Here is a 72,089-nt window from a genome sequence, read left to right as displayed (position 1 = left end):
CTGAAAAAGAAATACATCATTTTTAAAACCTATTTTTAAAACCTATTTTTAAATAGGTTTTTTTTAAGCTAGATACATAGGTTGTGCACAGGGTAAAAATCTTATTTTAAAAGAAACCTCCATGGAAATCTACAACCATCAAGTACAAAAAGATTCTTTTCACAGACACTGTGATGGTTAGAATTTTAATTCTATGAAGGCCAATATAGCCATTATCTAAAAGTATATTTTAAATTCAGGGATAGGATTCTCCATTAATAAACCAGTTCCCTTAAGAAGAATCTCATGCCAAAGCCCTAACTAACTATGATAAAATTCACTAGTCTAATGAAAAGAAGGACTAGGGGTTACATGATAGCAGTGTTCCAATATTTAAGTAGCTGCCACAAAGAAGAGGAGTTCAAGCTATTGTCCAAAGAATCTAAAGGCAGGACAAGAAGCAATGGATGGAAACTGATCAAGGAGAGAAGCAACCTAGAACATAGGAGAAATTTCCTGACAGTAGGAACAATCAGTGGAATGGCTTGCCTTCAGAAATTGTGGGTGCTCCAACATTGCAGGTTTCTAAGTAGAGATCAGACAGCCATTTCTCCGGAATGGTATAGGGCAAGGGTGTCAAACTCAAGGCCCAGGGGCTGGATTTGGCCCCTGAGGTGCTTAGATCTGGCCCGCGCCCCTCCTGAAAACAGCGAAGGACTGGCCCGCAGTGCCTCTTGCCAGCAAAAATGGAGCTCACAAGGGCCGCCATTGCGAGTTCCATTTTTGCTGGCAGAAGGTTGCAGGAGGCTGTCACAGGTGAAAACGGAGCTCAGGAGCCCGTTTTAACTGGCAGAGCACTCAAGCCAACACAGGCGCCCCCAACACGAGTGATCTTGAGCTGGCCATGCCCATCCTGGCCACATCCCCACTCCACCCCCAAGGTCAAACACAACCCTGATGCGGCCCTCAGTGAAATTGAGTTTGACACCCCTGGTATAGGGTCTCCTGCTTCAGCAGGGGGTTGGACTAGAAGACCTCCAAAGTCCCTTCCAATTCTGCTATTCTGTGAAAAACGTCTTCCATGAATAAACTTTAAAAGGCAATCTTTAAAAACAACAAAGTAACCCCTTTACTATAAACTAGTTAGCATGAAACAATAACCTATTCTTAACTTAAACACTGTGATACACTATATTGCCAAAAGTATTCGCTCACCTGCCTTTACTCGCATATGAACTTATATTGGCTCCCAATAGATGTTCAGGTGCAATTCAAGTTCCTGGTTATTGCCTTTAAAGCAGTGATAGTCAACATGGTCCGTACCGCCCACTAGTGAGCATTTCAGCTTTCATGGTGGGCGGTAGGGGTTTTGTTCGATACTGAGGCACTTTTCTTTTTTTTAATTTAATTGATTTTTTTAAAAAATTTCATAGCATTATTTAAAAATTTTCATTAGGTTTTCAGAAAATCACCATTACTGTGGAACCAGTGGGCAGTTAGAAAATGTTACTACTAACAGAGATACAAAAGTGGGCGGTAAGTATAAAAAGGTTGATTACCCCTGCTTTAAAGCTTTAGATACCATAGAACCGAGCTACTTGCAGGACTACCTGCTCCCCTCAACCTCTGCCTGCCCCATGCATTCCCATATGGACATGCCATGTGCTCCAGATTTCTGATGACTGAATGTCTAATGGATGTTGTTACAAATTCTCTACCCAATACTCATATTAATACAGAACAGATAAATGAAAATCAGTCTGATAAAATCCAGACTATAATTAGCACAAAGAATAATGAAAAAAGTCATTAATTTGGAGAAGTCACATTATAACTGATATGCATCTGTAGGATAATAAAAATGAATGAAGCATGGAGTAGACTAAGGAAATATCTAGCCGCATTATGGGCACTAATGCAGTGTCAGTGACTCAACAATGAATCCAAAGGGGAAAAAAAATTAACAGCAATTCAGTCGGGAAGACATAATCACAGGTTAAATATTGTAAGTTCATATGCGAGTAAAGGCAGGTGAGTGAAGACTTTTGGCAATATAGTGTATAATATGCATGGATTTGGGCAATAGTATAAACCAGAAGCTACTTGGACATGATCAGTTACACATGCAGCTCCTCCACTCTGCTTTGAATGTAGGGTATTTTGCACAACTATTCATTTCTTTATGCATTGACTACTGCACCATCACTTGTATTGTGCACTAGCAGATCACGTGCATTCCATAGCATCTCTTTCCACTTAAGAGGATGCTCCAAGTCACACATTAAAAAGTGTGGCTATTTCCCCAACACTCAAAATTTGGGTTGCATTTCCACCTACAGTTTGAGAGATGCGCTAACCTTTCCATTTGTTAAACACATCTCCTTGGTCCTGCATGTCTCTCCTCTCTCTTGGCCGCAGCGGAGAAAACGCCACTGAAGGGGAGAAGCTATTCCTTCTTTCAAGATGACTCGGGTGTGATGATTTCTTGGCAAGTTCTGCATCAGACGCATAACGTTTTCCCAAAGGGCTAACCACATCCTTTGTTTCCAGGTTCACTGGACTGAGGTTATATGCTGATCTGCACCTTGGCATTCGCTTTCCGGAATCCGGCAGGTGATCAAGTAGATTCTTTTTCAGTGCTTCGTACCGTCTGAGAATCGACTTGAAATCTACTGTGCACTCGTTTCCTGACAGATAATCAGTCGCAGATTTGCTGTCTCTAGAGTTTTCTTCCCCCGAGGCATCGAAGTCCAATTCATGGAAGCTATTAAGACTGATAGATCCTCCTTCTTCTGGGAGAGTTTCTTGAAGTATACCTAGCTGGATGTTGTCATGGCTATCCAAATCGGTATTTGCTTGATTGCTAATTGTTTGAGAAGCATCCCACAACGAAGTTGTATATATTGCAGGCTTCTGACCCACATTGTGTAACAAAGTGTCTGATCCGATATGGTTGTCAGAGCCATCACTCACCTCATGCACACTTCTATTTAAAGTCTGGAAGACTGGTTCTGGGTTTTCCACTTGGTCTGGAGCAGCAAGGGACAATTCTTTCTTGCAAATCATTTCATCCAGTGGCCTAAGAGCCTCTTGGTGTCTCAGCAATTCATCAGTAATCCCTTTCTGCAAACTATCCTGGGGCTTCTCATCTAAAAAGGAAAATTCTGCTCCATCAGATATACAAGATGACATAAACAATGTCAAATTTGAACTTAAACGGCGTCTAAAATCAGGAACTGTATCCCGCAATAACTGTTCCGTGGCTTCGGAATGATGCATTGCTTCACTTGAAGGTACTTCGGTTTCAATAGCCTTTTTCCATGAGCTTCTAATGTCAGTAACTGAAAATGAGTGATAAAAAGATTAAGTACAATATTGTAATTTTCTTTCTAATAATATAGTTCTTTATTCTACACACCACCTTTGAAACTATACTAAGAGAAAACATTCCCTTGGGATATGTACTGGAAAAACAATCCAGTTGCCTTTTTGAAAAAACAAACAAACTTTGAGACAACTATGATGTGGATGACTAAGAATCTCCATAGGCATTTTCAGAAAAAGGTTTCTTTGTTAAATGCTAATCTCTGATTGATACTATACAATACTTGTCAGTGGTGGGATCTTCCACTGTGGAGGATGATCACGCGATTTTCTCAGAAATTGTAAAGCTGTATAAATTCCAGAATGACAATGTATTGCAGTGTAATGTTAAGGGATACTCACTCAGATTTTCTGGAGTTCGTGGAATCTGTTTCCTTGTTAAGAAAGGATTTGAGAATAAGGTACTGATCAGATCTCCTACATCCTTCCCAGTGTTCTGGGGTGAATCAGATATTATTACATCTGCCACCTGTAAGAAAATATAACATACTTAAAAGAGACACACTGCAGCTACACTGCTGAAACATGCTACCTGTAGAAAATGACCAGGCTGAGCCCAAGGGTGTGTGTGTGTGTGTGTGTGTGTGTAGATGTCAAAGGTGTCGTAAGTCATGAGTCCTTTCGTGCCCACCTTAAATGTTCTTTTATCTCCTGTCCATTTCTCTTAATGGCCAGTTGGTCAGATTCTACAATAATCTGACCAACTCTGAGATCTTAAGCTTGCAATAAATGTTTATATTCATTTTGAGTCTCTGTATTTCCCTTACATTTGACACTATCCTTGGAAATTAACCTGCCCTTTGCCCCCTTTATTGGCAGCTACTATGCCTATCCCGAGTCTTCCTTAATTTCAGAACCCATTTGATTATTTATAGAGTGACTAGATAATGCATAATTAAGCTAATGATATGAATACAGAAGGAAAATTAAACATTACAGTCAACATAAATCAAATCAGTATAACTTAAAGTGGCTACAGGCAATAAGCATTATGACACTAACATATACTGCATGAAAAAGGATTTTCACTTGAAGCCTCAAATATGCTCTGGGCTGTTTTCAACCCTCTGAAAGAGGATGAGAAATGCCAGGGAAAGTATGTTTCTCCAGCAGATTATTCTGCAAGTAACCAGCACTGAATACCAAATAATATTCTAAAATTTTAATAACATAAAGATGTTATTGGTATTGCATTCACTTGTCTAATAAAAACATTGGATTTTTAATTTTTACTTATAGCCATCAAACCTTTTCTGCTTTTTATGTAAAAGGGGATCCTCAAAGAACTTCAGATTATGTAAATACTAATGTATAATCTCTTTTAAAATACTCCTTTACCTCTTCAGCCAACTGTTCTTGGGCCTTCTTTAAAGGATCTCCTTTTTTAGCTGATGAAGGTGTTCTAACTGAATCAGCTTGTCTTTTCTTCCCACTTTCTATCCGTCTAGAACTTCTTCCTTTATTCTCTAAGATTTGAAACCGCGAATTATCAGACCTCTTGGGAGTTTCAACATTTGATATCTGAGGGAGGGAAAAAAAAGTTGAGCTTGCAGGGGCAGACCAATATTTTATATTTGCAACAACTGCATTTTAATTTTTATTGCACATCTAGTATTCATAGGTCTCAAGAAAAGGTGGTCAACCATTAATATAAGATTCCATTAGGACCAATGAAAATGGTGATTTACCTTTTCAGAATGTGTGGCAAGTTTCAAGGTCCTAAAAATATAAGAAAGCCTTATTATTAGATGTACACTGTTAAAAGCATGTACTTGTTCAGCTGCTGAAACCTGTTTGCCCCGTATCTGTCCGTTACGATTTCTCTCAATTCATCCCGGTCATCAAAAGGCAACATTGTTATAGGGAGAGCTTGTGACAATTAGAGCAAAGCTTTTCTCTACTTGGGTATCAGCCTCCCATACATGCAAGTTATGTGCATATATCAGGAATATAAGCATACAAAAATGTGTTAGCAATGATCCCTACACACAATATATCAAAACTATGTTGACAATTTATCAGTTAAGTAGAAATAAAAACTTTCATCTCTTGGACCCAAGAGAAAAGATGAAGAAAATATATATAAAATCAATATCTAGTTTTAATACTTTGCAACTTATTTTCAGAAGTACACTTTAAATTCTATTATCTTCTTATACAGATGCATCTAGCTATGTTTCCATTTAGAGAATCACATATAATCTAAATCTACATTCTGATTGTTTCTAAGGCATGGCCCCATGTTATTTATACAATGTTAATATATGCTACTATTCTATACAAGGACATATTAAAATATACCTTTCTGTGACTGTCTTTGTTGAATAATCTTCATTTCCCAGTGTCTTCCCAACTGTTACAAATTCATCTGCCTGAACATTCTTTTTGGTCGAATCTAAATACATTTTTCAAAAGGGAATCAAGAATTGTGTTAATAATATTAGTATTTACCTTATCACTAGTTCTAAGGAAATATTGTTGTATTTATCAGTAGTCTTATCAGACCCAAGCCCAGAGATGAGGCAGTGAAATCCAATCAAATCCAATTCTTTATTTGCCTACACTAATAGACACAATCTTGCCAAACTAAAGAGCAACTTTTGCATCTCATTTGAAAACCAAGGACCCAGAGTATGGAGGAAGAATGGAGAGGCCAATCAAGCACAGTAATCCCACGGTCATTGAACCAGTTTTTGGTGCTTATGGCAAAAGTTGCTCTCATCAGAAAAGAGGACTTTGGACCAAGGAGAACAAGACTTTGGACCACTGTGCTTCAACGCAGCCGTCTACCATGAGATTTTGGAGCACTTCACGCTTCCTTCCACAGACAAGCTTTATGGGGATGCTGACTTCATTTTCCAGCTGCCCACACTGCCAAAAGCACCAAAACCTGGTTCAATGACTGTGGGATTACTGTGCTTGATTGGCCAGTAAACTCGCCTGACCTGAACCCCATAGAGAATCTATGGGGCATTGCCAAGAGAAAGATGAGAGACATGAGACTGAACAATGCACAAGAGCTGAAGGCCGCTATTGAAGCATCTTGGTTTTCCATAACACCTCAGCAGTGCCACAGGCTGATAGCTTCCATGCCATGCCACATTGAAACAGTAATTGCTGCAAAAGGGGCCCAAACCAAGTACTGAGTACATATGCATGCTTATACTTTTCAGAGGTCTGATATTGTTCTATATACAATCCTTGTTTTATTGATTGCATGCAATATTCTAATTTTCTGAGATGGTGGATTTGGGGTTTTCATGAACTGTACACCATAATCATCAAAATTATGACAAATCACTGCTTGAACTATCTTGCTTTGCATGTAATGAGTCTTATCTCATATATTAGTTTCACCTTTTAAGTTGCATTACTGAAATAAATGAACTTTTGCACGATATTCTAATTTTTCGAGTTTCACCTGTACTAGTCAGTTCTTTTTTTTTTCTAACTTAAGAATCTCCAAATTCTAAACCTTTTGTCCTGATCAATTTATCAACTGCCTTCTCCCAAATCTATATTTTTTTTCAGAAATGTACTATTCCCTTGTCTAATAATCCCTAGTATGACATTTGCTTTTCTCACAGATGCCACACTTTAATATAATGTATTCACTGAGCTATCAGTGTGACTAAGTAATTTATTATAGACAGGCTCAATCCCTTCAGTATATGTGTGAAGTTAAGAGGAAGTGTTCCACTACAAATCATTTCACACTTATTTAAATTGAAGCATATGTTTGCCACTTAACTGTTCCTTGTTTCCAAGAAATCATTCTGGAGCTTTTTATGAACCCAAGTGGTTTGCCTTAATCCACAAACTCACCAGATTTATTCCTTATCTCCAAGCAAGATCACTAACAATGGAAAAAGAAACAGTCCCAACCCCACATCTTTAAGAGGCTTCCATTTCTTTGTCCATGTGTTCTTTATTTTGGTTTTGCTTTTACATTGTTACTAATTCATCAAATGGCAAGTACTTTTAACCCACGATTGCTAAATTTGATGAGAACCTTTGTTAGGGGTGTTTTGAAATTCCAAGTATGGAATGTCTACAGGATCACCTGTGTCCCTATTGATACTCTTTAAAAAAATTTCTAGGAAGTTGATGAAGCAGGGACTTCTGTTCTGATCGCAGAGCATGTTTATGTGAACATAAATGTGTCTGAAATGTAGTCACGGGACTAAGGGGAGAACGGTGTGATATTTTATGATGCCCAGAAGTGCTTAATGAGTCATAAACCACCCCTTCCGTGGCTGTCATGACCATAAACTGTTGTTAAACGCTAGTTGTAAGTTGAGGATTACTTGTATTGCTCTTTAAATCAACATAGTACTATGTCAGAAAGGCTGCATACATTTATATAGTAAAGATCATAGGGATAGGTTTGTAAAGAATCTTAGTATTTACTTGGAATTAATGCAGGATATTGACAGAAGACACTCCTTTTATAAGCTTCCTCAGTAGCCGGAGTAAAAGAAAGAGGAGACATAGCGGGTAATAAATCAAGTGCCTTTAAAAATAACAATAATAATATATTGAAATGTTTGCAATTCAAATATACATGCATAAATAAAATAAAGTACAAAGTCAGTTTATTCTAAGTTCAAAAGATTGTCCTATTAGTTTACAGATTAAAAAAAATAATACGATTTATTTTATAAATGTATATGATATGGGGATAATAAATTTGGCTTGTGGATGAAACAGTGCCATCTGGTGAGGTCTAAAAGGCATCAATTCTCTTTTGCAGTGTTTGTCCTATGCAACAATAATCCCCTGATATTGACCATTCATAAGGACCCAAAATCCTGTTTTCACCACCAGCACTGGATGAGAGCATGGGATTAGTCCATCCACAAATGAAAGTTCATGAATGTAATATGAAATGGTCAACCTGTTATTTTGGTTTCAATGTCTGCTGTTTTGTCTTTAGTTCCTTCACTGTTATGCTTTTAACCAATTTTAAGCTGCCTTATACCAGATGACATGAGTTCTAAGATCTTTAATACCATAATTAATTCATGTATACCATGAAATAAACAATTATGGTGTTAAAGATCATAGAACTGTTTTTACCTTAATAAACAATTCATACAGAGCACAGAGACATGCCTACTGGGTCTTTTAAAGTCTTTTTGCAGATTATATACTGCAAATATCCTCAAAATGAATATATTCCTTCTTGCTCAATACATTACCAAGCATAATACTTACAGGGTTTGCATCCTTAATTAAACGAAAAGGTGACTGGCCAAGATGATTTTTCCACTTCAAGTGCCATTCCAGTTGTTTTACAGCAATTGATTGATTTACTGAAATATGATCATCACATTTTAATTTTTGCCTATGGGAAAATTATTAACAAGAATATTAGAACATTTTTAGCTGAATCAAAGATTTTACAAATGAAAATACATTTGTTTCATTATAAAAGCACAGCAGGTTGCATTTAGTATTAAGAAAGTGACATCATTTCTGCAATGGAATTTTCCAAAATCTGTATGTGCTCCAAATCACCTCCGGATTCTAATCCTCTTGAGCAATGTTTCTCAACCTCAGTAACTTTAAAATCTGAGGATTTTAACTCCCATAGGTCTGGACGTCTGCCAGAACCCCACATACAGTGCCTTAAAATTCCTGAGATTGAAAAACACTACTGTACAGCATATCTAGAGTTACAATATTTAGTTACAATAGGGAGACAAAATATATGTATTCTGCTGACATACCAGCAGTATTTGACATATCACACAAACTATTGGCTCTGAAAAGTTTTTTTTAAAATTATTTTAATTATAACATTGCCACAGTCCATGTTTTATAGGAAAAACAAAACCACAGGATACATATTGCACCTAATCATAAATTAATTAATAAATGCTGTAAAGATTCTAAATGGCAACCAGCAAAGCTTGTCCTTAAATATATTTAATAGTCCATTAAAGATCACAAGAATTTTTCCCCCGACAGAAATTTGACAAGAGTATTTTTCACAAACTGGCAATTGAAGAGTATGTTTATTAGAATTAACTGCACTTTAATAACACGAACCTGCAAATAGTTCTTGATGTATCTTCATATGGATGTTATGAACAACTTGCCATAATATACAAGTGAAAGAATTCCAAGGTTTTGTTTACATATAATCAGACTAAAATGAGTAATATATCCACCTGGTTTTTCCTTCCTCCCAAAATAACCTTAACCTTACAAAGACTGTTAGCATAAGATTTTCTCTAATGTTGAACCAGGCAGCTGATGCCCAATAAAGTAGGATCAATAAATTATGGGTAATTTGTTTGGATCAGATTTAGGTATTATTTATGTTAAGTAATCCTATATAGATTGAATTAAAATACACAACAGATGCATACTAAGATGCATACTGCAGAAACCTAATGGTTTGTCAAACCAAATTGTCACATCTTAAATGGATAAGTAATTTTATATTATTCCATAATATCTTTATTAAAAAGTTTATTTGGAAGGCTATTGAATCCACAAAATGGGGACTTCTGAACTTACCTCAGTGACTTCAGCCCCAATAAAGTCTCATTCTGTAATCTGATATTTCCTTCAAGATCCTGAAGGTCTACTTTGAATCCTTTCTTGTCAACATGCCGACGCTCATGCAACAATAACTCCAAGGCTTTGGGTAGTAATTGGAAAATGGTTAACATGTTCAGTTTTCCCTCTTCGTACACATTCCCTACAGGAAACTTTTTTAAAAAAGGAAAAAAAACTGGTTAGCAAATACTGAATTAAGACCACAATTGTATGTGCAATGTTTTGCACAGGGGCTAGTTGCACACACTATTCTCACAAATTATTATTATATTATGCTCACAAATGGCCCCATGATTTTTTAAAATGTGTTTGGTATATCAAGCCCTTCTGCTGGAACATGAGTAAAATTCAAGAATGACAAGGAAGTACTGGTTAAACAAATAAATGCTTTATTTGGTATTTTGCCTCATATTAACTTAAGTTTCGCTTTGTCTACTTCTCAAAAATCATTGCTTTTGTAATGCTTGTTTGAATAGTTTTAGTTTTAAAGTAAAAGTAAGCAAATCTGGTGATTGCGGTCATTCTTAGATATTTAATTCTTCTTTTATTTGCACTGAAACCATATGGTTACAGGGAGCCAGGAAATCCTATATTTTAAAATGTATCTTATGAAAAGGCCTATTGGAAGCTAAATAAAATGTACTTTACACATTTTCCCATTAAGGGACTTTTTTAAAACCAAATTTAACCATCCTGTTTTTATGCTAATTGTCTATGTTATTTGTCATAAGGAATTGGTCTCTGGATTTAAACTTTTGTCCTTAAAAAAATCTCTTTTATGTCCAAATAGTTTCAAAGAACATATATTTTGGTTATAGAAACAGTTCCTAAATGTTTTAATTTTACAGGAATAAAAATGATCTTATTTTGGATTAGTTGCAATTACCAACAATGTGCTTTAAATGCTATCTGTATTCAAGGTTTTTTTTATTTTTATTATAATCTAACATTGCAAATTAATTTGCCTAATTTTTAACCAGTCATAACATCATCCAATCAATTTTAATGAATTAATCAAGTGATAGCAAGAAGCAGAACAATATTCTATAAATATTGACTATTTGAACAGATACCAAGAAACTTACTTTATACATTTCTTTTTCTACCTTTTGAAGCAGAGGCCGTGGAATGCTAACAGAAACACTTGTGCCATCTAATGTATACTGATCAACCTGACCTTTTACTACTGAATCCACTACTTCTCTTTCTTTTTGCAAAAATGTCAGCGTTTCCATTACTGTTGCCCATAAATAGCGGACCTTTGGAGGGAAAAAGAAGATTTTTCAGCAAGCAGAAAAAAATGTGCAATTAAATAAACATTAGATGGAGATTATTGAAAACCTGTTGACAGGTACTCACTTTTTCAATTCGTTCTGTGGTATTACTCTGGCCAGAATCAACTTTTTTCCCCATTCTACCCAGTGAGGAAAAAAAAGTTATTGAAGATAACTTTAATATTGTAACTGTTCTTATTTTTTTGTTAATAGAATAGCAACAGCAAATATATAAATAGAGTACCTCTGTTACCCATACTTTCTAATCTACTCTGTTATATTTATCTTATAGGAACTGCATTCCCCATATGCTATTATTAAGCTTTGGTGGTGCAGTGGTTAAATGCAGTTATTGTAGGCAAACTCTGCCCACAGTCTGAGTTCAATCCTGACAGGCTTAAAGTTGACTCAGTCTTCCATTCTTCTGAGTTCGGTAACAGAGGACCTAGATAGTTGGGGACAATATGCAAATAATACTGACATTGTAAACCACCCAGACAGTGATGTAAAGCACTATGTATGTAAGACGGTATATAAATCTAAATGTTATTGTTGTTTTAAAAAACTGTAAAACAACACAAATGTAAATAAGAAGCATTTCTAATAAAATATTACTTGCTTTTGCAATTGTTTGTCCAGATCCACATTTTCACGTCTTAAATCTCTGATTTGCTTAGTATAAAGCCTGTGAACAGGAAAAAAAGCCAGTTAAGTTATGTAGATGAAAAAATAACCCTACAAAATATTATCAATTAATAACTATTGACATCAATTCAAATTATCGATTGAATTCCTCATTATCAAGTACCTTTTCAATATCAGCAAGTAAATGAATAATCTAAAATGTACTTTTACCTATCAAACTATCCTGCTTTGTAACATATAACATCTTGCCTACAACTTTATAATCTACACGCCACATTTGTAGCTACCTTACTTACAGTGCTTTTTTCTGAAGTTCTTGAATCATCAAATCTTCCTTCTGTAGACACTGTACAAATTTGTTAAGTGACATTTGAGATTTTGCAACAGCCATCTCCAAGTCTGGGGATCTTGAGGTCACCACTTCTGGGTGGGGTATACCAGCACCTACACAAAATGATTCCAAAATCTACATTGGGAAATATGAACTCAACCACTACCAAAAGGCAGCAGTATTTTAAGACATCCGAGCCTCTCAATCAAGCAAGAGGTTGAAAAGCAGGGTAGAAGAATGACTATGGTGAACGCATGATATCAGGAAACCCACATCTATCTACGTGGTGCAATAATTTCAGAATGTATCCAGGACTACTTCAATGAACAAAGTTTATTTCCAATTTTTAAAAACCTTTGATATTTTGTCCCACTTCTGAACATTTCCTGAAATGAATCCATGAGAATAGCCAGCTGTACAGGATGATTCCATAGATGATTCAAAGCTAAAGCTGACAAATTACATTCTATCAGTCCACTTCACCTTCCCCTATACGATTTTGCTCCAGAAGTACTTAATCTTTAAGTCTGGTGCCATAAAAGAAAACACACAACCAGGCACCAGGTACAACTGTAGTTAGTCTCAGTAATTTGAATAACTCATTAGAGAACCATATATTCATTTTTGCTTTTGTTTGTTCTTTCACTAGATTTTGTCATATAACCCTATCCATTATTTTTTCAAAAATATTACTGCTATAATCAGGCTCATCTTTAAGGTTCCTTTAATATATGAAAATTATGAACTGTGTTAAGTGTGCCAATATAACTGAGATCATATACTTCATCACTTTTTTTTGTTTTCTTTAAACTAACAGTTCAGGCTACAATTAAATTAAATATATTATATTTAGCAATTGTTCTGCAAATAGGATCATAGTTATTGTCTGGAATATGCAGATGGCTTGGTCCTTGGACTATACCACCTGTATGCAACCTTTCCCTATGTGCCAAACCGAGGTGTGCATATTGATTTATCTAGGAATTCAGAGAAATGAATTCTCAGAAGAGACACCTGAAGCACCATCAACGAAAGGACTTACCGTATATACTCGAGTATAAGCCGAGTTTTTCAGCCCACTTTTTGGGCTGAAAAAAGCCGCCTCGGCTTATACTCGAGTCTACAACTGGATCCGGCAGTGCTGTTGCCTGTTGGAGGAGGAGGAGGCGAACCAGCCTGCCATCGCCGGCCACCGCTAGCCCTGCCGCTCTTCCCACCCCCTTCCAAGCCCCACAGTCCAGCGGATGGAGCAGCGAAGCCCCGGGGCTTCGCTGCTGCTCCCCGCATTTTCTGCACGGGGATCCCTTGGAGAGGGGATTCCAGCCTGCCATCGCCATACGGTAGCTAGTTTTAAGTTTTCTCCCCATTCTTCCTGTGCTTACCAGCATCAAGCGGCTTGGGAAGGCGGGGTGGGGTGGGGTATGAGCGGACGGCTAAAACGAGACACCTGGTCGTTGGGATCAAGGAAAGATGACATTCGAGATAAATAATGATAATAATAATAACAACAACAATAACAATTGCTGTTGTTTGTCCAAGGTGGGAATCCGTCGGATCCCTAGCCTTAGTTTGATGCAACGCACGCAGGAATCAGGTCGGGGGAAACAGCTGGTTTTCCAGGGAAAGGTTGTTAAGATTGCGCAGCCGGCGCGAGCCTGTCTACGGCTGCTTCAAGGCAGGAGGACGGGCGCCTCCACCACACCCCCATCTTCGTGCCCCTCCGCCAGCCTAACCCGGCTGTTTTAACGGGAGCGAAAAGGGGAGGTTGTACCCCCCCCTTTTCTCGAGGCTTTTCTGGTGTTTGTGTGTGTGTGTGAATTCCAGCGATGCCTCGCTGATAATTGTGGGGAGGCAGCAGGCGAGCGGTGGTTCCGCTGGATTGGCGACTGCGGGGTGCGCCGCGGAGAAAGCATGCGATGGAATGTGCTTTCCCTACGCGGCTGAATTTTCAAGGCATTAGTGGAGATGGGGGCTTTCATGTGGGTGGGGGAGTTTGGGGAGAAATAAAGCCGCCTCTCCGGTGAGAACTAAGAAGAGGGGCGAGGGGGAGAGGAGTGGAGAGGCGGCTTTTTCCTCAGTCGCCCCGCCATTGGGGCGCTTCCATTCCTCCCAACCTTCCCCCCTCCGAGAATTCTTGGGGTGCTTAGGAAGGCTTTTCCCGCGCCGCCCCTTGAGGGGAAGCCTCTGCTAAGAGAAAATGTACTTCGGTTGGTTTGTTTTTCTCTCGGGTCGGCCCGAAGCTGGGAACGCAGCGAGAAGGCTCGGCTTGTATTTATGGACGCGGCTTAAAGGCGCGTTTGAGTGCAAGCAAGTCTTCTCAGCGGCTGGAAATAAACAAGCTGTTCTCGCCGTCGCGGGCGTCTCTGCTTAGCGCCTTCTTGAGCGAAGGGGAAATGGCGGGGCAGAGGAAATGGGAGGCTCAGCGGCCGCAAGACTCCTCGGTAGTCGAAATAGGGTAAACCCGGGGAAAGCGACTCCCAGAGAGGGGATTAGAAGTCCATTAATTCGAATGCGATGGCTTGGGGGAAACGTGGCGGTGTTGACGCCCAATAACTTGAATGGGACGACCTGTGGGGCTTGGAAGGGGGTGGGAAGAGCGGCAGGGCTAGCGGTGGCCGGCGATGGCAGGCTGGTTCGCCTCCTCCTCCTCCAACAGCACTGCCGGATATCCGCCCAACGCTGCGGGGGCGCCAGCGGGAGCTTTGGCGGCTTCACCTCAGCCGCAGCGCTGGGCAGCAAATGTGCTGGTGCTGTTGGAGGAGGAGGAGGAGGCGGCGGCAGCAATAGCACCTGAGGACAGGACAAGAAGCAATGGAAACTTGTCAGAAGGAGACTCAAGCTGGAAATAAGGAGAAATCTGACAGTAAGAACAATTAAAATCCTAGGAAAATGTCCTTTCATGAAAAATTACTTTTTCAGTTAACTCTGCCTGACATTAGTTGGGCGAACAGAAATATTAGTTGGCCAATTCTAAAAGGGAGCACCAGAAAGAACTTAAAATATTTTTTAAGAGAGCTGGGTTTTTCATTTATATTATATGTATGAACAGAATTAACACAAATTGCAGATACCAATCAAACATAAAGAAAAAAAGGGTGAAATAATGCTCATTTTTAAAAACTCAGTGAAAATAAAAACAATATACCAAGAAGGTGGCATACTGGTTGTGATTTGATCTCTTCGTGGGATCCCGGGGATCCCCTATACAAGTATTTTAATATTGCAGACTTGCAGTATTATAAGTCATACTGATATTATAGAACACTTTAATTAAGCGGGTCCCTTGAATAAACATAACTTTGAGTTTCAAATAACACTGATTTTTTATTTTTGAAATTTACCGTAGCTGCTGCATTTCCCACCCTAGGCTTATACTCGAGTCAATAACTTTTCCAGCTTTTTGGGGTAAAATTAGGTGCCTCGGCTTATATTCGGGTCGGCTTATACTCGAGTATATACGGTATAGCTAGTCTGACCGAATATAGGCAAAAGCTGACATCTGGGACTATCTTGCAGTGATAAACATAGGAAAACACTAATATCTTTTCACTTTTATTGCATTTTATTTATCAAACATCTCCTTCATAGAGAGACTCTGCGTGGTAGAAGTAAAAATTTAAAACCAAAAACAATTTAGATAACAGGCAAATAGTTAAAATTCAACATAAAAAGTTAATTATAAGGGGGGGGGGGGCTGCAGGGCGCCAACCAGGCTCCTGATCTTGTATTCCTCTGTGAGCCCCAAGCAAGGGGGCAAAGCCAAGTCCTTAGACATTTTAAAAAGTCCAGAAGAATGGAGTGCCAGTCTCGCCTCTGGGCCTGGGGAGAGAATTTAACAAAGGGCAGGAAGGGTTCTCTTCCTGAACCCTGCCAGTTGAAATTCTTCAACTGATGGGGTTCGAAACATGCCTACTTGACTGGATGGGACAGATTGATGTAATGGCGAAAATAGTTCTATAAGTAAACTGGACCTATGTAATGTAGAGCTTTAAAGGTTATAACCAAAACTTTAAATTGGACTTAAATTGGTGGTAATTTATTAGTGTTTTAATTATTTTAATTAATACATTTAATTATAATTTTATTGGTATTTATTGGTATTTTGTTCAATATATTTTTATTGATTTTTTTGTCTATAAAGTGATCAGGTTGTTCTCTGTTTTTATTGTTTATTACACTGTGAACCATCCGGAGTGAGTTTGGAATTGAGTCTGGCTAATTTGAATTAAATACATAAAAAATGAAAATGCTGAGAAGGAACTTTGTCATCATTGCTGATGATCCCCAACATCTTGTATTTGCAACAGAATGCTGGATGGATTCCATCAAACACTTTTTGCTTGCAATGATCTTTCACAGTTTATTTAAAATCTTATGAAGTAAGTGGCTTTATGTGAGGAAGTTCCTCACTAGCATGAATTTCCCATTTTAAAAAAGTAAATTCCAAAATTTTGTTTCCCCACAAAACAGCATAGTAAATCATGATTGCTTACCTAGAGAGTCTACTTTAATATGATGCATTATAACATATCTTGCAAAGTGGAACATTAGATGAATGAATTTGGGTCCACCAGGAGAAAGAAATAATGATGCAACAACTGAAGGGAAAGTGTTTCCACATTCATCCTAGGGATTTAAAAATGCACAGGTGAAGTGTAATTGATAGTATCAACTTCCGTTAAGTTCAAAAGAAGTTAGAGAAGTTCTCTTTAAGCAATAGAGCCAACACACTGAAATGTGGCAAATTATGATTACCTTGCATGTTAAAGCAACTACATAAGCATCCCTAGGCCAAAAGGGATGTTTCACAAATACGTTTCATACATTCCTTTCCTATTATCTTAATTGCCTGGCAAGGTAAAAGAATAGCTTTGGTTTTGCTCAAATCCAATTAGCTTGAATTCACTGGTTGCTAATATAAGCCAACAAGCTGTGAATGTAATACTATATTTAACAGAACACAAATGAGTCTCAATAAGAGTATAAAAAAAATACGAAGATTGATCCTGGATGACAAGTAGCAGTTTTATTGATCAACTATCTTCAGGTCTGGGGAGAGAAGACTTTTAAAGAGAAAAAAGGAAGAGGAGACCCTTCCATACTTCACACTCTACTAAACTTGAAAAAGTTTTGGCAACAAGAAGAAATCAATATTTTGTAGCTATGGCTTTCAGAATCCTTGATGCCATTCATTCTAATAGGAGCTTTAGTCCAAAATGTCTAGAAGATATCAGGTTGCTTAAGAAATGACCGTAATAGCAGCAAGAAATCTCTCATCAAGCAGCATCCATGACAAATTTTAGAGATCGTGTTTCAAAGAAAATTTCATACAAAAATATATATTGAAACATAGAAGGCAAATATATGGACACCTTTCATTCTTACCAATACTTACTGATATCCTTTTTAGCCATTCATAGCATTGCTTCCTGAATTCAGAGTCTGCCTTTTTGTCTATGGGAGGATAGCAAAATCTTTCCATTCCAAAGGAAAGGAAAGAGAATAATTTCAACAAATATGCAAGGAACCAGACATAGTTTTAAGGTAGCTGAGCAACATAAAATATTTCTCACAAAGTTTAACTACATTTGTGTGTGTGTTGTTGTTGCATATTGACTTAGTTTTTACTCTAGAAGCTTCATATCAACAATAAAAATACTTATATATCATTGTGTTGTATTTTTAAAATAATTCTAATAAGGCTGGATCATTGATATAGAATTTCTCTTGAATAAATGTTTCCAGCAAGACTTCCTGCATCAGAGTGGAGCTGCTCCGCCTGATCATAGTTCTTTGCTTTTTTGGAGCAGTAAAAGGATCATTACAACATACATTCATACTTCCAGTTCCACTTCAATACAACTTATAGAATAGGGTGGCACTGTAAATATTAACCTTTTGGGGGAAGGAGAAGGCATCATGGTATAAGACTGTGATGATGAACCTATGGCATCTATGCCAGAGGTGGCACACAGAGCCCTCTCTATGTCCACACACGCCATTCCAGCTGCTCTTCTGGTTTCCAGCATGCATGGTCGATGTGCACCGGAGCACCAGAAACCTGAAGACCAGCTAGCTGGTGCGCATGCACATGCCAGCCACCTGGTCTTCTGGTTCTCCGGCACATGTGCACGTTCCAGTTTGGGCACTTGGTTCCAAAAGGTTCACCATCACTGGTCTAAGAGAATGACAACAATATTTTGATGAGCCATGAGAGAATCATTCTAACAACCTCCTTCAGTGAGGAGAGTAGTACAGCAAGATTGCTCAAGTCTTAATAATCATAATTTTCGTTTGTTATGGACTTGGTAAGTAGCTTTTAAGATTAAATAACACATTTTATTAAATATTACACTCACCTAAAAACCTCATTACAATGTGACTGGTCCAGCTTTGAAAACAAGAACCATGCAACAATGTGAAATGCATCTTTGTTTGGTTTATCAAACATGTTCCTTAAAAAAAGTTAAAAAATAATTACTCATATACAATTGTAGGATAATTAACTGAACCAACTTTCTTTTTCCCTAACAGTGTTCCTGCTATACTATCATCACATGTAGAACCTCAGTATGCTGCATTCACAATTCTACACACAGTCTTTACAAAAACTGGTTTCTTTTGAAGAGCATGACTGCATGTTACTATGAATCACAGATTAATATAAATGAGCACAAGCTTAAATGCTCTGCCAAATACCACTTGTTCCTGAATTAGTTTTCTATAAACTCTCTAGAGCAGTAAATTTACATAGTCTAAAAATTGTTCATATTTTCCAGATCTGACTAAAATTGTAGTTCAACCATGCACAGTGACATCTAGGTTATTTCATAATTACAGTACAATGCAGCAGGGGTGAAATCCAGCAGGTTCTGGAAAACCAGTAGCAGAAATTTTGAGTAGTTCAGAGAATCAGCAAATGTCACCTCTGGCTGGCCCTAGAGTGGGATGGGAATGGAGATTTTGCAGTATCCTTCCCCTGCCACACCCACCAAGCCACAATCACAGAACCAGTGGTAAAAAAAATGAATTTCACCACTGCAATGCAGGAAGAAACATCTATTTAATTCTGAATAGGAAAATTGTACATGATACTCCTATATCAACAAGGTTTGGCTATTATTAATTCCCAAATACCATCTTTAAGCAAATATTCATTCTCAGATTTGTAGTTTAAAATAAATTCTACATCACCAACATTACAAAATCATGATTTGTTTTAAATGTGGAAAAGATATCACCCAATATAAGTAACAGCAGGGATGGTTTTGATCAAGGGTCCGCAATGTAGTCAATATCAATCCCCAAGAGTCAATGGTAAATCCAAGTGTGGTAAAATGGGATTAACAAATTGTCAATAAGTGATGGAAAGTCAATCTTTCCAGGCCTCCTTACTGGCTCCACCCCAGTCCCTCATTCTGAAGATGAACAAGCTGGTGGCAAGATATTACCCAGGATTGAATGGTCAGCTTCCAGCTAATGGAACCTTAAGTTTTATTTATTTATCTAATTTATATAGTCATCCATCTCACAAGTGACTCTAGGCAGCATACATGACTAAAACAATACATATCTGAAATAATTATCAATATTTTAAAAAGTTTTAAAACAAAATTAATGGGCTAAGGAATGTTAATAGTAATGGACCCACTTCATCAGTTCACCTGTCCCCAAAGGTCTCCAGGCCTGTTGGAAAAACCAGGTCTTAAGGGAACTTTGGAAGTCTAGAAGTGATAAAGCCATCCTCATTTTGGGTTAAGAGAAGCTTCCACAACACAGGGGGAAATAACAGAAAAGGCCTGCTACCTCGATCCTGCCAAATACAGCAGAATAATGACTCCTTAAACAGGACCCATAACATACCCATACTGTTCAAACTAGTGGGAGAGATGGATGAAATCAAGAAAAGGTGGTTCCTCAATTAACCCAGTCTCATGCCATGTTGTTTTAGTCCTAGTATTATTAAATACTTATTAAATTATTTTCATATAACCAATGTTTGGAGGTTGATATTGATGATCAATTGTTTAGTGACTGTTCAAAGTTACAACAGCACTGAAAAAGTGACTTATGACCATTTTCATTCTTACGACTGTTGCAGCATCCCCCTTGTCAAGTAATCAAAATTCATACATTTGGCAACGGACTCATTAGTGTCCTGGAGTCATGTGATCACCATTTGCAACCTTTGACAAGCAAAGTCAGTGAGGAAGCCAATTCAGCTTAACAAACGTATTACTAGCTTAACAACTGCAGTGATTCATCTGTGGCAAGAAAGAATGGGACAAAACTTAATTAACAGCTGTCTTGCTTAGCAACAGAAATCTTGGGTTCAATTGTGGTCGTAAGTCCAGGACACCTGGAATATATTAATGGAGCAGCTTGCTTCCCACAACTGACCCAATCCAAATTCCTAACACACAAACCTGACAGCATCATAGGAATAGCGAAACTTTGTTTAATAATAGCAAAACCTAGGATAGTAATATTATATTAATATAACATGGGGTTTCACGTTGTGGATTTTTAATGTTGTAAATCATCTGAAGTCAGCTGCGAGTTAGCAGGACCTTTGAATTTATATGCATATATATTATAATACATATAAACTAATACATATTATAACTAATATAATACATGGAGCTATATAATACATAACTAATATGTATCAGTTATAGCTAAACACTGCAGCCTGTGCCCTTTGTGTATTTTATTTATTAGTTATACATACCGGTATAACTAATACATATAACATGTCTTAGTTATATGTATAGCTAATAAATAAAATAACCGAAGGGAACAGGCTGCAGTACTTTACCAGTTCCTGGGCAAAGTCTTCCCACTTCTTTGGGAGCATAGAAACAGAACATACAGATGCTGAAAAGGAAATCAAAGTGCGTCCCATCGCCTCTCCACTTACACGTCCAGCCGGAGGTGAGTCGAAAGTTTCCCGGCAGCGGCGTTTACCGCGGGATCGAAGCCCAGAGCCAAGAGGTAGAACCACAAGTGCTCCTTCTCCCAAGCAGGAGGCGAGAACGGGTTGCTCATCTCTCCGGCGCCGCCAGACCTCCCAACACCGACGGAAGGCTGACTCAGCGAGCCACGGAAGGAGCACCAGCGGCTCGCTTCCCGGTCAGCTATGCAAACGAAGCTCTCTCCCTCCACCTCACCCCCGGCTTCTTTCGGGTAACGGCCGCCTTCACATTCTCCCCGGAGTGAGTTCCGTTAATAGCACAACCCTCAGAGCCGCCATTTTGCCTAACCCGCCAAATTGTAAATCGAAAGCGGGCGGGGTTTTATGAATTACAGAGGGAAATATTACCGAATCAAAATCCTTGGGACCCAAGACCCTTTTACGTCATCGGCGGCTTCTCGGCCAATCCGAACGAAAGGAAGAATTTCCCATGATGCACCATGGAGAAGTCCCGCACGAAGTCGGAAACACACAGAAAGCTGTAAAAAGGATGGGATCGAGTTAGGAGGTGGAGCTGCGATCGTAATTGAAAGAACATTTATCTTAAAAAAGATAATAATATAAGTTTCTCTTTTCTAGGAGGCTTGTTTTCCCAAGCCATAGCTCGAGCAATATTTTTCTATTATTTTCCTATAGAGAAAAAGTCTGGCAGCATCTTTTCCTGACAACAAAAAGTTTTTAACAAGTTTGTCTTTCTTAATAAAATATGCTAGATGCTACCAGATGCCTAATTTACTTACTTTTCTTTTTTGCCACTATAAACTAATGGATCTCTCTTATAATTTTCTTGTACGGGTTTCACTATTGTTGGTTCGTTGCACCTCATAAAATTATTATTTGCTAAGGGCAATAAATATAGTCGGAGTTAGCATAGGGAATACTTATTTGAAATTAGTGACTGCGCCTGTAGTTGGTTACACAAGGGATTCCCAAATTGTGGGTTGGGATAAGTAATCTTGGATGTTACAGCATCTCACCAAATTGAGATCTCAAAACAATGTTACATGTGCAAATCTTGCCATTTGTGTATTGTGGTCCCCATGTGTGACAAAACTTAGGTAAATCATAGTACAGGTAGTCCTTTACAACAGTTCATTTAGTGCCTGTTCAAAGTTACAACGGCACTGAAAAATGTGACATGACCATTTTTCACATCTTTGCAGCATCCCTGTGATCATGTGATCAAAATTCAGATGCTTGGCAACTATTTATGACAGTTGCAGTGTTCCCTTTTGCGGCCTTCTGACAAGCAAAGTCAATGGGAAAGCCAGATTCACTTAACAACAAGGTTACTAACTTATCCACTGCAGTGATTCACTTAACAACTGTGGCAACAAAGGTCAAAACTCAATGTCTCACTTAACAACAGAAATGTTGGACTTCATTATGGTCCTAACTTGAGGACTATCTGTATTCAGTACATAAAGTTGCAATGCATTTTTTTTTCAGATCCACACCAGTGGTGGGATTCAATTTTTTTTACTACCAGTTCTATGGGCATGGCTTGGTGAGCATGGCTTGGTGGGCGTGGCAGGGGAAGAATACTGTAAAATCTCCATTCCCTCCTGACTCCAGGGCAAGATTACTGCAAAATCCCCATTTCCTCCTGATCAGCTGGGACTCGGGAGGCAGAGAATAGATGAGGGCAGAGGTGGTGTCACCCTCTGTTTTGCTGCTGCTTCGGCTGCCATTGAAACGGGGAGGGGGGGCATGGTATTTGGGAGGGGAATCATTGCTGTGCTGGAGGAAGTTTTTAGACGCTGAACTGACCACCTTACTGGGCATGTGGAGGAAGGGAGGTTCCCGCCAAGGCCAACAGTCCAGCAACGGTCCAGCATTCCATCCTGGTGATGCCTTTTGAAGTTATCTCACACCTGACATTTGGGGGCAATATGATTGGACTGTGCTCAGGGATGGCAAGGGGAGGGGAATGAATTATGCATTATATTATTAGCTTTCACGCCTAATTAACCAGACTCAGCTTAGCTTTGCAACTGTTCATTTATAATTAGTAAAAGTACACTTGATTTCAATTCAAATGGAGTCCAGTGGTTTTCTTTCCTGATTACTGAATGAAGTAATGCTGACAGGTGGTATATATACTATCCTGGAGAAGATGGAAAGCGACCCATCAACAAGCCTATTGATGATAACCCGGTTGGATGGAACAAACAACAAACAAACTATGTTTCCTAGTCTATGAAATGCAGTCTACGCCTGCATAGGGAAGGTTTATGGGATGCTGTACAGAATCCACGGATGTAACTGCTTGGAATCCAGATAATGATGATGATGCCAAGAAGATAGCAGATTTTCAGCGATGCAACGAACGGGTGTTGTGTACAATTGGTCTAACACTGAATGACCAACAATTAGTTCATATTCGTGGAGAAGATTCTGCTGCAAGATGGTGGGAGAATTTGAAGAGGATTTATGTACGTGACAATGTAGATGCACACATACATCTTAACACGAAAACTGTTTAGAGCACGTTTTCTGAAAGGTGGAGATATGTTTGCTCATTTAACCTTTATGAAAGGTTTTTTTCAGGAGCTACATGAAAAAGAACTAATTTTCTCTGAGCTACATCAAGTTTTCAGAAGTGGTTCCTCATCTCCTCACTGGATGATAGTTATGATGCTTTTGTATCTTCTCTTGATGTCCTAACCCAAAATGAACTAACATTGACTGACATTACTGCACGACTGTTGGAAGAGTCAAGAAGAAGGATGGAAAGGGAACAACAGAGAGAGAAACCACCACAACATGAGGAGACACATTCTACTGCCTATACTGTTCGAAAATGTTGTTCTTGTGGGGCTAAGGGACATATAGCTAGGTTCTGTAAAAAGGCAAAACAACAGAATGCTGAAAGAGCTAGAAAAAATGCTAATGTCAACTTAGCTATGTCTACTTTGGCTATGTCTAGCAATGCACCAGTAAACCATGATTTGTGGGTTGTTGATAGTGGAGTATCACAGTGCATTGCTAGAGATAGAAAAAGGTTTGTAAAATTGACCACGAGCAAAGAACATGTATTTCTGGCAAATGGATGGAAGGTGAAGGCGGCTGGTGAAGGTAGTGCATGTTGTTCATTCCTAAATGAGCAGTTACCAATGTTATATGTACCTAACCTGAAATTCAACTTACTGTCAGTTAGGGCTCTGGTTAACATTGGCTATGTGGTAACCTTTAGGGGAGATATCTGTATTATTGAAAAGGATAACGGGGTTATTGCTACTTTAAAAAATGTTTATATGTTATACCGGATGGCCAGATGGCTAACACAGCTTATAATGTTAAACCCCACGACGAATGCATACATTTACTACATAGAGGCATGGGGCACATTAATTTGAAGATGCTGCAACAAACTTGTTAAGTTGGCAGAAGGAGTAAAACTAAAACCATGCGGAAAATATTTAAACTGCAATGTTTGCAACAGGAGAAAAGCAAAGTTACTCCAGCAAACAGACTGAATGGTTTTAAAACAAAGAAACCTCTGGAGGTTTTTTTTTGCTGATATAATAGGACCTAAGAAAACCAGTTTGGGAGGTGCCTGTTATGTTTTGAGTATCATGGATCATTATTCATGATACTGTTTCTGTTACTTAATGAAAAACAAACAGAAACGTTTCAGCATTTCTTTAATTGGCTGAGGTTTGCAGAAAGAAAGATGAAAGCCAAGTTTATTACTGTAGTTACTGATAATGGGACAGAGTTTACCAATTATAAATTCCAAACAATGTTCAAAACAGCTGGAATCGAGCACAAACGGTCTGCTCCTTATAGGCCACAACATAACTCGTTTGTAGAAAGAAGGGGGCAAACATTACAAGCCATGGCTCGAACTATGATAGCTGATTCAGGTTTGCTGGAAACACTGTGAGGCGAAGCTATGATGTGTAGTAACAATGTTTTAAATAATGTGGTGAATACAACAACCAGTGAATTACCATTCACTAGGTGGCATGGCAGAAAACCAGATCTGAGTTACCTACACACATTCGGAGCCCCAGCATGGGTGCATATACCATCACAAATGAGACTGAAAGGGCAACATAGAGCTTGACAGTTATTTTTTGTAGGATATGAGGCTAACCATAGATCATTTAGGTTTTGGGAGAAGGGCACAGCTAAGGTTCACTGTAGCGCTAGTGCTAGGTTTATAGAACACATGGGGTGGAATAAATTAGAAACAAATGATAATGTAATTATCGACACCCAAGTAGTCCCTAATGATGAGGTAGTAAAACCAGTAATTAAAGAAATTAAGGAAGAAGTACAGTTGCAGGAAGAACAAGAGCAGTTTATATACAGGCGAGTCCACTGGTGAGTCCTGAAATACCTAGACGTTCAACCTATGTATTGAGGCCACCTGACAGGTATCAGGCCTCTATAACATGTCAGGCAAATAAGGTTCCTGCTAATTACCAGGAATTAACACTATATCCAACCGAGGAACAGAAAGCTTGGAAAGATTCAATGGAAAAGGAATTGAAATCATTGCAAAGGTTAGAGGTGTATGAAAACATAAAGTTACCACCAGGTAAACATGCCATTGGTTGTAAATGGATTTTCAAACTTAAACATAGTGTAGATGGGACTGTAACCCATAAATCCAGGTTAGTTGGACAAGGGTTTGCTCAGTCAGCCAATGACTATGATGAGGTCTTTGCACCTAGTTTAAAGGCTACAACGTTACGTGCAGCATTAGTGTGGGCAGCTAAAAATGAATATATAGTTAATCATTTAGATGAAGAGACAGCATATCTACATGCACCGTTGCAACATACTATATATTTACAGAAGCCTGCAGGATTTAAAACTGATAGTAAAACTGATTGCTGGAGGTTGAAAAAGAGTCTGTATGGCTTGAAGCAATCAGGATATGAATGGAATCAATGTATAATTAAAGAGTTAACTAAGATAGGTTTTAAAGCTGGCATGGCTGATCCATGTTTGTTTAAGATAGGAAAGTAATGGTGTGATTTCATTGTTGCTATTGTTCACTGATGACATAGCATTAATTACTAAAACTGAGCAAGAAGCTATGAGTATTGTAACACTGTTAAGGATGAAGTTCTGTATAAAACATCTCGGTGAGATTAGGCAATATCTTGGTTTACAAATAGATAAAAGTAGGGGAGCATACAAAATCTCACAAACTGAGAAAATTAACCAGCTACTCAGAACATTCAGGCTGGAACATGTAAACCATCTAAAACTCCAATGAGACTAGAAATTAGCCATGATGATGTAAAAAGCCCTGTGTTTGATAAGGGTATTTATCAATCATTAATTGGTAGCTTATCATATCTGAGGCCCGACATTGCATATAGTGTAAATCAATTAGCCAGGTTTAACGCTGAACCTACTGAAAGGCAACATGTTTTTCAACATCAGGTTTTGTTGTATTCCTGGGAAAGGCACTAATTGGATGGCGGTCTATTAGACAAAAACATTTGAGTCTATTGACTATGGAGACTGAGTTCTCATGTTTGTCATTATTATGTACAGATTTGATTTGCTATAAACAACTTCTGCTGGATATAGGGATTGATATACTATTGTTTACGAAGACAATCAAACAGCAATTCAGATGGCATCCAATCTTGCTGTAAAAAGTAGGTCAAAACACACTGATATAAGATATCTAAATGTAAGGCAAGGTGTGAATGGTAAATTAGTTTTACTGGAGTACTGCATGTCTGAATATAACATTGCAGACCATTTTACTAAGGCCCAAGGTAATATAAAGCATAAATGTTGTTGCAAGGAATACGGCTTAAGATTGTAAGATTTATATATTGTCCTACCCAAAGGGGAGAATGTTAGGAATATAATCTAATGGTTGGGTTGGCAATATATAAATAATAAGTTTGGCTTAGAAAGGGTGTTTATTTTTTTTTCCTTTTGGAAAGCTCTTTAACTGATTGATGAGAATTACATTGATCAAGTGCTGTGGCAGCAGAAACAAAGTCTTAGGTGCTGCAGATTGTCTCTCTCTATCCCTCTACCTACCTACCTACCTACCTACCTACCTACCTACCTACCTACCTACCTACCATCTCTCCCTCTCCCTACCTATCTACTGTATTTCTCTATCTCTCTATCTCTATTTCTCTCTCCCTCTCTATCCCTCTTATCTACCTACCTCCTTTTAAAAAAAAATTGCCTCTTCAAAACCTTGGTGCATCTTATACTCCGAAAAATATGGTGGTGTATTAGGACCTGCATTTTTCTTAGTTACCATACTAGTCAAAATAAATCTATTCTTGGGCTCATGCTAGAAAATTTACTGAAACCAGAGCAAAATTTCTGGGACACACATCAGAAAACTCTTGCTATAGTTCTTGCCCTGTATATTTATTAGCCTGTTTTTATTTTCAATCAACTCAAGGGAATGTACATCCTTAATCGTTCTGCCTATTTTTCCCACAGCAATCCTCTGTTGCCACATTCCAAAAAATTGATTGTTACGAAAATGAATGAACAGTTAAACACGTTTTATAAGGAACTTTTGTCTGTTTAAATCTTTCTTGGCAAAAAGCTTTTGCCAGGGTCATTAACCCTGGTAAACCCAAGATGTATTTCCTGCTTTTTGGACAGAGTTCCCACATTTTCATCCAAAATTATGATTTAGGGGAGTTGCAAATATTTGTATTTGCATGTCACAAAATGAGTGTTTTTAAATATTAGCTACATCCCTTCAGCTTTATTTTTCTGAATTCACATCAACAGGGCTCATTGTAATTAGAACCAAAGTACTTGATGTGATAAAGCCGTTAGGCCCTGATATGCAATAAGAAGTCTGCAAGAGAACTTCCATGTAGAATAGCAAGTCCAAAATTTCTTGTACTGCACAATAAGTGAATAGACTAAACAGAATAGTATTACAAACAAACTGATAGAAATTCCTAACAATAGTTTCCTGATAGAAGGAAATTGATGCTGGCTCACTCAATATCACATAAAGATGATTTCTCATAAGGAACGAAATAAGCAAACGGATATAACAAGTCAGGTGTCTTCTATATATTTGGGTTCCGAAAAGAATTGAAGCAGGGAAAATAAATGTACAATTAGAAGGAACTTTATTATCATATTGTTTTAAAAATGCATATTTTAAATAAATACTTAAGATAAACATTCGTTTGTAAGACTATCAGAAGTTATGTTCAGATGCTTGAATTCCAACATTATTCCCCTCCTCATTCCTAACCTTAAGTCTTAAAAAATCCAGTTATTCTACTTTTCTGCTTTTGTTATCCATCAACTAATATCTAATACTTGGGATAAAACCCAGCATCTTTCTATGTAACCTTTCCCTATGTTACTGAATTACAGAGCTAAGACATATTCACATAGGTGACTGGTAAGTAATGTTACATCTTCATTTTCTATGACTATTTATTTTAGAATATCTTGCAAGATTTATTTCTCCCATTCTTTCCTTTCTCCTTCCCATGTGCATCCAATTATGTTCTATAGCAGTGTTTCTCAACCTTGGCAACTTTAAGATGGGTGGACTTCAATTCCCAGAATTCCCCAGCCAGCTTGTTGAAGTCCACCCATCTTAAAACTGGTAAGGTTGAGAAACACTATTCTATAGGATTTCCAAATCTCTAGAATAGATTTGGGGATTACACAGAGAATAATTCCTTGTTTCACTACTCTACTCCCTCTCTTTTCCATTGCAAAATGTACACTGTTGGATACAAACTACAAGGAGGCTGATCTGCACCAAACGTTCAATTTATTTTTAAAATGTTTCTTAATTCCCAGGAGAAAAAAAATGAAATATTCAAAGACATTTGATTTACTAAATTGTTTACCAAGGCACGTCATCTGTAGGTTTCCTGAGGAGTCATCTTCCGAAATCTAAACAAAATATGCCAACCTATACTTAGATGAGACATTTTATTGCTGTTTCTTTAACACTGTGACTATTCTTAAAAGACCTCAATTCATCTGTATTGTTTTGATCACTGATAATGCAAAAATATCCAAGTTAATAGAACTGTGCAAGAAGCCTATAGTCAGGATTAGCTAACACTAACATTAAAGGTTGAGGTTTGCAAAAACACTTTTATGTCATTAAGTATTCTATTCAAGTCAGTGCATCATGATTATAAAACCATGGAATGGCTTCATCTTCGCAGTTGGGGGTTCTTTTGTATCCATCTTCAAATTATTTTTCTGAAAGAGAAACACATCATTTTTAAAACCTATTTTTAAATAGTTTTTTTTAAAGCTAGATACATAGGTTGTGCACAGGGTAAAAATCTTATTTTAAAAGAAACCTCCATGGAAATCTGCAACCATCAAGTACAAAAGCGTGAGCTATTGTAAGTTTTGCAACTGTTAGCAAACTTTGAGTACTGAACTGATTATATGATACTGGACTATGTTATTTGGATTATCCCTTAACTGAAAGACATTGATGACGGACTGAATTATCCGTGTATGACTTGGACTGTTTGATGGACTCTGATACCTATATTTCCATGAAAACAAAAGCCTATTTAAACTGCAATGTCTCTGTATGCTGGTTTGTGTGTTCTCCAAGACAACTCTCACAACGCTTCGCTGAACGTACTCGCTCTCCCAACGGGGAACTTATCTAACAGTGGTCAATGCCTGGAATGCAATACCTGACTCTGTTGTTACATCCTCAAGCCCCCATAACTTTAACCTTAAATATGTACTGTTGACCACATCCCATTCCTAAAAGGTCAGTAGGATGTGCATAAATGCACCAGCGTCTATTATCATGTGCATGAGTGACGAACTAAATAAATGAAAATAAATAAATAAATTATTCTCCTTGCCAGTTTGCTTTGCTCTTGGAATTTTCCCTCTGGCCTTGAAAAAAAGAGACCTGTATTCTTGTTTGCTTCTCTGCTGTCAGAACTGGCTGAAAGATAGGAAGTCTGTACATTTGTAAAATGCCTCCTAAGCGAAAGATAAAGTCAGACAAACACAATGCCAAGCTTCTTATGGAAGTATTTGAGAAAAAATTCTCTTTGTTACATGACATGTTACAAGAGATGAATGAAAAATCTGATAAAAAGTTTAAATTATTAATAACTGAGTTAAAACAAATGAAAGAAGATGACAGCATTGTGGATAATTAGTAAGTGAATGTTTTGTATGACGGGTTTAATTATAGAATTTTTAAATGATTTAAACTTGATAAAAATGATAAAAAATGTTTTGTTTTCACAGGAGTTAAAACTGAATTAGATATCAGTTTATGTTTGGGAGATGACCACTTGATTGCTAAAGTATATAAACTGTTATTCAAGATTAACCTGGAAGACGAATATGTAGAAGACTGCATGGTAAAATGGGCAAAACATTTTGGGTATAATATGATGCTAGATAAATGGGAGAATGTATAGACTAATGAATGAAAAATTACTTTGAATTATAGTTTGATTTTTTAAAATATAAAATGGTGTATTATTGGGGTTTGACTCCAGATAGATTAGCAAAAATGTATAGAGCAGCTCCCCATTTTTTGTATGCTTTTTTCACCCTCCCCAGGGTCCTATAAAGCTGCCCTGTCAGCTGAGTTCAGCCTTTTTTAAAGCCATTTTTCGCCCTCCCCAAGCTCCAGAGGCTTTATAGGAGCCTGGGGAGGACGAAAACAGCCTCTTCCGCCCCCTGGAAGGCCTCCGGAGACTGGAGGGCTTAAACCAGCCGTACAAGCAAACCAAAAGTCCGGAAGACTCCTGAAGCCTCCAGAGGGCCTCGGGGGGCAGGGGGGAGGCTGTTTTCGCCCTCCCAAGGTTCCTATAAAGACACTGGAGCCTGGGGAGGGCGAAAAATGGCTGAACTCAGGTGACAGAGCAACGCCTGGCATGCCCTGACAGATGGCTGTGTGTGCCACCTGTGGCACACGTGTCATAGGTTTGCCATCCCGGGTATAGAGGGACTTCTAACAAGTGTTGCAAATGTAATCAAAATCCAGGTACATTTTGTACTATGAGGTGGTCTTGCAAATATGTGAAAATATTCTGGATAAACATAATGATAATGCAGAAAATACTTAACCCACAAATATTAATAAAACTGAAATCTTTTCTTTTAGATATTATGGATAAATCAATTGAAAAACAATTTGGGACTCTATTTCTTTACATGGTGACCCCTGCGAGGATTGTACTTGCTAAGCACAGGGAAGGAAAAAGATGCCAATGGTTGAAGAATGAATTTTAAAATAAATAAATTATAAACCTCTTACACAAAGTGACAAAAGTAAAAGAACTAGATCTCTTCTTACCTTTGAATAGAATAGAAAGATATTGAATAGGATAGAAGATGCCTTAAAACATTGTAGAAACTGACCAAGAGAGCTAATTTGGTGTGGTGATTAAGATAGCAGGCTAGAAACTGGAAGCCAGTTGGGTGATTTTGTACCAGTCATTCTTAGCCCAAAGAAGAAAATGGCAAACCACTTCTTAAAATCCTGCCAAGAAAACTGCAGAGACTAATCCAAGCGATTACCACAAAAAGATTTATTCAAAGAAATATATGCACATACACACAAACTCACAGCATTTGACACTGCCTGCAAATTATAGACTATATGGACTGGGCTAAAGATTGAGAAGACTGACAATCTACTAATAATTTATTCTATTAGACAGGAGGAATTATTGGTTACACTAATAATTGTTTGCCTTCTTTCCTGACCATAATGCATGTCTGCAACTGAAGCATATCAAAAGTTGATTTAGCTACCAAGCGATCACTGGATTTTGGAAACAATGAGCCAAAGCCAAGTACAATACATAAAGATAACAAGAGCAATATTCTACTCTGATGAGGAGATGATGCACAATGCCAACACTTGTGATCTTATATCAAACAGATCATCCAAAGGCTACATAGCATTTATAAGCTTCTAGAATGTAGCATTACTCAAATTAGCATTTATTAAAACAATGGGATTTAAATCTAAGTGTTCATTAAACTGTGTGTAAGAACACAGTTTGAATGTTCACTCCCTTTCAGCCATGACTTTAACATAAGCAACAACTAATTCTTCATCAAGTATTTTATTCTGGAATCAAAGACAGAAGCATCTTGTGTTGTTCATGGAAATCACTTGTTTTTTAAATCAATATAAGGGTGTTGAGTAACCATTTCCCCAGATCTAGCACTATATGGCATATTATCAAAGATACTGTAACTTTATATGACTATATATTTAATAAAGGGAAAGGAGTGAAAAAAGGCAAAACATTCATGCAGTAATTAAATATCAGTTCAAAGTTTATTTCCAAGGCATTTCAGTAATTTTTTCTTACAACTTACATACTACATCTGATATTAAAGGCACTTACCTTACAGTAAAAAAGAAGTAAATTATTTCTTAACTCTAACTTTATGGAATCTACTAAATTAGCACCAAGAAATGTCTTCATATTCCCACAACAAATAGAAACAAAGTTCCAGTGGCATAGGAAAAGAAATGGTGATGACAGCAAATGACAACAATCACATTTCTATTTCTTTTATGGTTTCAGTCAGAAAACATGAAACTCCTCAAATCTATCATGAAATATAGGTCTAGGTGCTTATACAATGGCTGTTTTTGAAATTGTATGTTTTAGCAGGAATCTACAATGAGCAGAACCTGCAGAATAAATGTCATTTTCTCATATTTTTGCCATCATGTATAGTTATTGCATTTTTGTTATTTTTTATCTAAACTCCTCCCTTTTTAGAAGGTAGTTTTCTTATATCCTTTTTGAGTGTGTACATCACTTCTCTTCAGACTCATTTAAATCTTAAACTTAATTCTTATATAAATGTAAAATCTAATGGGGAATTGTGTGCTTTAACTCAATTATTTAAAATAATTATTTAAAATAAATATATTTCCTCTAGATAGCTGCCATGGATTTTAGGGAGCAATATCAAATTATATGAATCCACAGCCAGAATATAGGTTTATTATTTTAATAACATCTTGGTTGATATGTTATTGAAGCACGGACATATTGGACAAGAATCTTATAAAGAGACACCAAATATTTTAAATTGCATTAAAGCAGCCTTTTTCAACTATGAATCTCCCAAATATATTGGGATTGCATGCCTTGTCATCTGGGAATTGCACTCGCAATGTATTTGAGTAGGGCAAAGAGTATAAGAAAACTGTTTCAAAAGCTTAATACACCTAATCACACAATTACAGAGAATTGAACAATCAGAGAATTGAGCAACATATTATTTCTGTTTGACGTTTTTGCGACAAATTAAAATATAGATATGTTGCTAAACATGTTTTGCTAAGGAAGGAAGCTCAAGACAGCAAATCATCTCATAGGCCACATTTCAGGTGAATTGTTAAGGCTGTTGCTTCAAAAGCCATTATTGGCCCAATTGTGATCTAAGCTTCAAAGGAAGTTTAAGACCATTTCAATACATTTATCTATCACCTAAAGCATCTATGGCTTATCCTAAAATACTTATCTATTTTCCATAACAACAATGAATCAAGAAGCTGAATGCTGGCTCATCTAAATTAAACAAAGATGTACTCTCCAATAGTTATTATCCCATAATGCAGAATTGTAATTAAGTGTGCATATGCACTCCATGTGTGTCTATATGCATGTAGATGCACATACACATACACACACACAGCACACACATAGATTGTATGACAGAGACAGTTTTTCTTATGCTTCCACTATTTGTTCCATGGTAATTGGACCATTTGCATGGGAATAGTCAGGCAGTCCTTCTTCGTCCAGATCCGAGATGTCCGGTATCTCATCAGATTCTGAAGACAACTCTGTTATAGTGAAATCTGGAATCTATAGAAAAAATAAGCTCAAATAAATTTGAAGGCAACATTTGAATTCTACGCACTCTCCTCCCCCACCTTACCCCAGCATTAAGGGTTCATTTAGTGACCGATCAAAGTTACAACAGCACTGAAAAAAAGAGAGATATTTTCAGTTACAACCTTCACAGCATCCCCATGATCATGTGATCAACATTAGGATGCTTGGCAACTGGTTCTTATTTATTATGGTTGCCGTATCCTGGGGTCATGCGATCACTTTTTGTGACCTACTGGCAAGCAAAGTCAATGGAGAAACCAGATTCGCTTAACAACCATGTTACTAACTTATCAACTGCAGTGATTCACTTATCCACTGTGGCAAGAAAGGTCATAAAATGGGCAAAATGCACTTAATACCCCGTTTTCCTGAAAATAAGACCTCCCCGGACAATAAGCCCAATCGGGCTTTTGAGTGCCTGTGCTAAAATAAGCCCTCTCCCAAAAAAATAAGCCTTCCCCAAAAATATCGCAACACATCAGCAGCCATGAGGTGACCATGCTTGCTGCCTGCTGCACCTCAAAAATAATAGGATCTCCCCAAAAATAAGGTCAAGCACTTATTTCAGGGTCAAAAGAAAATAAGATCCTGTCATATTTTCAGGGAACCATGGTGTTTCACTTAGCAACAGAAATTTTGGGCTCAATTGTGGTCATACATTGAGGACTACCTGTATTTTTTCAGCTAGTACCTAATTAATTTGTGGAATCCTTATTACAAAACATGGTAATATCATTAACCTGGGGAATTCTAAGTGGGAATTGGATAAATTAATGGGTGACAGTTTTTTTCAACAGTATGCCTCCTAATACTAATTGCAAGGAAACAACAATAGAATAAAGAAGGATATGTTTTCATCTCCTGTCTGAGAGCATCCAATTGCATAAGCCAAGTGACAGAGTTGAGAGATGCCGTTTTGGCCCAACCCAACTGGTGGTTGTTATCATACAGAGTTGTGATCTCTCAAATATCCAAGATACAGATAACTGGGGGGGGGGGGGGGGAGAGAGAATCAATCATTATTCAAAAAACCTGAAAATACGAATGACATTCACAAGGAGTCTGATTGAATGTTACCCAAAAGAACTTTTCATTACAATTTAAAGATGAGTGCTCCTGGAGACAAGCTGCTAGTCCTGGTTTATTTCATATTGGTTCTGTTAATGAAATACGACACTCCAAAATACAATATTCCAGTATTTTGACTGAAAAGTTAGTCAACGGAGTGAATATAAATTTGCATTGATGCACTGTATCCCTTTGCTGTGGAATATCCTGATACAACTGGGAAAACTGGGTAAAATCAGGTGCAGTCACGCGAGTGCCTCGTCTTATGTCCTTCATGATTTACAACTGAAATCCCAATCCTAATTGCAGAGGGCTACCTGTAATTTGCTGTTCGGTTATCAAAAACAACAAAAGTTCCTACCTGAAATTCAGGCCAACAATGAACAATTATTTACTGAGACAGCATCTATTCACTGGTTTTATGTGTTTTTACAACTGTTACATAAATTGGGGACATCACTAACTGAACAGCAAATTACAGGTTGTCCTTTGCATTTAGGATTGGGATTTCAGTCGTAAGTCATGAAAGATGTAAGACGAGGTACCCACATGACTACAACTGATTTTACAACTGTTTTTATGGGAGTCGTTAAGTGATTGCAAGTCTGAATCCATTCTCCAGAATGGGCTGGTGTTTTTTTTAATGAAAACTGCAGAAATCAGGACAAAACAGCAGAATGCTACAACCAGGCATCAATGGGAACCTATTGCCAAGTATCCAAAATATAGTCATGTGACTGCAGGGGTGTATGCAACATTTTATTAAGGTCAGAAGTCCCAGGACCTTTGTTGTGCTTACATTGAAACCATTTTTTTTTTGCTTATTAAGTTACATCGATAATTAATACTTACTATTAAGCTATTTAGTTAATAATAGCTTATTATTATAACTTTTCCCTCTGTATAATTATTTTACAATTGGTATTGTAGCTTTCTTTACAATATTTTATTATTAAAATGGGTTTCTGGGGGAGGAGCTGTCGCCGACGGGAGCTCAACGGAGCTCCTCTCAGAGTTCTGGTCTGTATATCTTATAAGATCTATAGATATCTCCCCTTTCTGGCAGAAAGGGGCAGGGAGAAGGTCAGTCGTTAGGATCTCTTTGTAATTCACAGCCTTTTTTTTCGCTGTGAATGGAGAAGAGGTTCAACATTAGCTGAGCTTTTACTCCAGCCAGTTCTTCGCAGCTGCTTTTTTGCAGCCCTAGGCAGGTTGCCCCCCCCCAGGACAAAGCTAAGCTATTTAAAAATTAATCCGGGCGGGGACCATTCCTGAGGAATTTCTTCTATCATTATCCAAAATACCAGCTTCAATTTTGTAAAAGGCTCCCTTTTCTAGCTGCGTCACAAGATGGCGATCTTATAGCTTTTGTGTTTGATGTGACGTACTTAGTCAGCCCTACTCTCCTGAAGGCTTCTCCGTATTAACTGTTAAAAGATTAACTGAGGGGAGCAGAGACTTTGATTGTTGGCTTGCTTGATTGCTTGTTTTTATTTTTTATTTTTTTTGGAATGGCTCCCAAATCTAAGCAGAAGCGCTTCCTTAATAACACATCTCAAAAAATTGCTATGAAGTCGCTGCCCTTGCCTCCTACGCCCTCCACTGGAGATTTGTTAACACAAGAATTTCTTCTCAAAACGCTTAATAATTTCAGACAGGAAATTAATCAACTGATATCGGATTTATATGATCAATTTGATGCTAAAATTGCTCAAGCAAAGGAGGATATGATCGGAGTAATGACAGTTATGACAGATTATATTGCTGAAACGGAGGATAAATTGGAACTTTTGGAAGAAACCAACTCTAATTTGACATCCAAAATCCAAACGTTACAACAGGAAATTGAAAATGCTCAAAAACAACTTGTCATGATAAATTATAATAAGACTGCGTTTGCAATAAGAGTTAGAGGACTGCGTGAAAAGGAACAGGAGAATTTGAAACAGATCTTCTTTGAGGCTCTTAGCCGCTCGGTGGGAAGTCCGGGACTTAACTTTGATTGGCAGATCCAAAAAATTTACCGCCAGAATTCGTGGGTAGCAAAACAGTGACAGCTTCCGAGGGACATAATTATATATTTCACCACAAGGGAATCCAGAAATGTGATAATACAGAGGCTTTACAACAAGAGGCTGAGAATTGATGGACAGGACTTGATTGTTTTTAAAGAAATACCATCTCAAATATTAAGAGCAAGGAGAGACTACATTTTCTTAACTGAAGAACTCAGAAATTCTCAGATTCCATACAAATGGGAAGTCCCGGCTGGCATTACAGTTACATTTGAGAATCAAAAACATCGCTTTAACTCTGTCTGTGAAGCCTGAGAATTTTATTACAAGACTCTGAAGGCGGGACTTCCTGATTCATCCGGACCTGGAGAGAGACAAGGAGAAGGAGAAGACAAGCAGCGGGACACGTGGCCACAAGGCGGAGGGTGTTGCTTTCCTCTTCCGGAAGGGCAGAAGAGTAAAGAATAAAGACTTAGCGATGCTTTTAAAACTTCATGATTTCTGCCTGGTATAAAATGGAAAAGTTGTACATCGATGATGAGATATGGAGGCTGAAAGAAGCGCTGCTGATTGTGGACATATATTGTATATAAGATTTGTTTGAACTCTAACTCAAATTGCGCATGAATTATTTTCCTAGGCGAGGAGAGCGGAGATCTTCTTGAGTTGTGGTTTGGGACGAACGGAGTTGGGAGGTGCGTGGGAGATGGAAGGGTAGCGAAAGCTTAACTAGACTACTTGGGGCTAGAATGCAAGCTGATGTTTGTATGAATTGCTATTTCAATATAAGGTTAAGAAAGATTAGTCAGAGAGTCTCCAGGAAGGTGGAGTAAATATGTGAGGAGCAATGGACGCGGATAAAATATATATGTGGACATGGGTAAAGGCAGGGTGGAAGGTAAAAAATTTACACGTGGATGTGGGTAAGGACAGAATGGGAGGTGTTGGAAATGAAAAATGAAAGAAGTACTTGAGTTTAATGGTTTTATAGAAAGGTTTGGATATTTGGATAAAAAAGAGATAAATTAAAGGTCTGAATAGATAGATAAAGCAATGAGACCTTTAGTTGGAGAACCCCAATTGATTAACTTACCTGGCTCTAATAGAGTTTGAAACCCTGCAAGTAATAAAATAACCGAAATTTGGAATGAGCTACATTGTTTAAGATTTACAGATGATGGGAAGCTGTGTTAATGTAGCGGGTTTATTGATCTTTCTTGTTTTTCTTTTTTTTGTGTGTCTTTTTCTTTCTATTTTTTTACTATTTCCCCCCCCCTTTTTTTTTTCTTTTTTTTTTTATCTTTTAACTTTAAAGTTAGTTGGTTTTATTACACTCCAGTGCTTGTTAAAGAACTATGCCGGGTATGGGACCTGGGAAGCCGTAAGGGGGTTAGGGAGGGGGGATTATAGGGGGGAGGGGGGAGGGTGGAAATACAGTTTCAATTCTTAGAACAATAAGAATGCACTTGTATACTGTTGCTCGCTTTTCTTTTCTTTTTTTTTTCTTTCATTTTCTAAAAAATAAACTGAATAGATTAATTGTAGGGATACACCAAAGTGAGGAGTAGAGGGAAAGAAGAGGGAGAAGTAAAGAGGGAGTGAGAGGGGAATGTAAGGAGGGTGAGATGGAGGGAGGGGGAGATGTCTGAGGGGGAAGGGAAGTAGAAGAGGGGAATGCTGGAGGGGAGAAATGAAAGTTGGAGGGGGAGAAGAAAGGGTGTATGGGGGATTGAAGTGTCATGTTGGGTTTTTTATGGTGGATTTTTTTTCCTTTTTTTTTGTTTTTTTGTTACGCACAGTATATAAGTGATTGTATAAAATGAAAATGAAATAAAATATGGTAATCGTAATATTTTATTATTAAAATGATTAGATCTTATATGCCGCTGTGATCCATAGAGACTTTGCATTAATTTGTAGTTCCTGTCAAAGCTTCCTTTTTAAAATGCCCAACATCAATGGTCTTGGCCACGACAGAAGCAATATTATGACCTTGTGCTAACAGCCACATAATTTTTCTATACATCATGACACTGCATGCGGTTCCCTGGAAAAGAGGTGCAGGTCCTAAAAACATGCTGCTTCAGCATTTCAGATACATTTGTTTAAAACTTTCTGGCCAAAACTTATACCGTTGTATTTCTATCTTTCTTTAAAGGAATAGGAATCACTTTTGGGGTAGAGGGAAGTCTGTGGCTTTTCAAATGACCTTACTTTGCAGCTCCAATCAGTATTGGCCATATTTGATTTGATTTGATTTGATTAAACTTGTATGCCGCCCTATTCCCCGAGGGGACTCAGGGCGGCTAACAAACCAAATAGGGAAAGGGGGGTGGGTACAAAAAACAAAGAAGACAAGTACAAAGAAACAGATTAAAAACTACTCAACAGCCACAACCATTCGAGTGGGGCTGGGAACTCATCAGCCCCAGGCCTGCTGGAACAGCCAGGTTTTAACGGCTTTGTGGAAAGCCTGAAGGGTGGTGAGGGTCCGAATCTCCATGGGGAGATCGTTCCAGAGGGCCGGAGCAGCCACAGAGAAGGCCCTCCCCCGGGGGGTCGACAGACGACACTGGCTAGTTGATGGAATCCGGAGGAGGCCTAATCTGTGGGATCTAATTGGTCGTAGGGAGGTAATTGGCAGAAGGCGGTCTCTCAAGTACCCAGGTCCGATACCATGTAGGGCTTTAAAAGTAATGACTAGCACCTTGAAACGCCTTCGGAGTCCAATAGGCAGCCAATGCAGCTCGCGGAGGATAGGTGTAACGTGGGTGTACCGAGGTGCACCCACAATCGCTCGCGCAGCTGCATTCTGGACAAGCTGAAGTCTCCGAATGCTCTTCAAGGGTCAGGAAAAATATGTCAAGGATCAGGAAAAATGGGAGATGTGGTTCACCAGATCAGAAGTTAAGGGCACTTTCTTACCAGGCACCAGGTAATAATTGACATTGGTTTGGATACCAATTGACATTTCTGTCTATAAGTTTATTTTTCTGCATGTTATTTATGCTTGTGTATTTACTTATATTTTCAGCATCGTTGTCAAATCACTATGTAGAGGTACCATGTGTTTTAAGGAATTACTGTATTATCCAACTTTGTGCCAAAGCATCTCAGAATGCTTTTGAAGACTGCCAGCCTTCCAGCCCCTAAATATTACTAGCATCACTACCAAGCAACTAGTACAAGTTTGAATTGGGGAACCATTTTTTTAAAGAGCCAAAACATTTTGGCCTATGAAGTTATTTTCACGGAAGAACCGAAGATGATCACAAAGCATTAATGTAAGTTAAAGACTCAGACCTGCAATGCAATTTGGGCAACAATAAATGTAATTCAGATTTTCTATACTGAAGTTGTTCTTTATATCTTTTATGAAGGAATGGCAATGGCTCAGCCATTTGGCTTGGAGTCTTGATGGGGGTGTTCTGTTAGAAGTGGTTCTAACAAAATGCATTCGAAAAAACAAAATGCACAGGTACAGTATAGGTGGTACCTTGCTCAATAGTAGTAACTGTGAGAGGGATCTTGGAGTCCTAGTGGACAACCATTTAAACATGAGCCGGCAGTGTGCAGCAGCTGCCAAAAAAGCCAACACAGTTCTAGGCTGCATAAACAGAGGGATAGAATCAAGATCATGCGAAGTGTTAATACCACTTTATAATGCCTTGGTAAGGCCACACTTGGAATACTGCATTCAGTTTTGGTCGCCACAATGTAGAAAAGATGTGAAGACTCTAGAAAGAGTGCAGAGAAGATCAACAAAGATGATTAGGGACTGGAGGCTAAAACATATGAAGAACGGTTGCAGGAACTGGGTATGTCTACTTTAATGAAAAGGACTAGGGGAGACATGATAGCCCAATATCTCAGGGGTTGCCACAAAGAAGAGGGAGTCAAACTATTCTCCAAGGCACCTGAGGGTATAACAAGCAACAATGGGTGGAAACTAATCAAGGAGAGAAGCAACTTAGAACTGAGGAGAAATTTCCTGACAGAACAATTAATCAGTGAAACAGCTTGCCTTCAGAAGTTGTGAATGCCCCAACACTGAAAGTCTTTAAGATGATGTTGGATAGCCATTTGTCTGAAACGGTATAGGGTTTCCTGCCTAGGCAGGGGGTTGAACTGGAAGACCTCCTAGGTCTCTTCCAACTCTAATATTGTATTGTATTGTATTATGGTTGATGGACCTAAAAGGGAAGATGTCACAAATGTACCATTCTTGCCTTGTTTTTTATTTTGTATCTAATGTTCATTTTAAGTCACCCAGAACTGTTTTGCAGAGTCAGACCAGCAGCTTTTAAATTTAATAAATATATCTTAATTTATTTTGTTTGTAGTTTTTAATCTGATAAATATTCTGAAACTTTCTTTGTAAAGTTTCTTGTATGTTTACAATAGCAAGGACAGCATCAACTAGATCACGTCCTCTGCAGTGTAGTGTATTTAACCACTATCCCTACCTCATGAAAGAGAGAATCTATTGTCAGTCCCCATCACCTTTCTTCCAGCCCTCTTACGGGAAAAAATAAACACTGACAAGGCAGAGCCCTTAATTTATTTTTATGAAATTCCCCTAGTAAGAAAATCTGCCCCCTAATCTTTGAGACAGCAGGTGACAATTTTATTTTTGCAAATCGTGTTGACAATTGTCTCTGTATTTAATATTGAGTCTAGTAGCTGGAGAACAATTATTACTGACATTTTATGAAATGATCTTCTGAGCTTAGAGGTTATTAAATATTTTTGTACAAGAAAGTGTAACCAGAGGAGCGTGCATTAGAGCAAAGTACGGTAATAGCAATAGCAGTTAGACTTATAAACCACTTTATAGAGTTTTACACCTCTCTCTAAACTGTTTAGAGTCACAGCATATGTCCCCCAACAATCTGGATTCTCATTTTACCAACCTCGGAAGGATGGAAGGCTTGAGACAACCTTAAGTCAGTTGCACAAAATAATGTGCAACCTGAAGCTCTAGCAGTCCGCTTACAAAGACATATGTCCTACCTCAATTTGCTTTTGAAAGGAAGCCAAGTTATTCTAAAAACTACCATGTTTCTAAGGGTTCTACTTTAATTTTCATTCCGCCTTCCTAATATGGGATTCGATCTGAGAAATGTTGCCCACCACTGTTTCTTCAAGTCAACTTTGGGTCTTCTACAGCACATTTTAATGTTTTTTAAACCACCTCTTACTATTTTATGAAAGACAATGATACTAACCAAGAATATTACAAGTGTTTTTGTCCATACAACTGAGCCAAGGTAAGAAACTGTGTGCTATGCTCTGTTTTCATATAATGCTAAAATTGTGCACTAGATCAATTTCCCATATTCAAAGCAGGAATACTCCTAAATCAAGAATTAGCTTTTAGGTCCAATTTTCAAAATGGTGCCATTTTATTTTATTGCAGGAAGTCAATGCACAATGATGGAATTGTGCAGCCTGAAGAAAATAGTTATGCACATCTATCCAAACAAGTGTTCTCAAATTTATGGGTTAAATTACCTTTCCATATCATTGAGGTAGCACGTTGCAACTTAAGAAGCCTTATTTTGTTAGATTGCTGCCGAAATTAACATTATCTGTTTAAGTAACTTGATAATGTCCAAAAGCTGATATGTCAAAATAAGCTAAGAAGAATTAGAGCTGTTTAGTAACTTTAGGAGTGAATTAAGGAAGGAAATTTAGTAATAGATTAACTTGTGATTTGTTGAAAATCCAGATTTGCAGAAGTGTGACCTAAAATAGCTCCTTTGCTGTTTTATTTTATCAATTTGAATAGAATCAGTCATTGAGAACATATCACCTCTCATTCTACAGCCTGTTTCTTCTATATTTAGACAAAACTATTATCACGGTGTTTTGGAAGTTTTGGAAACTGCTAGTGTAATACAGCCAAGTATTAAAACAAAAAACATACATGTCTGCTTGGGATAAACATTTTTTTCATATCCATGAGTTCTCAATTGTAAGAGTCAGGGACTATTACACAATCTGATGGATTGTCCAAGATCACAGGATGTCTGAACTGGATCCCAGTAGTTTTTAAAAAATCACCACCAAGTCACAACCCTTCCTTTGAGACCCCTATCAAGCAACAGAAAGTACGATCATATTAAGCTGAAATACTAAAGCTTAAGCAGCAGATAGTTAGTAAAGCTGGATGGGGAGCCACAGAAGGAAACAAATGCGGCAGCAACATTGAGCCCATCTAATTTAGATGTAATGCGTGACATGCCGATTAAGGGACCAGTTTATATTCACCCAGTTTTAAAATACAACTCAGCTCAATAATAATTGAGTCACAATATAGAATATTTGTAACCATACTTGCTTACACAATTCAAGAGACAGACTTTGGCTGCTGAAGCATTTATTACTTGAGAGCATACATGGAGAATTACAAGGTGAAGTGCTACCGAAGACAAGCTAAACACCCGCGTACACACAGCATGAATCGAATTGAGTGCATAATACTCGAGGGTACTTCCAGTGGAGTGATTAAGTAGTACAAAGTCTTAGAGTATTAAATACCATAAATGTTCACAGCCCACAAGGAACTCTGGAAAAAGGTTAGTCATAAACTTCATTCAAATAGAGCAGGGAAGCTGATCAGAGTGCTCTTTAAGTATTTAAAATAATGTAGCTTAATGTTTTTAAGAAATAGCATGAATGCAAGAACACCAATATTCTGATTACTTGAGTGTATTTTTTTTCAAAAGTTGTTTTCTAATTAAGTGGTTTGCTTTGTTTTATAATATACATTGAAAAGCTTTGTCTTAAATATATTTAAATAGATGAAGATGGGGCTTCATAGCTAAATAGCTGAACAATGTGTGGTCTCCCCAGTGCAATCAGCTGAGGTTTAGAAGTCATAAGGCACCCACATTTTTCAGTTCACTTAAGTGAAGGACATACAATTCAACTTAAACATGCAACACTATTTCATTCTGACAGTTCCCTTTGACTCTAATGGACAAAATTCTGCTAATGGCTAAGCCACCGTGTTAGTTAGGACACAAAGTGTACATTTGTCCGCCGCAATTTATTCTTCCTTTTCTTCAGGCCGCTTGTTCTCCTGGTTGGTTTTTTTATCCCCTTCACCTTTGTGCTCAGCATTGTGAGGGCCAGCCAACTGTGGGTAAAAGGGACCTACCAGCCAGTTGAGGGGTGTGTTGTTAACAAGATAATCCATCACGTCATCCAACGATTCTTTCATTTTCTTCAATTGCCCTTTACTAGAAGTAAGGAGGTTGTCAGACACTTCTCTGAAAGAAGAGGCTGACCGGAAGCTTTTGTACACGTCTCCTGCAATTTCCCCAACATGGTGAACCTGGTCCTGAATGTTCTGGGGCAAACCCTGAATACTGGACACCAGCGTGAGGCAGGTTGTCTGAAGCTGCTGACTCAGGTTCTGTGCAATTGCTAGAGTGCGCGATTCAATGTGCTGAAAAAGAGAACAGCTCTTAGTAGATGAATAGTTCTTTTGCAAAGTTTTTTTTTAAATTTCACAACTTAAAACAGTATCTTTGCAATGCTTCATTAGCGAAGGACGTAGGAAAATCTATTAAGTAGGTTATAATGTGAGCAAGAGCTTCCCTCATAGACATACCCAACTTTGGAAGCAAAATTGGATTTAGCTGGGGCATTGTAATATGATTTTAACAAATCCCACTTTATTTATGAGCTCCAGTGGCGCAGGCAAACGCTTCCCACAGCCTGGCGTTCAATCCTGACAGAGCTCAAAATTAACTCAGTCTTCCATCGTTCCGAGTAACATGAGGACTCAGATTGTTAGGAGCAATATGTGAACGACACTTCTACATTGTAAACCGCCTAGAGAGTGCCTTTAAAGCACTATGCAGTGGTATAGAAGCCTAAATGCTATTGCTATTTCAACCCACAAAACATGGAATGGATCCACCTGCCCTCCTGTAGGATGCAGCAGTGATCAAAATAGTTTGTCAATTCTTCTTTCCACCTGCAGTGTAATAAAATTCTCATGTTGTATAAGAAACTCTTCAATCCTCTAGAACAAGAGGGGAATTTGTAATGATGATAGAATTGATTTTTTTAAAGTCTGCCTTGTACTCTTCAGTTCATATTCTTTTAATATCTAGCGTTTTGAACTCTTCAGTTATACTCCATTGATCCTTATACTGGCTTGTATCCTGTAAACCTTTCTAAGGAGGGGGAAATACTGCCTTTATAGCTCATTATTTTCTATAAAAGCTTTTTGGAAGAAAGCAATTAATGCACAGTAGAAACCAGAATAAAAGTTAAGCGAGTGATTTAATCCTAGATACAATATCATAGCTGTAGTTTTAAGGAAATTTTCACGACATTTTATTGTTAAGTTCAGGGGTACTCAGCATTTGAAAACAGAAGCCAAACATAAGATAATTACTGACAGAAAATAATCAGTGCAACGGAGACACTGCTATTCTCTAAGAATGCAGCAGTGAAATGAAGCTCTTCTTGTGCTCTAGTCTACTTATATTAATTTCTTCATCAGCTTCTCTATGAGATTCAAAAGTTTTTTTTTCCAAACATTTTGCTTCCTGAAAAACTTTAGGCGATTGTGATAGACCCCTTCAAACTGAAGGCAAATATAATTTCAGAATGACTGTGTCATTTAGGGATCTTGAGAAATATGACATTAACTTTTAATAATTCTAAGTATTTAACTGCATAATGTTTCCGACACTGCATGAGTTCAACTGGGCCCAAAGCATTTTGCTGCTGATTTTCATTTATACATAGCATCAAATGCATTTTGTTGTAGTATCTAACCGTAGTCAGACAACAATGATGGATTTCATTTGACCTATTATTACTTTTCCACTGTGGCAATGTCCTGGTGAAACCTTCCCCCTTATGGGTCACTGACAGCATGTGTCATTTTTGGGAAAGAAGTCCAAATGTGAATGCAGACAATGAATCTTAAGTGACATGTTGCACTTCATAGTCTTGCATGCTGTAAGAAGTTTGCCAACCAGCTGAATGTAGTTTAGTGCTCAGTAGTTGCCAAGAAAATTCTCAACATATCCTTGAAAACTTTCCAGGCAATTTTGTCTGGCTCCACTAACAGATCTTTGAACTGCTTGTCATTGATGACATATCTGATCTTTGGACCAACAAAAATGCCTTCCTTAATCTTGGCATCAGTTAATCTTGGAAACATCTGTCTCAAATAACGAAAACCTTCACCTTACTTGTTCATTGCTTTCACAACATTTTTCATCAATCTTGAGTTATATGTGAAATGGAGGCAAACATATCTTTGACAGGTGAACAAGAGATTCATGGGCCAGATATTTCTGTCCTGGAATCAAATTCTTTTGGAATAGCTATATATTTTTAATTAAAACAACTCTTTTGCATAGCTATCCCATTCACTAAGTAACAGTGATTTGATTTGAGCAATACTTGGATATCTGAGCTACATTCCAAGCAGCACAACCACTACACTTTTAGATCTCCACAGACTTGGTGTACTGGATGTGCTTCAACAAGAGTTTCATGGTTTTGTATGTTTTTTTCATGTGTGTAAGAATGCCAACAGGTACTGAAGGATATATACATTGCCACTGTATTAAAAACGGAAGATTTCTTTAGAATAGTATGTGATAGGTTAAACTACAGGTTATTTTTGTGATTACCAGCCAAAAATCCATAACATATGTCCCAAAGTATTAAGGAAGCAAAATCTTTGTCATCCAGAGATAGCAAAGTCATATATTTGATGTCGGCTCCTGACTAATATGTTTCTGGTTTAATGAAGATACCTCTTTTAAGCGGAATCAGTTCTTTGTCGACGTATCCACTCACCTCAGCACTGTGTGAAGCAGCCTCGCCATTTGGGCTAATGTTTTTCTTCCATTCTGTCCAGGAATTATATAACTTCTGTTGGGCATCTTGAAGTTTCACGTTAGCATTAGTCATGTTCTTTCTGGCATACTCCAGCTAGAATACACAACATATCCAATTTTACAAAAGCGTGCATACCTCTTTATTTGTATTGCTTTTAAAATAATGACCAAAAAACCCTGATACCATCACACCCCCCAAAATTACAGACTTCTTGATGTATCATTTATAACTACTGGCCCTCAGGATTAAAAAAAGAAATGATGTTAAGAAACTGATCCTATATCTGTGCTTTTAAAAAAAAGAACTTTGGTCTCTTTTCGCCATCTGACTCCGAAAAAGCTGTAGTGACTCTTTTGATAGCTGCAAGAGTCATAACTCATAGCTGGTGATTCAGGACTGCTATGTTGGCTGTGCCCTTTTGATAGGTTCACAGCTAAGAGGTGAAATGCATGGCTGAAAACTAAGCCCCCCCCCATTTTCTTCGCATTGTTGAAAACCACTGAAAGACCCCCAGATATTGATGTCCATTAATTTGGTTGCTACTGAATTGACAAAATTTTCAGTAGAGTGGACTTGGACATATATGTTCAACAAAGTCAGAACTGGAAATGGGAAAAAAATAACCAACTTCTCCCACAGAAATCATGTGGGATTGGCCACAGGTATCCAGTACAAACCGAAATTACACAAAAATTATGAAATGCGCATCGAGATCCACATTTTGTATTTTCAATTCAACATCATAGGCAGGAAGAGTGGAACTCGAGTCAGAACACAAATTTCATCTGTTGCTCCTCTTTGCTTCTGGAAGGCCTAGAAGACTTTTCCACTATTGCAGACAAGGGGGTGGGGGAAGAGTCCCTTTTAGACACTTATTCCCAGATGACACTTTGTGAGCTGGGTACTCAAAAATTGGATTCCCACTCTCCATGAAGAGGTCATGTGATCCGTTCGGCTTAGCACATTTTATATTGTAGTTTACAAAATTAGATTGATCCCTTTGTGTTGTGTGAAACCAGGATGCTATAGTTATGTTCAACAACCTGTGGTTAAAGTAAGCCAAGCTTAGTGTGATGTGCAAATGTGTCACATGTGCAAGGTAGGCATTTTATTTAAGTTCTAGGTTCTTGTTTCATTTTCCTCATATTTGATCCTAGGAACAAAAGCAATTCAGCAGTGAAGTCTGAACCTTCCTGTTCAAAAAAAAAATCCATGGAGAATTGAAGGAGTGACTAATTTATTGCATACTCTTGAAAAAGTGATCAGACTTGTTCCATAAGCTTGATATCATTATTAACTAGTCTTCATTTGGGGTACTTTGCCTACTATCTTTTGGAGGAAAGAATAGAACTGATGCTTGAAGATGTCTCAATGTGTTTTTTTTAGGTTTATCTCTGTTGTATTAAAAACATGTTGTGACAGGTCATTTTATTTTATTCTCTAGTCACAGGTGACAAATACCTTAATTTTTAAGATTTGATGGGAGTTCAACCTTGTGAGTATCATTAACTCTCAAAGTCCACTAAAAAAGGAAGATCAAAGAAAACACACATGTTCAGAAGATCACAATATTACTGATACAACCTACTTAAGAAAAATGTCATACTTACCAGGTTAACAGTATAATTGAGCTGAGAAATGGTCTCTTGGCTTTTGAGCTTAGCATCCCTAAATGCATTTAGAGCCTGTTGATAGGCACGTGCTCGGACCTTTGAAGACAAAGACCCTAGTCTAACATAGTAACTTAGCTTCTGGTCTCCAGTTTCAAATCCTTCAATGTTGGTAGCTTCTTTCTCTGCAGAGTCAAAATACAAACCTATCAGTCTTGTCATCAGGCCCATATCATGTACATACCACCAAAGTCCAAACTACTCCTTAATGGTAAATTGGCTGGCTCAAATCAGGAAAAATTATTATCGTCACACAATAAGGACCGTTAAGGGGTCAGAGGTATGCTTTGCAAAAACATAAATTCTATGCAAAAAAACATGACAGGTGAGACATGACAAGCCAAATGTTAGAAAGCATAGTCAGAACTAATCTCTAAACCAGCATTTGTATACAGCTATGTTTTTCATCCGTGGCAATTTTAAGCTATGCAGACTTCAGTTCCCAGAATTATCCCCTTTATTAATTCTTACTTCCCCCTTTTATAGGCTGTACACATAGTAGTAGTAGTAGTAGTAGTAGTAGTAGTAGTAGTAGTGATGATGATGATGATGATGTGGTTAATCTTTGGTTAGATTCACTGCCTCTGGGGCTGGTTGGTAGCTCAACAGCTCGAGTCCTAACCAAGGACCTAGGAACTGTTAAGGTAACGTCAGAGGATATAAGTTGTTCCTAGTAGGGTGGTTTTTTGTAAAGTCAGAATGTTCAAGTCAGATAAATTTAGAATTTCCAAATAGCGAGGTAGCCCTTTGGGTATTGCTCCAATTACAATCGGGACAACACATGATTTCTTTTTCCACAGTCGCTCAACCTCAATTTGCAAGTCCCGGTATTTTGTAATTTTTTCTTACTGTTTATCTTCAATTTGTGCATCACCAGGTATTGCAATGTTAATGAACCATACTTTTTTCTTTTCAATTATTGTTATGTCAGATGTGTTGTAGGCCAAGTGCCTATCAGTTTTGACTTTCTCATTCTCTAAAACCTTCTCAACCTGATGGTCCCAGTGGTTTTTGCTGTACTCAAATCCAAACTTTTGGCACAATTTCCAGTGAATAATCTTAGGAACGCGATCATGGCGTTGTAGGTAGTCAGTTTGTGAAATTTTGCTGCACCTACTGATCAAGTGGTCGACTATCTCATCTTTCTCATTACAGAGGCAACATTTGCCGTTGGTGGTAACATGTTGAATTTTTGTTTTCATGCAGTTTGTGGCTAAGGCTTGTTACTATTATTATTACTACTATTACTACTATTATTACTATTACTATTATCTATTGTTTTTCAAGTACACAAAGTGCTTCTGTACTGGAGACAAATTGTGTGCTTAACCACAATTGGCCAAATAAAGTATAGGGTATTGCTGGCTGGAGAATTCTGGGACTTGGAAGTCCACATATCTTAATGCTGCTATGGTTGAAAAACACTGACATAGAGAAAAAATTTCACCTTCCTTACTGCAACAAAAGCTACTAATCAAATCAAAACAATAAGTTTTCTAATTCCACATGTGTATTACCATATTTCCCTGAAAATATGACCTACCCTGAAAGTAAGCTTGATTTTTTACATATGCACCCAATATAAGCCGTAACCCCCCCCCCCGGTGGGCTTCCATTTTTTTTTTACTACTGGTTCGCTCATGTGCGATGCTTCTGCGCATGTGCAGAAGCGTCCAGGCGGGTAGGCAGAGCCTCCTGCTGCCGCCACTACCAGTTCGCTCGATCCAGCCTGAACCAGGAGCAACCCACCTTTGCCCCCCCAAATAAGCCCTAATTAAGGCCCCGCCCACTCCAGGGTGCCCAGGCAAAAATTAAGCTAGGGTAGGGATGGGGGTGGAGCTGGCCTTACCTTCAGACAATTGCCTCACAAGCCTTGACACCTGCATTACCCACCTATTTTTTCTCCAGCTGGCAAGGCTTTCCTGAAGGCGTCTGCAATAACAGAGCTCAGGATGGATCCGGAACTCTGTTATCAGCTGCAGAGGCCTTCAGGAAAGCCTTGCCGGTCCTGCTGGCCGCAGAAGTTCCTGAAGGTTCTGACAGCGGAAAGGAGGCAGAGAGTGATGGACACAAGTGAGATGTTTCGTGGATGACACACACACACACACCGAAAATAAGACCTGGTGCCTTTTTTGGTGACAAATATATATATAAAATATATATATATAAATATATAAATAAAAAAATCTAGTATATATATATATATGTGTGTGTGTGTGTGTGTGTGTGTGTGTATGTATATATATATATATATGAATGAAAGGGTCTTATTTTGGGGGAAACACAGTAGTAACTTTTGTTACCGAGTCTTCCAGCAGCTCCTTACCCAGCTCTTCTGTGGTATGTGGAAGGTACTGATCAACCAGCGTTTCAGACTTGCTGAGTGCCGTATCCACCCCAATGGTCACTAGGCACACCATCCGACTCTGCAGAACAGTGTTAATACTGCCATGGACAGCATATTTGGTGAGCTCCACGCTGTCCAGAACAACCCCTTTTGTCTTGTCAACAACTTCACTCAGGGTGTGTGTGACTGTATCCTTGGCACCAGTCACTGTGGTTGTCACGGCATCCTTTGCACCAACAACTGCATCCACAGCATTGGCAACCACCTAAAAGAAGTTAGATGTGTTTCTCCACGAGTTCAAAGAACATACAAATGTAGTCTATTCACTTTAATGATCAGTGATGTCAAGAGGTATCAGGTAGGTCAAAACCAAGTGGTTGTAGGTTTGTTGTAAAGGGAAAAGAAGATGTGGATTGAGAAAGCAGAATGTATAAACTTGTACTTCATGTCTGCCTTCTGTTAGAAGAAAACAAAACATCCATTGGACATCACTGTTGAAAGAACTTAAGATAATTTAAATACATCCAGGTCTCCGGGCCTAAATGAATTGCATTCTAGATGCTAACGGTGGTGATTGGGAGCATCTCCAAAAAGAAATCAAGGTAGTCCTCAATTTATAACCACGAATGAGCCCAAAATCTATGTTGCTAAGTGTTGTGGCCCAGCAGGAGCCATTGGAGCTGCCACCAGACTCCGACAGCGAGGGGCCCTATGTGGAGGATGTGGAGGACCCTGGACAGGGTTCCGACTTTGAGCAGGCGCAGAGAGACTGGTTGGCCACCAGGTGGTGCCTGAGCCTTGGACCAGTGGGGAGGAGACAAGGGAGAGTGATCCAGAAACCAGCAGTGAGTTGTTCCTGGATGCACGCCATCGAAGAACTACTCGGCATCAAGAACAATTACGCAATTACAGGAAGTAATTGCACTCAGCGGGTGGTCATGAGGTTCCTCTTCAGACTATAAAAAACACTTCTTGTGACACGCCCCTTTTGCAGAAGTCAACGCTTTGACTAAAGAGAACTGTTTACGGCCCTACCTGAACCGGGAGGCTCTCGCAACAGTCACTCGAGCCCTTGTGATCTCTAGGCTGGAATACTGCAATGGGCTCTACATGGGGTTGCCCTTGAAGAGCATCCGGCGACTGCAGTTAGTCCAGAATGCAGCCGCGCGAGTGATAGTGGGCGCACCGCGGTTCGCCCACATTACACCCATCCTCCGCGAGCTGCACTGGCTACCTGTCGGCCTCCGGGTGCGCTTCAGGGTATTGATGACCACCTTTAAAGCACTCCATGGTAGTGGATCTGGATATTTGAGAGACCGCCTTCTGCCGATCACCTCCCTCCGACCGATTAGATAGCACAGACTGGGCCTCCTCCGAATTCCATCCGCCAGTCAATGTCGACTGGCGACTACACGGAGGAGAGCCTTTTCTGTTGCAGCTCCGACCCTGTGGAACGAGCTCCCCGTTGAGATTCGTACCCTCACCACCATCCAGACCTTCCGCACAGCCCTCAAGACCTGGCTCTCCCAGCAGGCCTGGGGATAGGTTTCCAATTTACCCGCCCGAGTGTTGACTGTTGAATGCATGTTGTGGTTTACCATTTTATTTTGTTCACTATTGTTTGTCTCATGGTACTGCACCCCCTCCCCTTGTGATTGTAAGCCGCCCTGAGTCCCCTCAGGGAGAAGGGCGGCCTATAAATCTCAATAAAATGGAAAAAAAAAATGGTTGTAACTAACTTGGCAGACTGGATTGCTGCCAAGGTTTGTCGGACTTGCTGCCAAAGTCCTTATCTGTTTGTTTGCTTGGCTTTCAGCCACCAAGATTCTGGTCTTGTTATTAAAGGACATTCCATTTAAGCTTGTCTTGGCATTCGTTACTGGATGGAGGAAGGGGTCAGAACACTAAGTGATAAATTTTTGCCCCATTTTATGACTTTTCTATCACATTTGTTAAGTGAATCTGGTTTCTCAATTGACTTTTGCTTGTCAGGTCGCAAAAGGAGATCACATGACTCGTGACCGTCATAAATGTGAGTCAGTTGTCAAGCATCTGAATGTAAAACATGTGACCATGGGGATGCGGCAATGGTCGTAAGTGTGAAAAATGGTCATGTCACATTTTTCAATGCTGTTGTAACTTCGTATGGTCACTAAGTCAACTGTTTTAAGTCAAGGACTACCTGTATAAAATATTTTGCATCTTCCTTGCTCATGGGAGGTTATACAGTATAAAACATTTCACAGATGCAAAACAGGCTTTATGAACAGATAGAACCTCCTATCCTAGAGAGATTATATGATATTTTATATGTGAGAATTTTCAATTGATCTATCCATGAAACAATAGATGTCAAATCCATGAATGAACCTATTTTTTTATCAACTAACATCATAGTCAGCCCTTCAGGTTTATTGCACATTTGCTCAAAATGGATTAGGTCTAATCCAATCTAACTGCCCCTCTAAATGTCAAGCACTAATCCAGGTCATTTGAACACAGCCCCATTATGAGATGATGGGATTGAAGGCAAATAAAAATATGTCCCAGCAACCTACCTTACCAGTTGGTTGATAGAGTATAGGCAATTTTTCTTCAACTTTGTCCAAACCCATGCAAGCATAGGTATTAGCCACTGCAACTGAAACAATTAAGGGCAGAGTTCAGATATTGCTGAACAATCCTATGGGGTGTAGTTATGGATCCGGCACTTTAAGTAGAATGATTTGGTATTGACAATATTTGAAAAAGTACCGAAAGGGCAAGGAAAATTATTACGGGATTGTGGAGTGTCATTTATTTGTTCGTTAAATTTATTTGCCGCCTATCTCTCTGTGCTGCACTACACAGTAAAATAAATAATATTCATTGGTAGATGTTTGGCATGTGCATTTGTGTACATATGCAATGCAGACACATCACTGCACAAGATGTGTGAAGGTATGAATGGATACATATGACAGAAGCACTACATGAGACCCACAGCATGTGGAAAAATACCAGAATGAAAATTTCTTTTAAAACAAAGTTCAGTAAGGGATGGTTTTCAAAACGAGAGAATGTTCCTAAGTAAACTGGATGAGGAAAGGCTTTCAGGTGGAAAAATACCAGAGATTGTGATAAAACTGCCAAACTATGTGCAACACAGGCTGCATACAAGTGTCGGAGGGGGTGTTGAGGTCAGGCAGGCTGGGGGAACAGGGTACTGTGTATTAGCAAAGAGAGGCTGAGAGAGGGAAGGGCATGGGGTGAGCATATATGTGCAAGTGCATGTAGGCCAAGAGGGCACAGAGTGCTCATGTGTGAAAATGCAGGGAAGCTAAAGAAAGCAGAGGTGGGGTGTGCGCATGTGAATGCACAGAGGCAGGAAAGAGGATAAAAGGTATTTGCATGTGTGTGAACACAGGGAGATGTGGGGAAAAGTGTACCTTTTTTGTCCATGCAGGGGAGTGCAGGGAAAAAGGGCATGGGGTGAATTAGGGAAAGGGGGTGAAGGGTGCATGGGTGTATGTGCATAGGGAGCCCAAAAAAAAAGAGGGCATGAGTGCAGGGTGTGTGGGATACAAGTGAAGATAGAGAGGTCAAAGAAAGAAGATAAAAGGGAATTTCAAGGACCAATCGTAAGTCCCTTTATTCAGCACTGTTGCAATTAAAATTGTTGCTGAATGAATGGTCGTAACTCAAGGACTACCTATAAGGAGGTAAATTCCTCTGCAGCTTAAGTCTAAACGCTAAGTAAATATGTTTATGCTTACCTTTGTAGGAATAAATTAAATTTTTAGGTCAGAAATTGGGCAATAAATGCAATAAATCTGCATCTATTTCTAAGTGTCCTTAATATCAGGGTATTCTATAAAGTTGGAGTTCTTATGACACTCTCCTTACAACCTTCCTGAAAAGAATAGCTGTTCTCTGAGGCAAGCAATTGGTGGCTTTTAAATTTACTACTAAACAGTTTAAGGACAGCCATGGCAGAAGTATATAAAATTATACATAACATAGAATAACATTGCATGTGAAAGGTTAGTTTTTCTTCCCTTTTCATATGCTGATGCAAATCAAAGTCATCTACTGGAACTAAATGCAGGGAGGTTCAGGATCCACGTAAGGAACCCCTTTTCACATACTCCGAGTAAATAATAAATTGGTCCCCTTCATGTCAGCCTTGACCCCTGGCACTTGCCTATACAAGCCCAAACAATTACCTTGGCAAGACCTGTAGTAGTGATTGGCTGTTGTTTTCTTCCTAAAGCTAAGAATGAATGACTGGCCAAAATCACTCAGCTGGTTTTGTGGCCAAGATGGGATTAGAACCTAATATCCTGGCCTCTTGGTCTCTAGCTGTGTGTGCCTTAACTGCTGCACCAAACTGGCTGTTCCAGCGCATCATTAAACAACTGAATTTGCTACCCACAGGTGGAACAGCAAGTTTGTCTTCATCAAAGAATTGTTTTGTGGTTTTTAAAAAAAGATTGAACCGATTCATGGAAAACCAGTCTAGCCATGGTTGCTAGTACAGATTATTTATTACTTCCTTCTTTACAAGCCGCGGTGAAAGGATATTAAAACAGCCTTAGTTTGTGACCTTCCCCCAAGGCCTCCAATGACGTATATTGGAAATGGCCCTTTGGCCTGATGCAGCAGGCTCCTCCAAATTAAGGAAGTATCAAAAACTAGTTCAGCTTTTTTTTTTGCCATCATAAAACAGGAACCCTCCTGAATTCATCTTTTAAGGCCAAAGTTAAGTATAATGTTCCCAATAGCAAGCTGAAAGAGCCCTCCAAAAAAAAGACCAAATATTTCCCGGCCTGCTGTCACTTTGCAAAATTAGATTTCCCCGAGTTGACACCCACGCATGAGTACTGTGTAAAATATAAACTGCTGTTTCTGAGAGTGAGGCATTTAGAAAGTAGGTGAAAGGTAAATGCAGTCGTTGGGTGGAAGTGGGTGAAGAGTGATGACCCAGCAAGCTTGAGCAAAAGCTATTTATTTATGTATCAGCTTATGAATCAAAGTTCTTTAAAGTTCCTGACACATAAGCCATCAGACTTTTAATCTCGGAGGCTAAACCTAGTTCAGTCATGGCAGCTCTTAGGTTTGCTGCAGACATTATTAAACATTCTGCAAAGAGTTATTATTTGAAGTAGGTTCAGCAAATGACATGTTGAGAAAATGTTCTGTTTGAGCGCACACATTTTGGCTCTGGTGTCAGGGCCAGTGACATACTCAAATTAAAAGAAAGGAATGTAATATGCAGCAAGCAGCATATGACACATTAGGAGGAACTGACCTCCTGCCATCTCATCTCATTTAATCTCTCATTCCACCCATCTTTCACACCTATTTCCAAGCTTTTAACACTCTAGTGTCAAGCTTTGTTCAAATTCTTTTAAGGAACTAGAATAACAGAGATGTAAGGGATCATACAAAAGATGTTGAAAGTGCTTTTCAGGCTAAAAAACAGAAAGAAATGAAGAGGACACACTAAACTCCTGAAGTTCCAAAAAAAAAAGTGTGGAGAAGAAGTATTATGGCTTACTTTGTGGCTCCAACTTTTGGATGATGGGTAGGGCACTGGTCAGGGCCACTGCTGTAATAGTCTTCACTCCTTTCTCTGCCATCTCACAGACAGATTTCAGATAGGGGTAATTATCTTTTGTGTTGACATAAGCAGAAGAGACCATATCGTAAGTGGAACTCACCAGGGGCAAACTAGCAACCCTGGAAACTACGTTCTGCAAAAATATGAAATACAAGATGATTTACTCACAATTCTTCCTCAAAAGTAGCCTAATATCCTTTATTTAATTGAGACATACCTGCTGGGCATCAGTAGACACCGCTGCCATCTTTTTCCCTTGAATGCTTTAGAGTCTGGTAGAGGATTAGAAGTAGTAAAAATTATTTTTAAAATAAGAATTTTAAATTTTGTCAACAGCAAAGTATTTAATTTCTAAACATGTGTCTTGTGCAGGGGAATGTTATAAGTCTGAATATTGGAAATCACATCTTTTCTAGATATTGCAGGACAATGTGCAAAAGTGCCAAAAAGTAGTCTAAGCAACACTCAGTAAAGCATACAAGAAGCATAAAAGATTTTGACAAAATTATTTCAGTGTATTTAACACTTTCAAGACAGTTTGACTTTTGACTTCAAAACTTGCTCAATTTAAAAAGCTAAAATTCAGCACAGGAAACTTAAATTTGAATCAAGATTAATAAAGCTGGGAGCTATGTTCTGGTTATATACAAAGCCATAAAACAGGAGCTTTAATAATTTGATTCCAAAATTAAGGCAGACAAAAAGTGTTTTTATATTATATAATGAGTTGATAGCTTTTATATGATGTGACTAGTATATTGTAAATACTTTAGCACCACCGCTGGGTGTGGCAGTATTCTTCTGAAGCCATGATTATTATCCACATTATATGACAACAGCATTATTCTTAATAAAATGTTCTGAAATATCGCCCTAGCTTATGAAAAGATGATCTTGCGTGTAGTCATAAAAATCTGACAAGTTCTGCTTAAAATTATTTGACTATTATGCATACAACATTTCACTCAACAGCAGGCTTTCTTTGCATAGGCAGTGAAACTTACTTTTTATTCTAACCAGCATTTTAAAAATAACTTAACTGAAGGTCCTACAATTAGCAAAAAATAGCCCACAGGATTGTGCAGACTTCCCTTTTACCAGAGTATTTTGTTATATAAGGGACAAAGTTATATAAAAAGCAGCATTCTTTATTCAGTATGCATAGAGAATATTTTGCTTTATTGCTTTATTTTGAATGGCTATTGATGCTCCCTCCCAAAGATTGGCTAACTATTCCATCTCTCAGTCTGGGGGGTGAAATTATACGCCCCTGAGAGAGGGTTCGCAATTTGGGAGTCCTCCTGGACCCACAGCTGACTTTAGATCACCATTTGTCGGCTGTGACCAGGGGGGTCTTTGCCCAGGTCCACCTGGTGCACCAATTGCGACCCTACCTTGACCGGGAGGCACTTCAGATAGTCACTTACGCCCTCGTCACCTCAAGACTGGATTACTGTAACGCGCTCTACATGGGGCTGCCCTTGAAAAGTGTTTGAAGACTTCAGCTAGTCCAGAATGCAGCCGCGCGAGCGATTGTGGGTGCACCTAGATACACCCATGTTACACCTATCCTCCGCGAGCTGCACTGGCTGCCCATTGGTTTCCGGATACGCTTCAAGGTGCTAGTCGTTACTTATAAAGCCCTGCATGGCATCGGACCTGGGTAACTGAGACCGCCTCCTGCCAATTACCTCCCAAAGACCGATTCGATCGCACAGGCTTAGCCTTCTCCGGGTCCCATCTGCCAGCCAATGTTGGCTGGCGCCCCCCGGGGAAGAGCCTTCTCTGTTGCTGCTCCGGCCCTCTGGAACAAGCTCCCCGTGGAGATCCGGACCCTTACTACCCTCCCGGCCTTCCGTAAAGCTACTAAGTCCTGGCTGTTCCGACAGGCCGGGGGCTGTTGAAGTACCCAGCCCCGCTTCGATTGTGAATATTGTATATTTTTAAATTGTTGTATCGTCTTATTTATCCCCTTTCCCTGTTTTATTGTGAGCCGCCCGGAGTCCTTTGGGAGTGGGCAGCATACAAAACTAATAAAACAAACAAACAAACAAACAACATTCCCATTCAATATTCCACAAATTTCAGTCACCTCACGGAATGCAATTCAGTGGCTAAAAAGACCAGGGTTGTCTAGTGGTTAAAGCACAAAATTAGCAATCTGGGAGACTGAGTTCTAGTCCTGTTTCAGGCACAAAGCCAGTTGATGCCTAGGCCAGTCACTCTGTCTGGGCCCTAGGAAGGAGGCAAGGCAGAGCACTTCTGAAAATGTTGCCAAGAAAATTAAAGTGACTCAGGCAGCGCCCCCCCACCAATAAAAAAATGACTCAAAGGAACAAACACCCACATATACTTAACCAATATAGAACAAACCTACTATTCCATGCGAATCAATGCATATTGTACCTCACCCATCTTAAATATCCAAGATTTGTAAAGCTTCAGGATTAGATGTTGATTAGGGTATTCACTAAATAAGTATTTAAATAGGATATTTAAAGATATAGGAACGGAAGAAATGTAGGAAATGGAAACATTCAGAGCTTTCAAGTAAGCGAGAAAACAAGTTCTACTTATAAATAGGAACGACATACTTCTAAAAGCATATATTTAAACTTTCAGTTTTTTTTTTCCGTAGCAGAATATTCGTTTCGATTCTGAAAAAGGTTTGGTTTGGTGGCAGTTTTTGCTTTTGCTTTTAATCCGCCAATGCACCGGTAAGTATTCCTAAAACTTCAGCTACTGGCTAACACCCACCGACTGGAATTACACCCTAATCCGAAAAACTGTAAGAGATGTTGGACACTTTTCCAGCAGCCGGCAAGTTCATCGATCGAGGAGGGAGAGATGGGGAATTAGTTCTCCCTGGCAACGTTTTCTGCCGCTTCCAAAGTTTGCTCTCGAGCGCAAACGCAGTCCTTTGGCACCATATATTTTCTCTCGGAGTTCAATTTTATTTTTTGTTTTTTTAAAGAGGGGGTCAAAACGAAGCCTGCAATCCTACCACTGCATCTATGGGAAAGACGCCCAAGCAGTTATTTAGCCTTTGCACACACAAACACACCCCTTACCCGAGATGCTTTAAAGCTGAATCCAAGAGAAACAAAAGGCAGTAAAATTCTACAAACTCATACAGCCAATTTTTGTTTTCTTGCAAGGGCCTGCAAGAAAACCTACGGGGAAAACGCTTACTTTTCCCAAGTGATGGGACGAGCAAGTACGTTTCCAGAGCCACGGTTCTTTGCACCGAGGTGCAGGGTCATTCATCCCTCTACTTTACCTCCTCCGAGGCTAAAACGGAAAGGTCCGTCATCCCCACTAAGGCAACGGCTACTTAAAACAGACCGCTGGCCCCAAAGAGTAAGTACCGTACTCACCCGGAAAAAACAGAGGTTGCTAGCAAAAGCCGTACAAGCAAGCTCGCGCGCAGCCTAAGCACGCTAACTCTCCAAGGATTGTCACAGCTCGGGTGCCGCCCCGGGCAATTTATGCAAAGGAGCCACCCACCACCACCACCGACAGACCCGCCAGCCACATCTCGCGAGATAGCTGTGGATCCGACCGCTAGGAGAGCAAACTTCGCCCTCCTCTCGTGATTTCGTGCTAAAGACCTCGCTTTCTCGAGAAATTCCGTGTTGGAGGAGGAAGGCCGTCGGAAAAGCAGCAAATGCACCTTAAATTTTAATTTTATTTGTTATATTATTTTGTTTTAGGTTTAGTTTAGTTGCTGTTTTGGTCCCCCGCCGTGTAGCGGAAGGCTAACTGCAGAGGCAGGGAGGGAAAAACGATTGCAACGCTTTGTAGCAGCCCTGAAGTCCTGAAAAGCGCCCAAAAAACGAACGAACGAACGAACGAAAAGTAGCGTTTGCAAACCGGACAGCAAAGTCGTGCCCTATTGAGCATACTAATAGGAATGCTTGGATGGTGGGGTTGCGGCTAAAACAACAAGGGACGCACTTTATTTGGAAGTAGACAATGCTGTATTGTGTTCTAAGAACTTAAGATAAAATCTCTGCTCCCTGGGACTTCAAGGACGTGGTTAGTTTGCTTGATTTACGACATGTCTTTCATTCCCAGAGCTCAAAGCAGGAGACATACTGTAGGAAATTAAAACCCACCCCTCTCCTAGAAAAATGAAATATCCTGGGAAATATTGAAAAGGCAGAATATTATATTCCCTGGATAAGAAATGGAGAAACATGTTTTTAGGCAGGAAACACACTCATTCTTAATAGTTCCCACCTTTGTCAACGGGCCATTAAAAGGCCTGAGCCAGTCTATTCTACATAACAAAGATCTCCCCTTCCGCTCCAAGGTGATGGGATTAAGGCATGATAGTATTAACCCTTTATCCATCTCACCACAGGACACCTGGGAATATGCAATGCTCAATCAAACTTGGACTCAAAGCACAGCCTACAGAGTTGCCCCTGCATGACCCCATGGGAGTCTGACAAGCAATCAGAATACAAGCTCAGGTTCAACGCCCAGAGAGGGCATAAAACTAGGGACTTTCAGCATCTCAGCCTCTTTTCTTCTTTGCCCAACATCTGGAAGCATGTGATAACCCTTTTTCCTCAGGACCTCAAACCATGTCCTGTCCACCATTAAAATCGTCTTTCCAAGTAGCCTCCATGTTTCCAGTGTCTTTTTCTCCATTTGGAACTGAACCTAGGAGGACATTTCTTACAACAATACCACTCTTCTTTTTAACTCTCAATAACAATTCTAGAAGGCACGCTAAGAGAGTGAGTTGTCTGGGTAAAAGTTATCCAGTGAGGTGCTGTGCTTGAGAATCAGTGGTGGGTACTGGATCCCATTCCAACTGGCCCGGCGGCATCCACTTGGATGCACGCAGCACACGTATGCATCTTAGTGCCTCAGCGAGCCTCTGAGATGCTCTAGTTGCTCAGTAGAGCGTCCCGCAGGTGCTGTACGCACCATGCACAGAAGACTTAAAGACCAGTAACAAGCTCAGGCCGGAACAGTATACGGTGCTCCGGGCTGGCTCCGGTACGCCTGTACCAGGATGTACCACCTGCAACCCACCACTGTTGAGAATGTACTTAGAACCTAGGTCTTCCTACTCCTAACGTCTTAATAATTACTCCCACCTTGGCTTTATTTTTCTTAGCAAAACTCTTCTGAAAAAATGCCTTTTAAAATGCAAGTGATTGGTTTTAGCCTACAATTTTAGCATCCCCTGGTAGTTTCTCATCCAACCAGGTTTGGCTCTATTGTCTTTTTGAGATCAACTAAGTTCAGCTACATAACAACTAGGGGCTTATTAAATAAAAGCATATAGTGCCCAGTAACTTACTCTAGTAAAATGCATAAGACCATATGGGCATGACTTCTGGATTTATTAGGGCTCATTAAGCAGGCATAGGATTGTATTTGAGTTTGAGCTGAAATGGTCTCTTCTGATTTTAGGTTTCTTTGATTTTAATTTATGTAATAAAAATTGGCTTTTTTGTTCTAGCTCAATCTTTAGCAACTATTCTAGAAAAACCTGTATTTTCCACAGTTTACAATTATAGGAAAACTAACAGAATAGTAAAGGTGGATGGATTTGCATGGATCATCTGGTTTAACGCTTGGCAAGCAGTTTAAAAAGGTAAAACAGTTAAATCCATCCATGAGAGGTGGCTGCTTTCCATCAAACTAAAAATATACTAAGTTTCTTCTGCCTATCCTGCTAGGGCATGTCTTCACATATTGAATCACCTTTCAACCCTAATTTTCTGGAAATGTGGTTTCTATATCTACTCAACACTCCCAAGTATGCTCTTACTAGCATCATATAGAGAGAGCTAACGGTTGCATGTGTCTTGATGTAATGCTGCTTCTGATGTAGCCTAAAACTATAATAGCCTTTATGATGACTCATGTTAAAACTTCGCAATGATCATAGCCAAAACTTTCTCAGATGTTTCCAAGCTATGAACTTGTATTCTTGATAGTCTTCTAATTTATGTAGATGACATTGTGATCTCATTCTATCATCCAACATATTATTGACTAGACATCCCAATTTTGCATTTTCCACAAATTTTAATAAAAGCAGCCTATCAAATCAATATTCAGATCATAAAAAAAAAGAATACTAGCCCCCAAATTGACACTTGTGAAGTATAACTTGTTGGCATACTACAATATATAGCCTTTCCACACAGACCTTATCATTGAAAATTTCATGAATGTTTCTTAAATTTATTTGTACCTCCACAGCAATTCTTAGGAAAACAGGTTAGATTAAACATGCCTTAAAACAAAATATGAAAACTAAAACTCATCAAGAACCATTATCTATAGTTAATTACAATAACTTATCAAATTCCTCAAGCACCTTAAACTAGTTTTACTAACTTAACTTTAGCTGATCACACAAATTCCAACTTCTCTGTAGCATACAATGACTTTCGTTTGTGCCCCCAAATACACGAGTGAGCATGAGTCACTATAATTCACAGGAATACGCAAATTATCCCAATGAGTCACATTCCATGTCAATGTTTGAGTTGGTCACACAAAGTCCAAATTCCTTATGTTGGGAGTATGACTTCTTATTTCCCAGAATACACCAGGAGTCTGCAAATTAACCCAAATGCTCTAGTTAATATTAATTGATACACAAAGAGAATTATACTGTAAAGTGAATGGACAGCAGTGGATCATTTCAATTGATTCTCCCTGTAGTTTTTTCATTAAGCATCTTTAAATGAACCAAGTTTGAATTGTGCTATATGTACAAACATAAAAATAACATTTACTCATTGATCAGTAGTCTCAAACTCCTGTTAATTTGGCAATAATATATTAGCAATAATAGTTTTATTACTTTCTTCCAGATGTTTTTTTCAATTTTTAGTTAATTCACATTAAATAGTGTGTAAATGTGGTCAGGGTAAAAAAAGGCACCAGTAATGTAATGTATGTTGTATTTCCAATTACGTATGCTTAAAACTTCTTAAAGTTTCAGTCACAATAAAATATATGCAGTGTTTATATAACAATATTCTGTGCTTCTGTAGGGTGGGGCATGTCAGGGTTCAGGTCAGTCTTTAGTGTAGCCGATAAGAGCAGTCTTGTTCTCAAAATAGTTTCTGCTCGGTGTTTTTAGCTTAACCACAGAATTTCCAAAAAGCTCTAGTTTTTTGAGCCAGCAATTAATTTCTTTTCCTTTCTCTTCTGAGGTATTCCTGCTTATAATACCAAGTATGATTTTTGGCACAAAGCAGTGACAACCTGCTTCCTACATTGATCTGTCAAGAATAAACTCTATTACAACATTTGCGGTGTCTGTTGAGGCCAAAAAGGTAATCTCCTAACAAATGCGTGCTCCTCCCCTGACCTTTCTCAATTTTAACATGATGGAATATCATAAGTCTCCTCCTTTAGAAGGACACAGAAGTGCTTTAAAAAAAATACTAAGGTGTGATTGGCAAAGGCGACTTCTCTATGGTACTAAAAGTAGCTGTTTACTTCACAAGAAGTAATCCAGAGAACATTGACAAGATATTTAACTGTAACATACTTAGGGTAGGATTGGATACAGACAGACAGTTGAAATGTTTGGGAGCGGATAGCGAGTAATTTAAAAAGCTTTTTCAACCATTGCAATTAAAAAGTAAATAATTTGAAAATAGAGAGCTCCAAATGATTAGCCTGTGGCATAATCTTTTCTTTACTAGAATGTTTCTGGTTTCCATATACACCTTATAGACCTTTTTAGAAAATTGTTTGAAAATGGATCCATCCATAAAGAATAAAAATAAAGATATAATGTGAAATTTGAGGAGAGAACTCAGAAGAGCAGAGTAGTGAGTAGTTACCAGGAAGCCTTTTATAAATTGGTGGTTTGTATTTTGCCAAATCTTTAGTGAGGGCCACTTTCTGAATAAGATTTTCCACTTGAGAATACCTAAAAATGCTGTCAGACATCCAGATGTGTCCAGAAGCCTATCCCTGGCTTAAGGAGTCTTCAAAGCAAGGACTAATTATAAATAATTGCCTGAATTTTTTCCACCATTGCCATTTATTGCAGTTGTTCTGACATTCCCTCTGAATGAGACAATGTGGAGAGCATAACCCCTAGCCATGGAGTTATGTGAAGTACCTTTGGAGCTAAATATATATCTTTGCCACACTTGAAATTCATAGAAATGCTTTAAGTTAGGAAATTCAATTCCGTGTTCCCTTTTATTTGTTTTGAATTTTCCCTCAAATGAAGATGTTTCCATATCCCATCAAGAAGCAGCAGTTCATTTACTATAGATTAGATGAATTAATTTAGCCTACCTATAAAATATCAATAAAAAAATAAAAAACTCTACTTTTAATATAATTTTCCTTTTAATTAGAGATTTCAAGAGGCACTCGAAATAATATGTGGGAATACGTTCTGCTGAGTGCATAGGATCAGAATGTACAATAATCAAAACAGTAATTTTTTAGTATTATTTTGTGCTATTAATTACATAAAGCTGGTCAGATCTGAATCCCACTATCGTAATGAAAATAATCATACACATTATTTCAAGAAGGATGCATGTGTTGTTTTTATTTTATTTTGAAATACATACCTTTCACCCAACAAGTAAATTGCTGGCTTTCTCTTTGCAAGTCATCATGCTGAAATCAGAGGGAATGACTATAATACCTAACACATGACTGTTCGCTACAATAGAGACAGGATTTAATAATAATCTGCAACTCTGATGAAACAGCTTGCAATACAATCCAATTTGTAATATACTTCTCTATTTATTTGCCCAGAAGATTTACTTGTTTAATGGGATTTAGTCCTTATTACATATATTTAATCTTTGATGAAGGCTATATGTTCCCAGTACTGTATTTGGAGTAAAAACGAAAACTGAAATAATGTAAGGTACTAAAAGGTTTAGGACAAAAAAGAGATTTGATGAAAGTCAGTTAATATTTTTATAAGGTACTTTTGTAAAGAAAATGGAGTATCTGATTTTCCATTTAAATAAGAACACTCAACTAAATATAAAACAAAGCACTAGAATTCAGCATTAAAATGTAATTTAAAATATGTTTGTTTGTTTGTTTGTTTATTTATTTATTTATTTATTTATTGGTCTTGTATGCCGCCCACTCCCGAAGGACTCCGGGCGGCTTACAATAAACAGAGGAAGGGGATAAATAGACAGACAGACAAACAACATAGGAAGATCAACAATTTAAAAAGCTAGCTATAATGTGTCTCTCAATATCCTGTAATTTGAGACAATGAAAACTAAGTAGTATCTCCTGAGGATGTGAGAAAGGAGACTGGTTTGTAAGTACTTGCTCATAACAATATATCTTAAGGACAATGAGAAATAGAAGGCTGAAATCACTTTAATAGACATACACAACACATTCTTACTTGCTTTGTCATATTTATTTTTAATTTATTTCCATTTTAATCTTTGTGAATGTGCTTTATGAAGAAATTGTTTTGTTGAATTGGAAAAGAAGTCCTTAGATATCTGCTCTGACAAACCCCTATTGTCATTTAGCGCTACATAATTACAGGCAGTTTTGACTTACAACCATTTGTTTAGCAACTGGATGGAAATTAATCAAGGTGAGAAGCAGCCTGGAATTAAGGAAAAACTTCCTAACTGTGAGGACAGCTTGCCTTCAGAAGTTGTGGGTGCTCCATCACTGCAGGTTTTTAAGAAGAAACTGGACAGTCACTTGCCTGAAATGGTATAGGTAGGATCTCCTACTTGAGCAGGGGGCTGGACTGGAAGACCTCCGAGGTCCCTTTCAGCTCTATTCTGATTCATATAATCATTCAAAGTTACAATGTTACAGGAAAAAGTGACTTATAACTGGTCCACCCACTTACAACCATTGGAGCATCCACAGTCACATGATCAGTATTAGGCACTTGGCAACTGCCATGTATTTATAATGGTTGCAATGTCCCAGGGTCATGTGATCACTATCTGCAAGCTTCCCAGCTGGCTTCCAATAAAGAAAGTCAATGGGAAAAGCAGGGTTTGCTTAACAACCATATGGTTCATTTAACAACTGCAGTGATTCCTCTATCATGGCAAAAAGGTAGTAAAATTGGATGTGACTCACATAACTGGCTTGCTTAGCAATGGAAATTCTGATCCCAACTGTGGTTGTACCTCACTGTATTGTGAGTTGACATCACTATAGTGTTGGAAGAAGAATTATTCTGGTTCCAAGCCGGGAGAGAGGCACAGGAAATGAACTGAAGGCTAGCTGCTTAGGAAAGGAGGTCTGTTTATTGATGAGCCGAACCACCAACAACATACAGTTCTGGAGCAGCTGTTGGTGCCCCAACAGCATGATGATTTTATAGTTTCTGAAATGCTGCTTGGTGTTGTGCAATGCAGTGAGCTGTATCTTTTGGCATTCTAACGGTGGTGGGTTAATCCTATTGTGTCCTAAAAGGTCCTGTCCTGTCCTTAGAATTTGGATGGGGGAATGCAAATTCTTAATCTCATCACTTGGAGCTAAAGGTGTTTTGTTTGTGAATAGATTGACCCAGTAGTAGTATAGCCTTTATTATCATTGTACATCATGTATACACAGTGGTGTATTAACCATTAAGCAGAATAAGTACACGCTTGGGGCACCAGGCCCAGAGGGGGCACCACAAAGTTGAGAAAGAAAAAAAAACAATGGAGAATTGTACAGTATGTACAAAGGAGGGGCACCAAGATTTGTCAGTGCTTAGAGCACCAGTGAACCTTAATATACAACGAAATTAAGTCTTTCTTAATGGGCACAAAATATCCACCTTTAAAGACTTCAGGCATATGCTGGGGACTGTTTTATTATGCAGGAAACTTGGGTTGATTTCTGTCTTTAAAGAGCATGTTTTATCTTATTTCTCCTTTGGAGAAATATAATATTCTGACTCTTTTGATATTCCCCAAAATGTTTCATTCCCTGGGAGTGGGTGTGTAATTACTTTTTACAAAAGCAAATAGTTATATGTGTTGGTGTGCTTCAGAAAATGATCACTATTCACAGACAATCACAGCAACTAGACCCACTTGACAGATGACCTGCATCAGTATAGATGTTGGACCGCAAGTGGTGAAACAGACGGATGTTGATGCAACTGTCAGAAAGTGAATTCACCTGGTTAAAGTTCTTTGGGGTTACAGTTGTTCAGAGCAGTTTATTAATGGAATCTCATCAGCTAGTTAAGAACAAAGTTCAGAAGCCTGGTGATTCAAAGGACTGTGGACTGTTGTTTGCATAGAGCTCTGTCTGGTTAAAATGAGCTTTATACTCAGGGCCACAGTCCACAGCAAAAGTTGCCTCGTACATGAAAAGTATGGAGAACATACGACTTTATAAGAAAAGGACACTGGAACTATTCCAATTTAAGTGTGCAATGCTAAATTAGTAAACTAATTGCTTTAAATCAGGTATGCAATACAGTCCTTATCTCTGGTCCATCAATGATAAATCAACTTTGCACAATCTGAAGATAACAATATAAGGCAAAGGATGCCTTTTGGATAGTACCTATCATGTTCATCAGAGAGGGTTATATAGTAGAAAATGGGTATCCTGCTGGATTAATCCACCAATTGCAGAAAAAAAGTTACGTCTGGAAGGAGAAAACATCCCTGTTTAAGAAACACTGTCAATTAATTACTTATCATTAAATGCCTTGTTATTTTAATTGCCAGTATCTTTGCCCTTAAAATTTTAGGTGGTTAGAGATTCCTATGATTATTCTTAGTGGATCTACACCAATTATAAAAGAAGCTCAGTGATTCAAAGATTCTGATAATAATAAGGTGGAAGTTTCCAATAAAGTTCTTAAATATACCAGATTTCCAACAAGAAAGACAGTTTAACTTATTTGGTTTGCTTAGAAATACCAAAAAAAGTCTTCATGATGTGCTACAGATTTGTAGAGAGGGAGCTGTTTAATAAATAACAGCTGCAGGGTTTTAATACACTATCTTTTTAGAGCTTCTGTGGTCACCAATGAAGCTAACTTTCCCTTGGACATGCTCTGGCAGCGGAATTTCCCTCATAAAATTGTATGGAATGGTTAAGATGGGCGAAGTAGATAATTTTTCAGAATTCTTAATAGAAACCCTGGAATAAAAAAATGAAATCCATAAATGAATATAAAATGGACACATGCTAAGCTTATCTAATCTTTGCATAATACTATCAATAAAATGAGCTCAGCTAGAGAAAGTTTTTTTTTTTGCCGTCAAAAAAAAAAATCAGCATCAGGTGAACTTTGTAAGCCTATTATTTGATACTGGATTGTTAAGTCAGTCACTACAGTTCACCCTTACAGACCTTTTTTATTTTATTAAGTGGATAAGTCCAAAAGTTTCCTTACATTTCAGAACCACTGCTAAATGTGGAAGAATATACTAGATGTGAATTTTAACCCCTTTTCTTGTTAATTTTATTACTGACTAGCTATGTCAGTATCTAGATGACATTCTTCTAACCCTTGACCTATTTTGCTTTTTATAACTAAAGGTAATCAGTATTAATGACTAGTATCTAGTCAGTATATCCTACTAACAATATTGTCTTTTGTAACTGACTGAAATTGTATCAACATGAGATGCAAACATTGCACATACCATTTAAAGCTCATTTGCAAACTTCCTAACTGACTCAAATGTTTGCTGGTACAAGGACACTCATCATCTAGGAGAGGATAACTCACCAGGAATGTAGTTAGTTCATAGACTTTTCCATGAAAAGAAATATATAGCTATGTTTATCTTTTCTCAATTTTGTGTGTGTCAAGTTGAATACATTTCAGAATTTTTGAAAGGTTTACATATTTCTCCATTTTTTGCAATTTTGCCTGTTACACAGTTTTGGAAACTATAGGTAGTCCTCAACTACAACTTACAACCACAATTGAGCCAAAATTTTTTATTGTTAAATGAGACATTTGTTAGTGTCTCATTTACAACCTTTCTTGCCATAGTTGTTAAGTGAATCACTGCAGTTAATAAGTTAGTAATTTAGTTGTTAAGTGAATCTGGCTTCTCCATTGACTTTGCTTGTCACAATGTCAGTCACTCCCAGCCAACTCACCCCACACAGGGTTGTTGTTGTTAGGGAAATGGGAGGAATATTTGTTGAATATGTTCGCTGCTTATTTATAAAAATAAGGCAGGATACAAATAAATAAAATAATCATTAATCCTGTCTACACCATATTGCTCCTTGTCATGAACTGCCTTAATCCAATGACAAAGCAATACTATTCTAAGATCCCTTTTTTTTTTCCTGATCATATAATCCCTACCAAAAACTTCTGAGCACAATATTGCAATTTCAAATAATCTTCAGATTCTTAGTTCACTACTATCTCGTATCACTAGAGTTGTTCCCATTTGAAATAAGATTGACATTCATGTCTCTAATAGTAATCTACTACTGGTGACAGATGCCTTTACAATATATCTAGGAAAACATTTGTCTTTTCCTTAAGTAGCATCTAATCTATTCCAAATAATTCTTGGCTAACCTTTCTTTAAGTCTTATTAAGCCAAAGAAAACTGTTCTGGCATGATGTTATGTTTCAAGATTATATTGCAGTGAGAAAAGTAAACATAACAAAATGGACACTGCATTTCTAAACCATCCCCCCTTTTAGACAGTGCCAGAATCAAACTCAGTCTCCACTCCTTCAATCCCTTCTGAATAAAAAAAAATAGAAGCCTCCTCACCTCCTCACAGCATAGCCCAAAGGCAGCTCTATGAAAGGTGGTTGCAAAACAGTAAGTGGAGAAACCCCAACCTTTCAACCTGTATTAGCAGATGACCTTTCCATCTCTTCTAGCAATGGACTTCTCCAGCTCTGCTGCCCTCTTAAAAGGTACATTTCATGGGAAAATATACTCCAGAGGCACTGCCACTGACCAAGCACCCGCCTAGTTTCCTCAAACTGACTAGCCAATCAGATAGCTAGGACATCTCACCTTGTAGCCCTCGGCTTCTATTTAAAAAATCTTTGCTTTTCCATTGTTCAGGATCCCCCTTTCTTCGATGCTCATTATAATAAACATAGTTTTTCTTGTTAGTATTGTGCTCCTTATTTTGAAAAAAATCCCCAACCATGGGAAGTGTTACATCACTTCCTAACATTAGTAAAAATATGTGATCTTTAAGTTACATACTGTTTTTGAATATGCTTACAAATTCACTCAATTTTTAGAACTATATGACAATATTCAGTATAAATAATTCAGTCTTAGTCAAAAAATATAGATGAGAATTCAATTTATTTTTATATACACCTAAAAAGGCATATTGTACCTTCGCTCCCCCTTCTTTTCATCTTCCTCAATGTATTGCCATTTTAACAACAAGGGCCATATGACAGATGCAAGGTCAGGGGTCAAAACCAGCCATCCAACCCAAAATTGTAGCCATAAGAGACAAGAAGAACATAAGATGAGCAACCCAGGTCACATGAATCCAAGAAAATGGGGCAAGGTAGAAACAAAAGACTAGGGTGTGCCAGTCCTGGATTCAAACTCCAGCAAATGTACAAGGTGGTTTATGTTGTAAAGCCTAGAGCCCAAGAAGGATACAGGAATATAGGTCTGATCCTGGAGAATTGCCATCAGTGGAAAGCAAAGTTCTGGAGATTGCTTGCATCTTAAACTAGCCAAACAAATCACCTGTGCTCCATGATGTCCCTTGAAGTTTCCATATGTTCTGAAATTAAGTACCCTGCCAGGATCTGGCCTCTTATTATGTGAGTCTACCTTCAGAATTTCTCTGCTCTGCTTCAGAAGTGGATTCCTTGCTGGTTCCTGAGCCTGGCAAATCTGCTAGATCAGATCCTGCAGTCTATGAGTATTATACATTGTTAACATTATGGAAGAAAGCCTCCCTATTCACAAAATAAGTATGGTAGATATGAGCAGACAGACACAAAACCTATGTTCCCTAGAAGTGCTGTTTGATCCCTATCATCAGTCTACTTATTGTTCTGGTTTTGTCGGGCAGGTACAAACACACCTCAACATAGCAATGGCTTGCACCGTCATTCCCAGTCAGCATGGCTTAGCCATGTTGAATAAGTCAGTTGGCATTTACAGCAGAGGTGGGTTGCTCCTGATTTGGCTTGGATCGGGCGAACCGATAGTGGCAGTGGGAGGCTCCATCCACCCACCTGGACGCTTCTGTGCATGTGCCTCAATCGGTAGTAAAAAAAAAAAAATGGCAACCCACCTCTGATTTACAGTGCAACACATAGGGAGGCTGCTTTTAATATAATAGGCATCAAGAGTAGGAGGTCAGTTATTTTCTATATATAGTTTTATAAAACTGAATAGAGAAGTTAAAGTTAACTAAGCTAACTTAAAATTAGAGGCTGAAAGAACTTTGGTCAGAGTTCCTTCTACTAGTCTTTAGTGTTTTAAACAGAGTTTCTAGAGTTAATCTGTGATTACAAGTAGTTTTTGACT

General features: G+C 38.4%; 2 protein-coding genes and 1 non-coding gene across 5 annotated transcripts in view; all 3 read right to left on the bottom strand.

The window, feature by feature from the left end:
- HAUS6 (HAUS augmin like complex subunit 6) overlaps positions 1 to 21,450 on the bottom strand; it is a 21,552-nt gene extending 102 nt beyond the window's left edge. The window contains exons 1-16 of the mRNA XM_032214532.1: positions 21,104 to 21,450; positions 18,543 to 18,638; positions 17,579 to 17,657; positions 16,677 to 16,809; positions 12,149 to 12,296; positions 11,827 to 11,892; positions 11,293 to 11,347; positions 11,019 to 11,192; positions 9,892 to 10,085; positions 8,581 to 8,710; positions 7,774 to 7,876; positions 5,665 to 5,758; positions 5,052 to 5,082; positions 4,702 to 4,884; positions 3,706 to 3,832; positions 2,337 to 3,320 (exon numbers count right to left, since the gene is read on the bottom strand). Of these exons, the coding sequence (XP_032070423.1) occupies positions 2,337 to 3,320; positions 3,706 to 3,832; positions 4,702 to 4,884; positions 5,052 to 5,082; positions 5,665 to 5,758; positions 7,774 to 7,876; positions 8,581 to 8,710; positions 9,892 to 10,085; positions 11,019 to 11,192; positions 11,293 to 11,347; positions 11,827 to 11,892; positions 12,149 to 12,296; positions 16,677 to 16,809; positions 17,579 to 17,657; positions 18,543 to 18,638; positions 21,104 to 21,231 (2,725 nt within the window). The 5' untranslated portion in view covers positions 21,232 to 21,450. The remainder of the gene's footprint in view (positions 1 to 2,336; positions 3,321 to 3,705; positions 3,833 to 4,701; positions 4,885 to 5,051; positions 5,083 to 5,664; positions 5,759 to 7,773; positions 7,877 to 8,580; positions 8,711 to 9,891; positions 10,086 to 11,018; positions 11,193 to 11,292; positions 11,348 to 11,826; positions 11,893 to 12,148; positions 12,297 to 16,676; positions 16,810 to 17,578; positions 17,658 to 18,542; positions 18,639 to 21,103) is intronic.
- LOC116506894 lies at positions 5,152 to 5,282 on the bottom strand. The gene has a single exon (XR_004255102.1).
- A 10,975-nt stretch (positions 21,451 to 32,425) lies between the features above and the next one.
- Positions 32,426 to 63,065, bottom strand: PLIN2 (perilipin 2). 3 transcript variants are annotated; one of them, XM_032214769.1, is made up of 9 exons: positions 62,984 to 63,065; positions 56,828 to 56,882; positions 56,548 to 56,743; positions 53,567 to 53,649; positions 50,988 to 51,273; positions 48,602 to 48,786; positions 46,950 to 47,084; positions 44,275 to 44,565; positions 32,426 to 33,996 (listed from the first exon to the last, which is right to left on the bottom strand). In XM_032214769.1, exons 2-9 carry the CDS (start codon positions 56,855 to 56,857, stop codon positions 33,859 to 33,861), a joined length of 1,344 nt encoding a protein of 447 aa, XP_032070660.1. In that variant the 5' UTR covers positions 56,858 to 56,882; positions 62,984 to 63,065; the 3' UTR covers positions 32,426 to 33,858. The 3 variants fall into 3 exon arrangements, with proteins under 3 accessions (XP_032070660.1, XP_032070659.1, XP_032070661.1); XM_032214768.1 differs by lacking the exon at positions 62,984 to 63,065 and adding an exon at positions 59,988 to 60,099; XM_032214770.1 differs by lacking the exons at positions 32,426 to 33,996; positions 62,984 to 63,065 and adding an exon at positions 59,988 to 60,100 and having other exon boundaries at positions 42,140 to 44,565.
- Positions 63,066 to 72,089: the final 9,024 nt, after the last annotated feature.

Source organism: Thamnophis elegans, chromosome 3 (assembly GCF_009769535.1).
Source record: "Thamnophis elegans isolate rThaEle1 chromosome 3, rThaEle1.pri, whole genome shotgun sequence".
Classification (NCBI taxonomy): Eukaryota; Metazoa; Chordata; class Lepidosauria; order Squamata; family Colubridae; genus Thamnophis; species Thamnophis elegans.
Note: the sequence above shows the minus strand (reverse complement) of the source record. Positions and strands in the feature narration are given on the sequence as shown.

Bases quoted from the DNA above. Each gene is read 5' to 3' on its own strand.
- PLIN2 (XM_032214769.1), bottom strand. From the start codon at position 56,857: ATGGCAGCGGTGTCTACTGATGCCCAGCAG. The intron at 56,744-56,827 runs GTATGTCTCAAT...ATATTTTTGCAG, and splicing joins TGTCTACTGATGCCCAGCAG to AACGTAGTTTCCAGGGTTGC. The intron at 48,787-50,987 runs GTAAGGAGCTGC...TTGACTCTGCAG, and splicing joins ACATACCACAGAAGAGCTGG to AGAAAGAAGCTACCAACATT.